The sequence below is a fragment of the Balaenoptera borealis genome (assembly GCF_965194805.1).
Source record: "Balaenoptera borealis genome assembly, chromosome: X".
NCBI lineage: Eukaryota > Metazoa > Chordata > Mammalia > Artiodactyla > Balaenopteridae > Balaenoptera > Balaenoptera borealis.
The window spans coordinates 1153173-1223345 of NC_138881.1; the positions used below are offsets into that span (position 1 = coordinate 1153173).

Sequence of the window (70173 nt, forward strand, 5' to 3'; positions counted from 1 at the left end):
GGCTGGGGTGTGCCCATCCAGGTCCACATTCAGTTCTCAGAATGTGACCTATGACAAAGGTTACACTTACCCTTTAATAAAGGGTAAAATGTATTGTGTCGGAAAAGAAACAAAACACCCAAGCCCCAAACAGAGAAAGCGAAAATGAGAACACAGTGCATTGTGCTAAAGTGACAGTCTAATGGTGAGAAGCCCTGTGAAGTTGGTGGTCGCCGGAGAGGACGCTGGCGCCCACGCCCCCGCGCCACCCTGCATGCTCTCCGCAGGCTGTCCCAGAAGGACCCTTACAAGACACCCAAGACCAGGCAGCGTCTCCTTTACTCTCCTTCCCCTTGTCCACACCCTGGTGGGAACTCTGAGCGAGTCTGAAAAAGATGAACAGATGAACTTACTGGCAAAGCAGAAACAGGGACACAGACGTAGAGAACAGAGGTATGCATACCAAGGGGGGAAGGGGGGTGGTGGGATGAGTTGGGAGATTGGGATGGACACCTATACACTACTATGTATAAAATAGATAACTAATGAGGACCTACTGCATAGCACAGGGAACTCTACTCGGTGCTCTGTGGTGACCTACATGGGAAGGAAATCCAGAAAAGAGGGGATAGATGTATACGTACAGCTGATTCACTTTGCTGTACAGTACAAACTAACGCAACAGTGTAAAGCAACTATACTCCAATAAAAATTAATTAAAAAAAAAAAAAAAAGATGAACACCAGGGGGTCCCGAGAAACATCACGCTGTCGCTTGTCCAGACCTTTAGTTATTTACCTTCTCTTGTGTGTGTCATGCTTGACCAGACATAGCGGCCTGCACGATGGTAAACAGGTAGTGTGTCGGGGTCCCTGAGACCACCCTCGGGTTCTACGATTCACTAGAAGGACCTGCGGAAATCAGCAAAACCGTTATATTCACAGTTCTGGTCTCATACGGCAAAGGGATACAGACTGAAGTCATCAAAGGCACAAGACGCAGGGAGCAGGGTCCGGGAGAGACTAGACTTCTCAGTGTCGTCTCCCTGTGGGGTTGTCTGGACAGGCCTTACTTCTCCCAGCAATGATGCCTGATGACATGCGTGGGGTATTGTCAACGGGAGAGTTCAGCCAGACTTGGTGTCCAGGCTTTTTACTGGGGTCAGTCAGGTAGCACGGAGCGCCCACGTGGCTGACCTGAGTTACTCCGTCACCAGCCCCTCCCGAGGTCCGGATGTGGCGTGACCCACAATCCCATCATAACTCACATTGGAGCACAGACCACTGGGCATGACCCAAGGCTCTAGGCAAACAAGGCAGGATGTTCCAAGGGTTCATACGCGACCTCCCAGGAGCCGGTCAAGGGTCAGACCTTTCTTTGCAGTGGGCAGGGTGTGGACCACCCAGGGCCGCTGAGGTAACTCTTTACCACCCAAGTATGTTCATTCTGCAGCCACTCTAATCCTGCGAGAATCAGGAACAGGAGTCCCGCCCGGAAGGGAGCTCAGGAGAAGGTCCCCTGCTCAGATTTTCAGACCTCTCACTTGAGGCCGACCCCTACATCCGACTCCCTGATGGACGCCTCCCCTTCATGCCTCGTCAGGGAAGCCAATTAAACATGGCAGGACCGGGCCTGCCCCCAGCTCCATCCCCTTTGCCAGTGTCTCCTCTTTCCCGATCTCCGATCCGGTACCAGCATTCCTGCATCTCTGAAGCCCGAAGCCCCAGTTAGCTTGGGAGACACCATCTCTCCCTCACACCCAGGATGTGGTCCCCATGGAACCCACACCCACTCTTGTCCACCACCTCATGTCACGGACCCTCCTTGGGGACATCCAGTGCTGCGTTTGTGTCCCCAGCCCCCATGACCCTTCTGTTTAGCCTGGTCCCATCACGAGCTGGAAAGCCACTTCCTACCCACTCTGGCTGGTTTTAAATCCCTGGGATACTCAGGAAAGTTCTGATGAATTGAACTGAACAGAACTGGGCTGGTTCTGAATGTGAGCAAGGGGGTATTCTCCACCGAAGACATGAAGACCCACCATGGTGTCCACTCCTAGAAGAATGACCTTCTCCACGTCAATGATGAAGATGGGCAGTGAGACGAGAGACCCACCTGGTAGCCGGTCCGAGCTACCTCCTGAGCCACCTGGTTGAACTTTAAGGAAGGTGACCTTCTCTGTATCTATGGTGAAGGGGCCAACTCCACCATGAAGGTTTCCCAATTCCTTAAAATGAGAAACACCACAGACGGGGGAGGAAATCAAGGAGGAAAAAAAAAAAGGAAGATATTGAGCTGAAATGTTCTTGTCACGCAATCTGGGCACTCGCTTTCGGACGAGGAAGAGACTTAGTTGTCAGATCGGCCAGATGTGGGAGCGTCAGGCAGCAGCATGGAGGAACGCAGGTTGGCAGGGGCGAGCGTGGTACGGTGGGGCCGTCCGGTCCCCTTGACTCTGGGGTCCTCCAAAGTGTCCAGTCACTAGGGGACCTTTTCCTGCTTCTGTTGCTGCTCTGGGCAGCTGGCGCTCCGGGTGGGTGAGAACTTGAGGGTGGGCACTAAAAACTGCTGGGTGAAGGGCACCGAGGTGAAGATGGTGATCGGTGATGGGTACATCCCGTAGCCCGTGAAGCTGCGTTTTAAGGTCTGAATGAGTCCCGGGGGGTCAGCCAGCTTGCAGTGGGAGTTTGTGGAGTTCCCTGTACAAGCCTGTGCCTGGAACGTGGCTTGGATTTAGTCCGAAGGCTCGGGTGGGCCGCCTTCGTGGAGCTGTGTGTCCTGCAGGGCGGTGGCCTGCCCGGGTTACAGGTGCTGCTGAAGAGGGTGGCGTTGCATTCTGTGTCTGTGTGTTGCCCGGTCACAGTGACGTGTGGCACCCGCAGGACCACAGCGAGATCCAAATGCCAGCTTGTGCAAGGGTCACCCACGGACCCACGCCCCCGCAAGGTGTGTCCTGTATGCCTCGAATTTGAGAGATGTTGTTCTGAGACATGGTCTCAGCGCCTTCTTTCCAGCTGACATCTGTGTAAAGCTGAAATCTTGAAAAGAGGAAAGAAAACCCAGCCTGGTGAAAACCAAAAGAAGAGGGAAAGTGGGTGCAAAAGGCAAAATATGGCATGATTCCATTTATAGGAGACAACCAGAACGGGCAAACCCACAGAGACAGAAAGTGGGTTCATGGTGTCTGGGGGCTGGGGGGAGGGGGATGCGGAGTGACAGCTCATGGGGACGGGGTCTCCTTTTGGAGGAATGAGAAGTTTCTGGAACCAGATAGAGGTGGTGGATACACAACATTATGAATGTGCTAAACGCCGCTGAGCTGTACGCTTTAAAAGGGCGAATTTTATACCATGTGAACTTTGCCTCGACTTTAAAAAAAATCAAGGCAACAAATAAAGTAAAAGAATGAGATTTCACTGGACTTTGGTCTTCTGGCCACTTCTGCGAGGGTACCAGGAGCTGCCTCATAGGACGGGGGTGAGAATTAAACCAGGTTATGTCTGAACATGATACACCATAGCAGTGATTATCTCATGCTCTGCGTGAATTGTCCTCTGGAGGTTTTCTCACCATCCTCGACCAAGAGCCGGGGGCCGCGATGAACTGATGATTTAAAGCAGCACCTTTGGGTGGATTTCTGTGTCCCTTTGTGGTGTGTGAGAACTTGGTTGGTTTTTTTTAAGTCAAGTTTACAGAAGTTTCTGGTTTTGCCCCATCACAATGAGCAAGAAGCCAAGGGGGGTTCAGTTCAGAGGAAGCTGAATGAGGAACTGCGCTGTAGGGTGTCGATCAGTCTAAGATAGTGTGTATCCTTGGGTACCCGCTGTGTGTCCACCCCCCTCCCCGAGGCAGGTACGATGTGAGGCACTAAGGAGGAGAAAAGTGCGCCCAGGAAGCTGACGGGACAGAGGGCCAGGGGATGAACGCAGGTGCTGTAACCAGAGGACTAAGAAGCTTCAGACTGTGGCCCTTCCGCGCCCTGCCCACGGCCCATCCCCTGTCCTGTTCAGTGAAGCTCAGCTCAAACTGCAAGGGCATTGCACAAATTGCGGATGTGAAAATCAAGGCAAGGCAAGAGTCGCTGTGGGCGTGCACTGACCCAGGAAGGTCCTCTCCCAGAGCCTCTGGGGTGCAGCCGGAGGGTGCCCCGGCCCCAGCACAGAGGATCGGGGACAAGACCCAGAGGAAAGCTGGGTGGTCCAGGGTCCCGTTCGCGGGTGGAGGAAGCTGGGTGCTTTCCCATCGTGGGAGGAAGGCAGGAGATGTCAGTCAGGTGGGGAAGTTGGAACAGGTCTGGTCTGTGGCTTTTATTTCCTCTCCGATAGCAAGTGAGGTCCCAGGGGGCGGGGGGGAGTGGGGGGGCAGGAATCTGAGGCTGGGTGCTTGTCTCCAGGTGTGCGGTGGCCCAGGTGTGCACACCTGAAAAAGGGAGTGGGTGGGGTCCTCCATCGTTGGGATCCAGCCAGGAGGCGATGGTGAAGGTTCAGGGAATCTATTTCCTTTCTCCCTCTTTCCCTCCCTTCCTTCCTTCCTTCCCTCCTCCCTTCCTTCCTTCCTTCCTTCCCGGCTCCAATAGGTGAGCCAGTCCAGCCTTCGACAGAGGAGGTGGGAAAGGAGGCGCGTTCATGGAAACAGCGCATTAAACGTCGGAGGTGCCGGCGGCTCTTAGCAGAGGCAGCTGGGGTGTGAGGAGAGGGCGTCTGGTGCCTGTGGAGCACCGGCAAGCTTGGGGCCGTCGTGAGCAGGTCCCCGAGAGGGGGTGTCCAGGTGACACCGGGCCGGGGGACTGGGCATGTGAAGGCAGCTGGGGTGAAGGGGAGGGCCTTTGCTGGTGGAGATGGCTCACGGAAGTCGGGAGGTCCCCCTTGTACAATAGATGCCAAAGTCACCCGGAGTGACACAGGCAAAGAGTGGAATGGCGCGGAGGAGTTGGGCCAGCGGTCCGCTGATGGCGGGTCCTGTAGGTCGTCCGAGAGCCTTGGCGGAAGGGGGAGGAGCCCCCTTGGTGCGGCTGGAGCCCAGAAGGGAGACACGAGAACGAGGAGACGGAGGTCCAAGGGGTAGGCGTGCTGGGCATAGTGGGAGGGGCCTCCAAAAAGCAGAGGCAGGACAGGGTTGGGCAGAGAAGGAGTGAATTAGGGACATGCCGGGAGGAAGGAAGGAAGGCCGGGAGGGAGGGAGGGAAGGAAGAAAGGGAGGAAGGATGGGAAGGAGGGAGGGAGGGAAGGAGGGAAGGAAGGAAGGGAGGGAGGGAGGGAAGGAAGGGAGGGAAGGAGGGAAGGAGGGAAGGAAGAAAGGAAGGAAGGATGGGAGGGAGGGAAGGAAGGAAGGGAGGGAGGGAGGGAGGGAGGAAAGAGGGAGAAAGGAAAGAAAACTTGCGGTCATTTCTTAGGGCAGTCCCCAAGAAACTAAAACACCAAGAGACAGAGGCTGCATTTAGACTAAAAGACTCCATAAATCCAAGGAAACTACAGAAAATGTGATCATGCACCATAAAATGCAGAGAGAGAGGGCCCTCAGAGAAAAGATGAAGCGTTACAAGGATGGGATTCCTGGCAGCGCGAAGAGGTGAGGTGTGGCCTGGCAGAACTTAGCGCAAGAGAAGGAAAGCGGTAAGGCCACATTCCAAGTCCCAGCAACACCAAAAAATGAATCACCGCAACCAGGAATACTGCTGGGGACACGGTGAGCAGAGTCGCAGATGCCACGCCAAACCCAGCCGGAAGACCAGGTGTTTTCTGTGGAGCGTGGCTTTATCGGAACAGAGCATGGTGCTTTTGTAGTACTCCTTTTTTGTAATGTTAATTGACTTTGTGTAAGGCAGCTGTAGGTTTACAGAAACATTAGGTGGAAAGTACAGGGGATTCCTATGTACCCACTTCCCCTACAGATGGTTCCCCTGTGATGGACACCATTCACCAGTGTGGTACATCTCTTACAATTGATGGAGCAAGTTGGACGCATGATTCTTGACTCAAGTTCATAATTTGCATTAGGGGTCAGTCTTGGTGTTGCACATTTTATGGGTGTGGACAAACGTATGATGACCTGTGTCCACCATTATATACAGTGTCCTGCAGAGCAGTTTCATTGCTCTGAAAATCGCCTGCGCTCCACTTCTTCATCCCTCTTCCTCTCTTAAGCCCTGGCAACCACTGATCCTTTTACCGTCTGCACAGTTTTGCTTTTTCCAGAATGTCATAGAGCTGGAATCACGCACTACATGCCCTTTTCAGATTGGTTCTTTTACTTAGTCATATGCACTGAAAGTTCCTCCGTGTCTCTCTGTGTACTTACTGCTTCTATTTTTGTTTTGTTCCTAATGACTCTTTTTAATGGTTGCAAAACTCAAGTTTTAAAAAATATTCTAAGATCTCAAAAAATGTGTTAATATCATAAAGGAAACCTGAACCCGCCTTTCTTGTCCCACTCTCCCCAAATCCATTCTGATTAGTAAGAGAGAGTCAGAGCAATAAGACACTAAGCAAAGGGGCTGTAATTTTCCCCAAAGCATCTTTTTTTTAAAAATAAATTTATTTATTTATTTATTTATTTTTGGCTGCATTGGGGCTTCGTTGCTGCGCACGGGCTTTCTCTAATTGTCGCAAGCGGGGGCTACTCTTCGTTGCGGTGCGCGGGCTTCTCATTGAGGTGGCTTCTCTTGTTGCGGAGCATGGGCTCTAGGCGCACGGGCTTCAGTAGTTGTGGCACATGGGCTCAGTAGTTGTGGCGCACGGGCTTCGTTGCTCCGCGGCATGTGGGATCTTCCCGGACCAGGGCTTGAACCTGTGTCCCCTGCATTGGCAGGTGGATTCTTAACCACTGAGCCACCAGGGAAGCCCCCCAAAGCATCTTGTAATCACTGCGATGTGGCAGCCGTGGCTTCATGGTCACCTGAGTCACGCATTCCACATCCTGATCCCCGTATGATCAACAGAAAACATCCCCCAAAGAGGTCCACGTCTGATCCCCCTGTGGTCGACAGAATAACGTCCCCCAAAACACCCATGTCCTAATCCCTAGAAACTTTGGATATGTTACGTTACATGACAGACAGGACTAAGTGAAAAGTACTGAGATGGGGGATTATTCTGGATTATCTGGTTGAGCTCAGTGTCATCCCAAGTGTCCTTATAAGAGAGAGGCAGTGCTGTGATGATGAAGAAGAGGCTGGACTAATGCGCTTTGAAGATGGACGGGGGACCATGCACCCAGGAAGGAGGTGGCTTCCGGAAGCTGGAAAACGCAAGGAAACACATTCCCCTGTAGAGTTTTCACAGGGAACCAGCTCTGCCAATTCCTTGATTTTACCCCAGAGGGACCCTGTCAGACTTCTGATCTCCAGCACTGCAAGAGAGTAAGTTTGTAGTTTTTCAAATGCCAAGTCTGGGGCTTCCCTGGTGGCGCAGTGGTTAAGAATCCGCCTGCCGGGCTTCCCTGGTGGCGCAGTGGTTGAGAATCCGCCTGCCAATGCAGGGGACACGGGTTCGAGCCCTGGTCTGGGAAGATCCCACATGCCACAGAGCAACTGGGCCCGTGAGCCACAACTACTGAGCCTGCGCGTCTGGAGCCCGTGCTCCGCAACAAGAGAGGCCGCGATAGCGAGAGGCCTGCGCACCGCGATGAAGAGTGGCCCCCGCTCGCCGCAACTAGAGAAAGGCCTCGCACAGAAACGAAGACCCAACACAGCCATAAATAAATAAATAAATAAATAAATAAATAAATAAATAAAGAATCCGCCTGCCAATGCAGGGGACACGGGTTCGAGCCCTGGTCTGGGAAGATCCCACATGCTGTGGAGCAACTAAGCCCGTGCGCCACAACTACTGAGCCTGCGCTCTAGAGCCCACGAGCCACAACTCCTGAAGCCTGCGCGCCTAGAGCCCGTGCTCTGCAACAAGAGAAGCCACCGCAGCAAGAAGGCCACGCACTGCAATGAAGAGTAGCCCCCGCTCACCGCAACTAGAGAAAGCCCACGTGCAGCAACGAAGACCCAACGCAGCCCAAAATAAATAATATAAATAAAAATAAATTTATAAAAAAATTAAAAAGTAAAACGCTAAGTTTGTGGGAATTTGTTACAGCAGCACAAGGAAAGTAACACAGGCCACAGTTTTCTGGGGGGGCCGGAAAAGCTCCCCGGTTTCCACGCTCTGTGGGGAACTGTACATCCACGTCAGGCTCAGCCCCTACAAACTCATGACGTCTGTCTGATTTTGTGTCTGTCTTTCTGCTCATTTATCAACTTCCCTCATCGGGTGTGAATAATGAAGGGATCAAAGTGTGAAGCAAGCTTGTCAGAGAGAGAGTCTCCTAGCATAAAGATAATATAAATAAGTGACAAAATGTCCTTATGTATCAATATTATCTATAAAATTGTTCATATTCATACAAACATGAACTATTTCTATATAATTCACATTCTATATACAATTTTATACGAAGATATATATTATAAATGAAGAGATAGATTTTATAAATAATGCATAGGGGAATTATATAATAATGTATATATGTATATAAATGGCTTATATTTTCTTTACATACACCATCCCTGCTATTCTGTTCCCACCTTCAGCAGCTGTTCCAGGGGCTATACCTGCTTTTAGCACAGTCTGCTCTGGAGAAGTAATCCACTCAAGCTGTAAAATGTGTATCCAGCGCCCTGATACCCATATGCTGGGGATGCATTTCTGGGGATAGAGAAACAGCTATGGCTGGGGGCTTACAGTCTCTTAGGGCGGAGAGAGAGACGCTGCACGGAGGGATTCCCACCCACAGACTCTGGTAACCACGTTGGAGGCTCAGGCTTTGGGTTTCCCCAAATGCACTACATGGAGGGACCCTCATCCTCAGGCTCTGGGGAAAGGATGCGGAAGAGTCCGGTGGAGGGTCTCCCACTGCATGAAGCAACCCCACCCTCGGGCGCGGTACATGGCCTTTCATTGCCTTTGACTTGGGGGCTATCCCCCCACCCCCCGACCCCTGCCACCAGGTTACAGACCAGGCAGGTGGGCACCTTGCCCGAAGTGATTCAGAGGGTAACAGGGAAGACTGGACCTGGTGCTCGGGCTTGAGGACAGGCTCTCGGTTCTGGGGCCACCTTACTGAAGCCTGAGGACCCTCTGCGGCCCGCAGTGACCCAGGCTGGCCAGGTCACCATGCTGACCGTCCCCCTGGAGAGAGTCCTGTGTTTTTCCCCTGGACATCCCCCCAGGGAAACGTCACTGGTCGGCATGTCAAGACCGCCATGATAGCTGATTTTCTCTTCCCCCAGCACGTCCACATCCTTTGGGCAGCCCCACGTGTGCCCTGGCGATGGCCGCTCTGCTCTCCACGCTGCCGGTGCCCTCATTCCTCCTGACCCAGGAGCACCGGGGTAAACGTACGAATGTGCTTGACCTCCTCCTGCTGCCCCCATTCCCGTGACCCTGGGTTCTGGGGGACACATCCCAATGCCTGCATCTAATTTCATTTTATCCTCGTACGCAACGGTCAACCGGCATCACACCTCCTGCCGTGCTCACCCCTGCTGGTGATGTGAATGCTCCTCCACCCATTCTGCAGGCACAGGTGATGGTGGCCGGCGCCCTCTGCTATGGCAGGATCTGAATCAGTAGCCTTTGCTCCCTCCTGCTTGGTTGGTCTTGGTTTATTTCCACAGTAGACATCTCCCCTTGCAGAAAGGGCAGGAAGGAGAGGTGGGAAAGGGGTAGGGGGTGATGAGGTTGTGAGGGGGGGGGACAGTGAATCCCAGCCCTGATCCCTGCTCACAAGACGTGAGACGCGTTGGTTAAGGGAGAATGGAGACGGGAGGAGAGTAGTTTCTGACTCCTGAGGCTGTATGTTTCAGATCTTCCAACCGTGGAACAGAACTCCAGCCTAAACATGAAGTTTGACCCAAAGACGACAAAATTAACTTGGGACTGCCAGGAAAACGCTACCTACGGGGAATGTGTGTTGATTCACAAGGAGAAGGGACAGATTAAAAAAAAGGTAAGATGGATTGGGTGTGCTCAATCACTGTTCTTTGTGGAGCTCTCGTCAAGCAGGACAAATAAAAAACATACGCGTGACATTGGGACGCATCACACACTCACGGTTCGAAGTGCACCAGCAAAGTGGTGCTTGTGTCTAAGATGTGCCCACTGGGCTGATTCCCTGAGGGAACCCATTCCTCCCTCAGGCCTCCCTATTCCAATTAGCCTGGGGGCTCCTGGCTGCCTGCAATGGCAGCTTTTTGCTCAGCTGGTCCACCTGCAAGACTTAATCCTGAGAAAGAAATAGCATTAGCTCTGCCTGTTCAATGGAAATAAAGTAAACAGACTGACTTGGATACAATGTAAACGTGACACCTGTGAGAGAATGGTGGGTATGAGATAGGACAAGAAAAGTCAATCCCGTAAAAGAGGGTGTGAAGTTCCCATACAGTTTAAAGGGATGAGGGCTCTCACATTAAAAGGTGAGCTCTGGGACTTCCCTGGGGGCACAGCGGTTAAGAATCCGCCTGCCAATGCAGGGGACACGGGTTCAATCCCTGATCCAGGAAGATCCCACATGCCGCAGAGCAACTAAGCCCGTGCACCACAACTACTGAGCCTGCATGCCACAACTGCTGAAGCCCACGCGCCTAGGGCCTGTGCTCTACAAGAGAAGCCACCGCAGTGAGAAGCCCGCGCACCGCAACGAAGAGTAGCCCCCACTCGCCGCAACTAGAGAAAGCCCGCACGCAGCAACAAAGACCCAACGCGGCCAAACGTAAATAAATAAAATAAATAAATTTATTTTAAAAAAAAAAGGTGAGCTCTATTCTGGCCTTCTGAACGCTGCTAGTTGGCGTCTTCCCAAAGAAGGTACCTGGGGGAGATGTCACAGAAGGAGGTAGATGTCATCACAGGGTCAGGGTAGGAGCAAACGACATCAGGATGAAACGAAAGAAGCCTGGTTCTTAATTCACTGACTGATGACATCCTTTCAGGTGAAAGACAAGGAATGTCAGTGCACCTTTCAGGACTGTTCTCTCCATGGGGGAGTCACGCTCACTGTCGAAGTAAATATCAACCAAAGACGAATTTCAGAAACACTGGTCTACCTGAACCCAGGTAGGGAAAACATGGTGGGGATCCTTCGGCTCCCCATGAACATCAGGACACATTCCCCTGCTTTTCTCTGCTGTGTGGAGATAGAATTGACACACAGGAATTGCATATATTTAAGATGTCCATTTGGTGGGTTGTTGTTTTTTTTTTTTTATCTTTTTGGCCATGCTGCACAGCTTGTGGGATCTTAGTTCCCAAACCAGGGATTGAACCTGGGCCCTCAGCAGTGAGAACGCAGAGTCCTAACCACTGGACCCCCAGGGAATTCCCACATTTGGTGTTTTGATGTACTTATACTTTGTGAAATGATTACCACAACTGAGCTATTAACGTATCCATCCTGTCACGTAGTTTTTTTTTGTTTTTGTTTTTTTTGTGGTGAGAACCCTGGAGATCTACTCTCTTAGTGAATTTCAAGTGAACAATCCAGTATTTTAACTATAGTCACTATGTTGTGCGTTAGATTCCTGGAACTTACTCATCTTATAGCTGGATATTTGTATCTTTTGACGAACATCTTCCCATTTCCCCCACCCTCCCCAGCCCCTGGAACCTCCATTCTATTCTGTGTTTCTATGAGTTTTCTTTAGATTCCACATATAAGTGAATCATATAGTATTTGTCTCTCTCTGTCTGACTTATTTCACTTAGCATAATACCCCCCAGGTCCATCCATGTTGTTGCAAATGGCAGAATTTCCTCCCTTTAGTGGCTGAATAATATTCCTCTGTGTGTGTGTGTGTGTGTGTGTGTGTGTGTGTCACATCTTCTTTATTCATTCATCTGTCCACACAGACACTTAGTTTATTTCCATATCTTGGCTTTTGTGACTAATTCTGCAGTGAACATGGGGACGCAGATATCTCTTCGAGATCCAGATTTTATTTCCATGGAACATACACTCATAAAAAGGATCTCTGGATCATATGGTAGTTCCATTTTTAATTTTGGGGGGAATCACCACACTGTTTCCCATAGTGGCTGCACAAATTTACATCCCCACCAACAGTGCACAAGGATTGCCTTTTCTCCACATCCTTGCCAACACTTGTTATTTCTTGTCTTTTTGATGAGAGCCATTCTGACAGGTGTGAGGTGATACCTCATTGTGGTTTTAATTTGCATTTCCCTGACAATTACTGATGTTGAGCATCTTTTTAGGTACCTGTTGGACATTTGGATGTCTTCTTTGGAAAAACGTCTATTCAGATCCTTTGACTGTTTTTTAATCAGATTATTTGTTTTTTAAAAATTTGTTTTTTGCTATTGGGTTGCTTGAACTCTTTATATATTTTGGTTATTAACTCCTTATCAGATACATATGGTTTGCAAACATTTTCTCCCATTCCTAGGTTGGCTTTTCGCTGTGTTGATTGTTTCCTTTGCTGTGCAGAAGTGTTTAGTTTGATCCAATTCTAGTTTTCTACTTTTGTTTTTGTTGCCTGTGCTTTTGGTGTTAAATCCAAAAAAATCATTGCCAAGACCGATGTCAAGATGTTCTTTCCCTATGTTTTCTTCTAGGAGTTTTACAGTTTCAGGTCTTATATTTAAGTCCTTAATCCATTTTGACTTGATTTCTGTATGTGGTGTGGGATAAGGACCCAATTTCATTCTTCTGCATGTGGATATGCAGTTGTCCCGTCATCATTTAGTAAAGACACTAATCCTTTCTCCCTGGTGTGTTCTTGGCAGGTTTATCAAATATCAGTACACCATAAGTGTGGGGATTTATTTCTGGGCTCTCTAATCTGTTTCAGTTATCTCTATGTCTACTTTTATGCCATCAGAGTACAGTTTTAATTACTGTAGCTTTGTAATATATCTTGGGATCAGGCAACATGAGGCTTCCAGCTTTGTTCTTCTTGCTCAAGATGGTTTCCGCTATTTGGAGTCTTGTGGTTCCATACGAATCTTAGGACTGTTTTTTCTTTTTCTTTAAAGAATGTCATTGGGGTTTTAATAGGGGTCACATTGATCTATAGATCACTTTGGGTAGTATGGACATTTTAACACTATTAATTCTTTCAGTCCATTAACACAGGGTGTCTTTCCGTTTATCTGAGTCTTCTTTCATTTCCTTCATCAATATCTTATAACATTGAACTTACAAGCCTTTCACCTCCTTGGTTAAGTGTATTCCTAAGTACTTTATTCTTTTTGTTGCTATTGTAAATGAGGTTTTTTTTCTTAATTTCTTTTTCAGCTATGTCATTGCTACTGTGTGGAAATGCCACTGATTTGTGTATGTTGATTTTGTATCCTGCAACTTTACTAAATGTATTAGTTTCAATATTTTTTTTGTTTAGTCTTTAGGGTTTTCTACATATATGATCATATCATCTGCAAGCAGAGATCATCTTACTTCTTTCTTTCTGATTTGAATAACGTTATTTCTTTTTCTTGTCTAATTGCTCTGGCTAGGACTTCAGGTACTATGTTGAATAGGAGTGGTGAGAGTGGGCATCCTTGTCTTGTACAGGATCTTAGAGGAAACGCTTTCAGTTTTTCTCAATTGAGTATGACATTAGCTGTGGGATTTTCATATTTGGCCTTCATTGTGCTGAAGTAAATCCTTTTTATACCTATTTTGTTGAGAGTTTTTATGCTGAATCGATGTTGAATTTTGTCAAACACTTTTTCTGCATCCATTGAGATGATTATGTGGTTTATCTCTTTCACTCTCTTAATGTGGTGCATCACGTTGATTGATTTGCGTATGTTGAATCATTCTTACATCCAAGGGATAAATTTGACTTTTAACGTGCTGTTGGATATGGTTTGCTAACATCTTGTTGGGGATTTTTACATCTATGCTTATTAGGGTTATTGGCCTGTAATTTTCTTTTCTTGTGTCTCTGTCTGGCTTTGGTATCAGAGTGATGAGTGATGCTGACCTCATAAAATGAGTTTAGAAGTGTTCCCTCTTCTTCTCTTTTTGGGAAGAGTTTGAGAAGAATTGGTATTGATTCTTCTTTGAACCATGAAGCCGTCCGGTCCATCCCCCTTTAAACTCCATGTACAAATTATTTTGTTTCTGCCTCTTCCCAGGTGGGGAGGGCACAGCTGCCCAAAACTTCTCCTGTCTTATCTACAATGCGGATTTCATGAACTGCACCTGGGCCAAGGGCCAAGCAGCGCCCAATGACGTTCAATATTTTTTGTATATAAGAGACTCAAAGTAAGTGTTGACCTCATGTAGACAACCCTGAGAAATACAGTGAAGAAAGAAATATGCCCTGATTGTTCTCTGAACACTTTGGAATCTTACAGGAAAAAAATCGAAAGAGAATGTCCTCGTTACCTAAAAGACTCGGGAACCCATGTGGGATGTCACCTCCAAGACCTCTCCGGATTAACTTCGTACAGTTACTTCCTGGTTAACGGTACCAGCCAAGAAACAGGAATCCAGTTCTTCGATTCGGTTTTGTTGTTAAAAGAAATAGGTGAGAGCAACCACCTGTGATTTAACCACTGCCTAGTAGGTACGACAGAATTTGCGTTGAAATCTGTGTAAGTTTCCTGGAGATGCTGTAACAAATGATCACAAACTGGGAGGCTGAAAACAATGGAAATGTATTCTCTTGCAGTTCTGGAGGCCAGAAATCCAAAATCAAGGCATTGGCAGGGTTGGTTCCTTCTGGACTGTCTGAAAGAACTTCTGCTCCCATGCCTCTTTCCTAGCTTCTGGTGATGGCCAGGAGTCCTTGGCTTATGGATGCATCATTTCAATCTCTGTCCACATGTCCGTCTTCCTGGTATATCACAAATCTCCCTTCCTTCCTTTTATACAGACACCAGTCATTGGATTTAGGGCTCATCTTATCCAGAATGACCTCATCTCAAGATCCTTAATTACTCAATCAAACATGTCCACAAAGTAGAGAGACAGCCACCCGAGAAGAGCAGGCATGGTAGCTCCACACCCTTTGCCCATGCCTTGCCCAATGCATCTCTTCTGTTTGGCTGCTCCTGAGTTATGTCCTTTTATCGTGAAACAGTCATCTAGTAAGTAAAATGTTTCCTGAGTTCTGTGAGCTTCTCCTGCAAATTAATCAAACCCACGGAGGAGGTCAGGGGAATCTTTGATCTATAGCAGGTCAGTTGGAAGCACAGGTGATGACCTGGACTTGGGATTGACATCTGAAATGGGAGGACTGAGCCCTTCACCTGTGGAATCTGACGCTATCTCCAGGTAGATAGTGTCAGAATTGAGTTGAATTGTAGGACACCCAGCTGGTGTCAGAGAATTGCTTGGTGGTGTTGGGGGTCGGAGGGAAGTCCCACACATCAGAACTGGGTGCAGAATCCTAAGTCCAGATCACAACGATAGGCCAGAGGAGTTATATCCCTTACTTTGTTCTGAGCTGGAAAATCCAGTGTAAGTATCCTAGGGATAGAGCATCTCATCTCTAAAGTTAAAGATAATCAGATCTACTCAATGTGGATGTGGAGTCCATGAGATTCACAGTCACAAGAGAAGCTTCACACAGCCAAGCTGTCCAAACAGACCTTCAAAGGTTCCAACAACAGAGTTGAGTGTCAGCTTTTAGAATGGAACAGATGCCCGTCAAAATGCAGTCATATACAGAACTCCCATCCTGTTGATTGCTGGCATGCACCGTCATGGGGTCACTGTTTCAATATCTGTTCAACGGTGAAGGACACTGAAGTTCCTTGACCTTTTCAAACATGCATCATCTCCCCCAGTTGGAAGCCATGACTTTGCTAGCTCCATGTGGACCCAATTCCTCCAAGCCCCCATCTTTCCCTCCTTTCCTCCCTTTGGGTAACCTGCTACAAGGACAAGTGTACACCCAGTTGAATCTACCCAGATGCCACCTCCTTTTTCTCTCCTTAGACTCTGACAGTCCAAGCCCCTCCACCCATCCTGGACCACTGTGAATTCACTTCTTCTTCTTTTTTTTGCCAGCTCTTTCTCTTCTTTCTAGCGCTCTGCTCCAGGCTGGTCTCTTGAAGATACTCCCGTATGCCAAACAATGTCTTCTCTTGAACGCCAGCCCCCTCTTTCTACCTGCAGGCTCCCTGATCCCATAGGATAGTCCAGGCCTCTTAAGGCTAAAGACATCTCAAACCAGCCTCTCTCCTGCCCTCCAAACCCATCACCACCTACCTCCCCAGGTCTTCTTTTTAAAAAATTTTATTTATTTTTGGCTGCGTTGGGTCTTCGTTGCTGCACGCGAGCTTTCTCTAGTTGCAGGGGCTACTCTTTGTTATGGCGCACGGGCTACTCATTGCGGTGGCTTCTCTTGTTGTGGAGCACGGGCTGTAGGCATGCGGGCTTCAGTAGTTGTGGTGCACGGACTTCAGTAGTTGTGGCTCACAGGCTCTAGAGCACAGGCTCAGTAACTGTGGCTCACGGGCTTAGTTGCTCTGCGGCATGTGGGATCTTCCCAGACCAGGGCTCGAACCTGTGTCCCATGCATCAGCAGGCGGATTCTTAACCACTGCGCCACCAGGGAAGTCTCCCCAGTTCTTCTTGAACCCAAACTTCCTCCCTTCTGCACATGGCGGCCTGATGATTCATCATCTTCCTCAAGAGCCAACACTCAGACCCACCCCTGCCCCCTGGTGACCTTGGGGAGCTACCATCAATGTTGGGAAGGCAGAACTGGGTCTCCTCTCTGTGGTCCAGGGGAAGCATTCTGGATTAGAGGTGTCTGCTGGGTTCTCATTACAGAGCAATACAACCCACCCAACAATATCACCGTGTACTGCAACGAATCACACTGCTTCATCCAGTGGGAAAAGCCCAGGACCCGGAAAACACTGTCCATCAGGGAGTTCCAGTACCAGCTGGACATCCAGAGACAGGTGAGTGGGCACTGCTCCAAGCGGGGCACCACGCCTCAAGAAGCTTGGCAGCCAACCCATGACCCACCGTGAGGACCTGGGGCACATGAGGTGGGCTCAGAATGGGTGAACATCTGGGAAAATTCAGGGTCTGCTCCAAGCCCACCTGGACCCAGTGTAGACAAGGAGGAACCCTCTCCCTATGTCCACCTGGACCCAGTGTAGACAAGGAGGAGCCTTTGCTCCAAGCCCACCTGAATTCTTATTAGGATCCATTTCCAGCTGAGGTTCTAGAAGGAGCCATGAACAGGGGCACCCTTCCTCCTGTGGACATGTTGCATCCTTCCGTGTGGGGTCCACTGCAGGTTAGGGGGGACAGAAGGAGCTCAACACTTTGTTGGGCCCTGACTGTTTCGGTTTTTCCTGACTGCACTCAGAGGGGGAGATTGGATGAGACCTGTGAAAAACCTTCAAAATGGAGAGAAGTAAACATTCTATTTTGGTTTTGGTTTTTTTTTTTTCTAGAGTAATACTGGAAGCAGTAGAAATCAACTGGTGAGTTACAACTCTGACCCAAAATATCACCCTTGTAGCTTAAGTGTACAATGTTGGGCAATGGACACATGCCAACTGCAGACTTGGTCCAGCGGTGGCCAGGATGGGGACTGGGTGAAAACCAGAGGATGGAGGTTCCCTAGAGTACCGTCCAGTCAGTGATATAGGGGCACCCCCCAGTAGCCCCCTGGATGGGGTCTCCCTCTTCTATCCATGTTGGTCGAGGAAATATTCCTTGGAGTGTCAAGGAGATGATGTCTTCTTCCAAAATTCCTCTCGAGGTTGATCATCAAAGGACTTTTTGTTGGTCTTTTCTAAGTTTCACCACCACTCTGACCTCAGTGTCTTCCTCTGTCCGATGAGGAAGTTGAACTTGGTCCTCTTAACATCCTTTACAGGGGCATTATCCATCCATGGGTCGGTTCATACCCACTGTAGCTCTTGAATCATTTCTGCATCTATATTTACGATCCTAGCAACCCCAGGAGTGGTTACTCGGAAAATGGCAGAATCACTCATTGTCATTATTCCCTTAAGCATTCCTCCCAAGTCCTCAGGACGTAAAGTACCACATTCATGCCCAGATTGGGAGAGTGTGGCTTTGAATCTTTCACTTCAGTTGGGCAACTGAAAAGACACCCGCACTCTGTTTCTCAACACAGGCAACAACTCTGTCTAACTTTCTGTTTTCTCCAAAGATAGTGGTGTCTGGTGACTCGGGGAATAAATACAGCTTTCCGAGACCGGGGCTCAGAGCCAAACATACCGTGAAGATCAGGACGGCAGATGCCCGGAAAGCCCACTGGGGTGCCTGGAGCCAGCCAGCTGAGTTTGGTACGTGTCCCAAGATCATCACTGGACAGATCCTGGCATCCTGAATTCACCTCTGAGCCATTCTGGGAGGGGTTCCTGCCCACGGGCCCCTGCGACACTGTTCCCCTGGCAGCAGCAACGGCTAGTGAGAGGGACCCTTCAAGAATAACTAAGAGCCTTCCTGAGCCTCCGCCCCGCCAGGAAATGACCCATCCCTCCTGGTCACGCCAAACAGCCATCCAGGTCCACCTCTGGTCAGGATACAGCCCACATCCAAACTGGCTCTGTTTCTTTCTAATCAGGGGAGGGCTAGCCTGACAGATTTTACTGCCTTCCTCCTTCTAACTTTGATTAGTTGGCAGGAATCTAATGGTTTGGCCCTAAAGCCGATCTGATACTTAAGAGTCTACCTTCCCTTACATCCAGTCTCAAACACCTTCAGTGTTTTAGCAAGCATAGTATGCATACGTTTGTTTTTTTTTTTTTCTGATCCAAGATCAATGCCTTTGATGCCTGCCGGTGTAGAATTTATGAAATGAAATAAGGATTCAGCAATATTTCATAAGCTGGAAGGGACAGCTGAGTACAATAAGGAATCGATTTGCCATCTTGCATTTGTCAGTGGGTTCTTAGCCATGACACCAAAAGCAGGAATGATAAAAGAAAAAAATAGGTAAACCGGACTTCATCAAACATGAAAACTCTTGTGCATCAAAGGACACGCTCAAGACAGTGAAAAGACAACCCATGAAAGGGGAGAAGATATTTCAAATCGTTTGATAAGGGCCAAGCCTCCAAAGCATATAAAGTATTCTGAGAAGCCAAGAACAAAGACACTGACAACCCACTTTAAAAATGGGTTTAAAATATGGTCCCCCCCACCACCACCAAAAAAATAATAACAGACAAAAAGAATAGACTTTTCCCGGAATAGAGTTCTAAACAGACTTGGCTGACTTCCATGTGACTTTTTGGTCTCACTTCCCCTCTGGAATATGCACTTTTGACAATTAACATATTGCTTTAAAACACAACAACAACAGCTTTGTGTAATAGGTCACATTTCATCTGTTCATATTGAAAAATCTCACAGTGGCGGCCCCTCGATCAGGTTACGAGGATCCTGAGAGAATTGGGGTTTCTCACTGGGTTTTTAAATATTCACAGACCAAATGTGCCCTGTTAGAAAAATAATGTACTGTAAAGAGTACTTATTCTAAATGGCACGCGAAATTAAAGCTTAAGAATAGATGGGACATGATTTTGTTTAAAACCGTATGCCTGGAAATGTGTATTCATCTTTTTTTGGTCCGTTTTTAAATTGAATTCTCGGTCTTTGGGTTGCTGTGTCTTAAAATCGCTTTATGTGTTTTGGACGTGACCCCGGGGTCGTGTTGTCTCACGAACATCTTTTTGTGAAAGTTGCAGGACTGGGTCCTTTCTCTAGATGTCCGTCCTGCTCTGGGCGTGTCTCCCCCTCCGCGAGCTAGTGAGGACAGCAGCTGGCTGAGTGGTGACACCGCATACCCCGGCCCCCGGCGCACTTGGCGTGTTCCCCTCTCTCCCCCCAGGCTCTGCAGAACCAGAGTCCAGCCTGGTGCATATCTACCTGCTGGTGGTCCTGGGGACCCTCGTCTGTGGCCTGACCGTCAGCTGCCTTTTCAAAAGGTAACCCCAGGTCGTCCTAGTTGAGCATCCCCGTGGTCAGCGGAGGGGGCCGGTGTTTATTCCAAAGGCAGCCCCAATCGGCTGGCAAAAAAGAGAGGGCAGCCTGCAAACACCCCAGGCAGTCCCAGCAGCCAATTGGCGTGTGGGTTTTCTGGAGGAAAACTTGTCTGGAAAAAGGGAAGGAAGTTGGAGAGATGGAAAAACGCACAGGAGAGAAACAGCTCTGATACTCTGTCTGTCAGTGGCAGGCGAGCTGGCAACCAACACGGGCCTCATCCTGCCCCCAGACTCCTGCCGGACACTCCTCACAGCTCTGCTGTGCTCAAAGTTCTGCCTGCCTTCAGCCCCTTGGAGCTTCTGGAATTCTCAGAATGTCTCTCCTCCTCTGACTTTCATTTCCCCCAGCACAGGTTATTCAGCCCCGACTCCCAGACCACTGCAATCAGCCTGTCCGCGGGCACCTCTGCAGTCCCTGTTGTGTGACCCTGGCATCACGCAGGGTCTGTGGCCACCAGGCAAATGCTTTGCAATGAAGCATGAACATGCAGACTAAAGTTGCGTGCGTATGGCATGACGCACTCTGCAAAGCATGGGGAGATTTTGCACCTGGGGAGCCTCCTGCAGGATGTGGGGATGCTGTGGGCGTCCACCTGCGGCCCCTGTCCTGTTTGGGCATCCTGTGCTAAATGTCCCCCAGGACCAGGCGAGACACTGGTCTGCCCTGTGAAAGCAACTGCGAGGCACCCCTGTTCCCAGGGACACTGGACCTGGGAGCAAAGAGGCGTTTGGGCAGCCCGGCCGCTGGCTGAGGTGACAGGGACAGATCTCATGCCTTACACGGAAGACTTATCTTAAAGAAAAGCTGTGTGAGTTTCCTGTAGCTGCCAGAACCAGTCACCACAAGCCAGAGGCTTCAAACAACATCCTCCCCCATCCTGGAGACCAGATGTCTGAGGTCAGGGTGTGGACAGGGCTGAGCTCCGGGTGTGGACAGGGCTGAGCTCCCTCCGGAGGCTCCAGGGGAGGGTCCTTCCCACTTCTTCCAGCTTCTGGGGGCTCCAGGCGTCCCTGGGCTTGTGGCCGCATCCCTCCCATCTCTGCCTCTGTCTTCCTGGGGCTTCTCCTCTGTGTCTGGGTCTCTCCTCTTCTGTCTCTTAGAAGGACCCTGTCATTGGATGTAGGGCCACCCTCATCCAGGAGGACCTTATCTCAGACCCTTCACTATATCACATCTGCAAAGACCCTGTTTCCAAATAAACTCCCGTTCCCAGGTTTCAGGGGTCAGGATGAGTTGAATATATTTGGAGGCTACCTTTCAGCTCGGTACAACCTCTCCTGATGATGTCACAGGATTGGAGGTACCATTCGTGTGGTGAGAAAGAAAATAAACGCCCCTGTGAACGTGCAGCAGGATTGGGTTGCTGCGGGACCATGGAATATGCTGGCTAAAAGATAGCATTGAAAATACGTGACATCAACAGAAGACGGCCCAATCTGGAACCGTGGGCTTCAAGGTTGGATAAGCCTCCTGGTCTTTAAACACCAGAGACCCCAGACTCCTCCAAGCTGCCGGAGACTGGACACGTCCCCCACTCCCATCCCTGTGCCCAAGGGAGTGAGTGAAGGTTCTAGAAAGGCCCTCACAGAGTCTATCATTTTCTCCATGATCTAAGCCTGGAGTTGGTCCTTCTGTGATTCTTAAAGGAAATTGTTCTGAAGAAATGAGCCTGGATGGCGTGTTTGCACGTGACATGACAACATGCCCCCTTTGGGTGCAAGAAGGAAATTGGGCATCTAGGTCTTTTCTTCACACATTTCTTGTCTCACCAGGTTCCTAGGGACGCACAGGTTATTCCCGCCAATTCCACGGATCAAAGATAAATTGAACGATAACCCTCAAATCGACCACCAGGTACATATGTGGTGGGGGGCAAACCAGGATGGAGAAGAGGGAACAGGGAGCCCAGAATCTCAACTGTGTCCACCCAAAGGGGTCCACAGGACGTGGCTGCCATCCCGTGTCCAGCTCACTGGCCTTCTTCAGGGGTCAGGGACTGGGGTTTTACCTGCGAGCTGTGTCTGGGGAAACTGGGGGAAGAAGGAGGAGAAGGAGAGAAGGAAGATGGGGAGGGAGAAAGAGAGAGGTAGAGACAGACTGAAAGGGGTCTGACCAGATCTCCGGGAGGGGACAGCTCCCAGAGAGGATGAAAAAGGACAAGGGACAAGGGAGACCCCCATACGTGAGACCCCCCCCTTGGGTGCACCCATCACATCTGCCTCTCCATGGGGCGGGGGCTACATCTACCTACTCTGCTGTCTGGCATCATATCCCCCAGCTCTCAGCTTGCTCACCCCCAGTCTTGAGCTGGGCACCTCTCCTCTCAGGAGCACCGACCCACACCCTCTCCGGTTCCCTGGGACCTCCGGGGGCCCGCGCACCCCAGGGGGCCAGGACGAGCCACCTCCCGCTCCCCTTGAGCTCCGGGTGGCCCTAGCGTGTGTGGTACCCTAGGCTCACATGTCCCTCCCACAAGCTCATCTGCCAGCTGCAAGGTCTGACGCAGAGACCCGTGTCCGATTTCTAGCTAAACCCCCCCGCCATGGCCACTGCTTACGGGGCTCCTGACACCCCCATCCTTCTCCCCATCAGATCCTCTGGGAGAAATTGACACATGATGTGGGAAAAGGTGACAAGGAAGAGGTCTTAGCCGTGGAAGAAGTCACAGAAGCCCCAGCGAACGCGTGAATTCCAGACGTCTGCATCCCCAGGACTTTCTGGAAGTTGTTGGTTTTTTTACAATTTCTTTTAACGTTTTTTCAATGTTTTGCTTAATTTTTTTGAATGTAGCTTTTTAAAATTATTTTGAGCATTTTTCTAGCTTTCTGTTTTGTTTTGTTTTGTTTTTTTACTCTAAAAAATAATGTGATGTTTTGCAAAGATGCTTTTGTAGCTGGAGGGATGGTTCGGGGCCCGAGGATCCTGACCACGTAATGCGCGTTCCAGCTCCTCCAGGGAAACACCAGCCCTTCCTCACAGCGAGGGGTCCGAGCCGCTGCTGGCCGCTGGGGCTGGGATGAGGGTCTGTGCCGCCGCCCGCTTCCACTGGCAGAAGATTCACATCCTCTTTTTTTCTCTACTGGCTGCAGTGTAGAAACGAATGACTTTCCAGTGGCTGCTCTAACAGGACCACAATTCCTGAGTCGACACAGTGGGAGCTTACTCGTTACAGCTTGTAAGCCCTCCTGCCTGCTTCTTATAGGGATGCTTGTGGATTATGTCACACCCACCTGGGTAATCCAGGACCAAGTCCCCATCTCGAGATCCGGGACTTAATCACATCTGTAAAGTCCCTTTTGTCAGAAGGCAAAATTTTTATAGGGTCCAGGTATTAGGATGTGGACCTCTTTGGGGACATTATTTTGTCCACCACACGGAGATCAGAACCTGGAGGTCCTTGGGGACATTACTCTGTCCACCACACGGAGCCCAAGGAGGGGAGCTTGGTTGAGCGGCCGTGATGGGCGAGCTCAGAGCCGCCCTCACTCCTCCGAATTCGCACCTGGCCCACTGGGCTCTGTGCCCCCTCCCCATGCCTGCCCTGTGCATTCCTCCCGTCTGACTTGGATCCTAAGTCAAAACCAGCTGAGTGGGCTTCCTTGGTGGCGCAGTGGTTAAGAATCTGCCTGCCAATGCAGGGGACACGGGTTCGAGCCCTGGTCCGGGAAGATCCCACATGCTGCGGAGCAACTAAGCCCGTGTGCCACAACTACTGAGCCTGCGCTCTAGAGCCCGCAAGCCACAACTACTGAGCCCACGTGCCACAACTACTGAAGCCCGCGGTCCTAGAGCCTGTGCTCCACAACAAGAGAAGCCACCGCAACGAGAAGCCCGCGCACCGCAATGAAGAGTAGCCCCCGCTCACCACAAGTAGAGAAAGCCCGCGCGCAGCAACAAAGACCCAGTGCAACCAAAAATAAATAAATAAAATAAATAAATTTTTTAAAAAAAAGAAAAGAAATAAGAAAAAAAAAACAAAAAAATACCAGCTGAGTTACATGCTTTATCATAAACCAGCAAAGTGTTTGTTTTCAATTCCAGTCTTTGCCTGAGTCCTGTGAGCAGTTTTAGCAAATTATCAACCCTGAGGAGGCGGGTCATGGGAAGCCCTGATTTACAGCCAGTCGGTCAGAAGTCCGGGCAGCCCCGGACTCCCAACTGGGGGTCTGAAGGGAGTGGGGTCTGGAGTCTTGGGGAGCCGGTTGTAGGTGTTGGAAAATGGCCCGGAAGACCGCGCACACCCGCATGAAAAACACAGCAGATGAGCATTTTACTGCACGGAAGTCACATCTCAAGAGACATGAGTTATTTATGTCTGTGAGCCTGTTTCTGCTTCGTATATAAACTCATTTAGTTTTTAGATTCCAAAGTGGTGATAAGCAAAGGAGAAAGGAAGCGGGGGAGGGGATAAATTAGGAGTTGGGGATTAAGAGAAACAAACTGCTATACATAAAATCGGTAAGCAACGATGATTTACTTTGTAACGCAGGGAACAACATTCAATGTCTTGGAATAACTTAGAGTGGAAAATAATCTGAAAAAAAAAATATATATATATATATATAACTGAATCACTTTGTCGTACACCTGAAACCAACACAACATTGTAAACCAACTAGACTCCCATGTAAAATAAAAATTAAAAAAGAAACTAAGGTCATTCTAATGGAACAAAACGAGTTCTTGGACTGATGCCCCAGGCACTCAGCACGTAACGCCCCTGTGTGGTTCTGCGGCCCCGGCGGCGATCGGCTGCAGCGTCCCAGCCCATCCTCTCCCCGGGAAGGGCCCCTCCGGGCCCCGCTCGACGCTCGGGCTGAAGGCGCCTGCCCGTCTCTGCCACCCGGGAGGCCCGGCCTGGACCCTCCTGGTGGCTGTGTGGTTTGCACAATGGTGCCCCTGTGCTCACACGAGGGGTCAGCGGCTGCAGAGACAGGTTTTCAGGAACTTGCAGGCCACAGCATTGCCCAACAGGATGTGTGAGGCTGGCGCAGCTGGGGTGGTGGGACTGGTCCCAGCGACACCAGCCGTCTCCCCGGCACCCTCTCCCCGTGGGAGGGCAGAGGGCGAGCACGTGCTTCCTGGGGACCCCTCTCGGGGCAGCTGTGCCTAAGTTGCATCCTTAAATAGACAGTTGAGGCACTCTGTCAGCAGAGACTGACCGGGCACAGATTCACGCACCGGGCTCTGTCCTAGGATCACGGGGTACCACAGGGGCACTGGGAGGGGGAGACAGGAGAAAACTCCCGCCCCGATGGAGCTCTCCTCCTGCTGAGGCAGCCGACCATTGGACAGCAGAGAAGGACGTGGACGGCGTGTGAGTGACGTGTTCCGGGGGCAGAGGGGAGACGGGGCCGTGTGTGGCTTTGGAGGGGCTGCCAGGGAAGGATCCTGGGAAATGTGGTATCCGAGGAGAGCCATGGACTGATGGGGACCTCCGAAGCATGTCCCAGGGATGATCTCGCTTTGGCATGAACCCTGCCACGGGGTTCTAAGAGAAGGACTTCAGGGTCACCACACGCCTGCCTCTCTCACGCATGGTGCGGCTGTCACCCCTGATTCCATAATGCCTTCACACAAATTCCTCAGGTCTGTCTTCACAAAATCCCAGGTATTGCCGATGCAACTTTTTACAATTAGCCTTTTTGCCCCAGGGACCAAAGGTCCACACGTGGCCCATGGATGCATTTGGTTCACGCATCTCAAAGCTCTTTGATCTGTAATGGTTTTCACTTCCCACCCTGGAAGTTGTCTTCTTATGCCATGTATTTGAGCAGGCAACCGGCTCACTGGTCCAGGATGTGGCGGATTGCTTGAGCTTGTTCTGTAACCGTGGCATTTATCCTGAGAACTCTGATTTGCGGAAGAAGCTGGTTTCCCTAGAGTTGGATGGTTGGTTATTTCCAAGCTATGTCTACTGGTGGTGATTCTCCTTGTTCCCTGAGCATTTATCTTTCGGGGAGCAGTCAGGGGTCTGCAGACCCGCTGTGGGGTGATGTTTTCTCTCCTACCTCTTGTGTACTTTGCCTGTATCCTCCATAGGGCTGGACGCACGATGCCCAGAGCCGCTCCCAGCCAGTGAAGTCTCATCTACAGCCTTGCGGGTAGGTCGGCTCTGCTCAGAGTGACTTTGAAACTGTAGCAGTCAGTGTTCTCCAGAGAAACGAGACCAATAGGATGAAGATTTATATTAGATAGATGATAGATAGATAGATATCATAGATATGATAGATAGATAGATATCATAGATAGATAGATATGATAGAAAGATAGAGAAATAGATATGATAGATGATAGATATGATAGAAAAATAGATGATAGATATGTAGAAATAGATGATAGATATGATTTGTAGATAGATAATAAATAGATGATTGATAAATAGATATAGAGATGATTGGTACATGGATAGAGATGAGATATAGGCTATAGATATAGACATACACATAAACATAGATATGGAGATCTATATGGATACACAGAGGGAGAGAGATATTCATATATATGTGTGTATACGTATATATAGATAGAGAGAGAGAGGAGTAGTTTATACAGCTGGCCCTCTGTATCCACAGATGCAGAACCCAAGGATATGGAGGGCCAACAGTATACGTATGGAGATATATATATGGATATATATCTATATATAGAAAGAGATATGAATGTGCATATCTATATGGAGATATATATTTGAAGAAAGATAAATACATATATATGGCGATAGATATATATATAAATGCAAAGAGACTGATTTCAAGGAATTGGCTCACAGGCTTATGGGGCTGGTGACTCTGAAATCTGAAGGGCAGGGAGCTGAGCTGGAATTTCAGACAGGAGCTGACGCTGCCATCATGAGTCAGAATTCCTTCTTCTCTGGGAAACCTCGGTGTTTGCTGTTAAGACCGTCACCTGATTAGACGAGGCCCACCGACATATGGAGCACCTTCTCTTTACTCCAAGTCAGCTGGTGGTGGACTTGAGTCACACCTAGCAAACACCTTCCCAGCCACCCCCAGGTAAGTGTTTGAATGAGTGGGGCTGTCACCTGGACATCCGGACACACGAACTGACCACCACAGGAATATTTACGGCAGGTGGACACTGTGACGTGTCCTCACATGGGGCCGTCCAGGCTCTGGTGGGTCCCTGTGCTCTTCCTGGGGACTGCCCGCCAGGAAGATGGACACCTGCCCCCAATGACTGTACCCCCAGCACCTGTCCAATACATCACCCCCTCACTCCCAGTGCCCCAGATCCCATCCTAGGGGCCATGCCTTCAGGTCAAGACCTGTCATCAGAAAGGAAGTGCCACCCAGAAGCCTGAGAGACTAGACTGCCGTCCCCAGTGACCAGACGTCCGTCTGCCCATCCGAGGGCGAGGGTAGAGGAGGGAGTATCTGTGCAGTGGCGGTGTAGTGACAGCATCAGGGCACACACAGGGTTGAGAGGGGACAAAGGAACTCGAAATTTCCTTCCGCTTTGAAATTTTGCCCTAGAGTGGTCCAGATGGGGAAAAAAAATTCTACGAACGGAAAAAAAAAAATTTCTGGTAACAGCTATCCAACAGCAAACAGTGGGTACAGGGCCATGCAGAGACCATGCTGAACTAGAGACATTTTATTTTTAGGATTCTCACTTTCTATTCCACTTTTCTTCTCCATTCTTTCTTAACATCTTGACTTCCTGCATTTATGAGCAGATCCGATATCAGTCATGACCACTTTAGTATGAATTTGCAAAACGCCTCCCAGACAGGCGCATTTTATTCTAAGGCGTGAGTACTGACGTTTTCCTTCCCCGCTAAAGGAATTTAAACTCAGGGGGAGGAGGGGCTGGACATATTTTTTGTTGTTTTTCAGGAGATGTTTTCAGTGGCCCCGAAATAACACCATGAGAAAGACTTGGTGAAGTCGTCATCCAGAAGATCAGGAACCCTCACATCCTTCTCTCTCTCTGATTGACTGGTCTCTGCAAAGCCCCCTCTCCGGGTCATTCACATGAAGCCCCCTGATTGTCAAGGGCTCCTGGGAGACTGGTCCAGCTCTGCCCTCTTATGGGGACTTCAAGCCAGAAATCATTTTCACCAAAGCCACACAAACTTAGTCAAGGTGAAGATCCTGGGGCCATGTGAGCAGTGTGCTGCTGGGAGCACCCAGATATTCAACTTATTTAAAACAGAGAATACCTGTCCATCCAGGCAAACAGGCAGGCCTTGGGGATGCTGTGGGTTTGCTTCCAGACCATCGCAATAAATCGAGTAGCTCCGTAAAGTGAGTCACATGCATCTTTTGGTTTCCCAGGATTCCCCTGTATGTACACACCACATCTTCTTAAACCAATCGTCTGGTGATGATGCCGCCTTTTATTTTATTTTTTAAATTTTATTGGCCATACTGCATGGCATGTGGGATCTTCCCCAAGCAGAGATCAAACCCATGCCCCCTGCACTGGACTGTCAGGGAAGTCTTTTTTTTTTTTTTTTTGGCAATGATGCTGTATTTTTAATCACAGGGCAGCCTTCCCTGTGGGCTGCAATGCCCAAGGCCCACCTCCCCTCTGTCCATCCTGACCCTCCTCCTGCTTCACCCGGGCTGGGAGCCACGGCAGGGGCCGTGGGATGTGCCACTGGGGACGGCGGGGACTGAGCCCCAGTCATGGTTGCCATGGTTGTCTTTGCAGCGCATGCTCCTCGGGGCTTATTCACCTTGGCAACGGGGGCCCTACCCCCACCTGCTTCTGGGGAGACGTACCCATCACACACCTGGGCTGAGATGTCCATCAGCATCCAGCTCACACGCCCACGTGGCTCGTGTGCACTCACGTGGTCGACAAAGTCGTGTGAAGGTGTAACAGGGAGGAGCCAATTCTGACTCCACGTTGGATCTGTTTCTTTCACTTTAACCTTTGCTTCCGGCTGCTTTTGTTCAAGAAAAGGATACTATCTATACACAATGGCCTGCCTCGGGGGACCCTGCCCCTCTGCCTGAGGGTTAAAACAAAGTGTCTTTGTTCAGGGAAGCATCCGGACCCCGCCCACCTGCGGAGGGCTGCAAGAAAGAAGAAATTAACACATCCCCTCCCCGAGGCTGGCCATTCCAGGGGACATTTGCAAATCTTATGGCCTTTTTACTTTACTTCCTCACCTCCTGCCCCTCTCTGTGCGATAAAAGAAACTGGCATCCAAAGCCCCCAAAAGATGGTTTTTCAGAGACACTCATCTGCCGTCTTCTCCAAAGCCTAATAAGTCGTATCCCTTGCCTCAGCACCTTGTTTTCAGGCAGAGCGAGCTTGGACTCGGTAAGACCTCGTAGCTGAGGGTGAGCTCTCAGCCCCGCTGGGGGGAAAGGGTTCTCCCAGGAAAAACTAAAGCTGAGCAAGTGCTGGGGCTCGTGGAGGCGGGAGAGGGGATTCCGGGTATCTTCACGTGCACGGGCAGGGCGAGGGGTCTCCAGACTCTGCCAGGGAGCAGGGAGCCGGGGGAGTGATGGCTGGGTGGGGGGGAAATGGGGACCTTTGGAAGAGAGTCTGAGTCTGGATGTACAGGCAGGAGGGCCGGGGTTGGGGGGAGGCATGGGCAGTGTCCTGGGGTGGCAGCAGCAAATGACCGCAGACCGGGGGGCTGAAAACCACGGGCATCCACCCTCCCCAATCCTGGGGACCAGACGTCTGAGGTCAAGGTGTGCCAGGGCCGCGCTCCCTCCGGAGGCTCCAGGGGAGGGTCCTTCCCGCCTCTTCCAGCTTCTGGGGGCTCCAGGTGTCCCTGGGCTTGTGGCCGCATCCCTCCCGTCTCTGCCTCCGTCTTCACGGGGCTTCTCCTCTGTGTCTGGGTCTCTCCTCTTCTGTGTCTTAGAAGGACCCTGTCACTGGATGTAGGGCCACCCTCCTCCAGGGGGACCTCATCTCAGACCCTTCCCTTCATCACCTCTGCAGAGTCCCTGTTTCCAAATTAAGTCACATTCTGAGGTTCTGGGGGGTCAGGAGGTGGACATACCGCTTTGGAAGGAACACAGTTCCACCCACACGCCCCTCTAAAGAGGCTCCTTCCCTACTGTGTGCACCCCTTACGCCCAGCCCTGCCCTGAAGTGCCCCCAACCTGCACCCACAGCCCCACCTCCATCCACTTCCCCCAACTGTCCGCAAACGTTCGCTCCTGTGAAAACCAGACACTTCAGGCTCCGCAGGCTCCGCGCATCTGTCAACCAGATCCGGTCTCTCTCTTTTTTTTTTTAACAACCCTTTAAAAATGTAACAATTTATTCTTAGCTCACAGGCCCTCTGAACACAGGCAGCGTTTGGCGGGTAACCCCAGTGCATGCCCTCTGAGGTGAAGGCCGGGTAAATGAGGTTTGTAAGGACAGACACAAATTAAAATTAAGGAAAATAATTTTATTTATTTTTAAAACTAATTTTTATGGGAGTAGAGTTGCTTTACATTGTTGTGTGAGTTTCTGCTGTACAGCAAAGTGAGTCAGTTATTCGGATCCATCTGTCCCTTCTCTTTTGGATGTCCTTCCCGTTTGGGTCACCGCAGAGCACTGACTAGAGTTCCCTGTGCGCTACAGCACGTTCTCCTTAGTCACCTACTTTATACATAGTAGTGTGTACATGTCCGTCCCACCCACCCCGCGCCCCCCCCCCCCCCCCCGGTAACCATACGTTTGTTCTCTACATCTTGTGACTCTGTTTTTACTCTGCAAATAAGTTCATCTGTACCACTTTTCTCGATTCCACATAGAAGTGATATTATACGCTATTTGTTTTTCTTTATTTAGAGACAGACACACACCACAGACAGTGTGGGCCATCTCAGAAGGTGAGAGGCCAAGAAAGATAATTTAAACTCTCTCTTCTGCCACATTAGGGCAAGTACCACCTCGCTCCAAGTTGCAAACGTACCAGCTGGCACAAAGCTGGGAGCCGTGTGTTGTTTCCTCCGGAGAGAGGCAACTGGTTAACGTAGATGGGGCCCCGATAAACCGGGGGGTTTAGGACAAACTCTGCGCAGCCCACGGGGCTGTCAAGACCTGTTGGTTCAGGAAATAGAGATTGTTTATCCCGAGAACGAGGCTGGGGCTGGTCGTCCCCTCCGGGCTGTGCGAGAGGGCGGGACTCTTCCCATCCCTGCCAGGTCTCAGCCCGTGATGGGCGTCCCTTCCTGGTTTTGGGCTCCTTCAGTGATAAAACCTGTTCTTCCCCTCCTGTCATTGTGGGAAGGTTTTCTGGGTTCGCAGGAGACTTGGGGTTAATTATATTTCCCCAACAGCGTGAGGCTGAGAATCTGCTCACTATGGCATCACGCTACGTGGATCCCCCGATGTCATAAATGACCTCCACCCCGTTCTGGGGACCCCTCTGCACATCCCCACAGGCACTGAGTGACTGGGCCGTACCCGCCCTGCAGGGTCTTTGGGTGTCTGCCGTACCTGCTCAGAGAGCAATGCTTTCTTTCTTGCGCTGAGTGCAGGCTCGCAACTCCGGGCAACAGTCCCCAGGTGCGCACGGGGGATATGCCGGCACGGCTGTGTGACTTTGGGCAGCCTGCTTGCCCTCTCTGTGCCGCATCTGTGAAATGGGATTGAGGACAGTGCTTGCTCCACTGGGTTGTGGGAATTCCAGGGAGCCCCACAAAGTCCCTGAACAGACCCCCGAGGCTTGGGGAGGGGAGGGGCGGAAGGGGAGGAGATTGTGCAGAGAGTTTTGTCTGTACTGGGTTTGGAGGGGCCAGGATGGGGTGGGGAGGGAAGAGCCCGGAATAAAACCAGGATTTTCCTGACTTTCTCAGAGACCTGAGGATGCACTTTCCTGCCTCACCCCAGCACACTGATTCCTCGTCAGGGCTACACCGGGGACCCCAGTGCTCTGGGGGCTGATGCCTCCCTGGGATGGAGAAGGTGAGGTGTGCAGGAAGACCACCCACAGGAGGAGGGGCCCAGGAGTCTCCGGGACCAGACATCACCCCCCCACACACAGGGACGCAGGGGTCCAGCCCTACAAGACAAGACCTGCCGGGGCATCTCACATGGGGGGAGGGGGTCCAGGACCAGGGACCCGTGACCACCCACCTGGACTCAGGGAGCAAATCCAGAAGCCCCTTCCCCACCCCGCCAGCTCAAATCCTCAAGTCCAGCCCGGCCGCCCAGACCAGACAGACGGACCCTCCTCTGTCACCAGCACAGTCACTGCCCACAAACCACAAAACACCAGATGGTTGTAAAACCCCCTAAGGAAGGAACACGGCTGAGTTCATTAATAAAGGGCCCCATTTCTTGCTGAAACAGAAAAAGAAATGCGTAGATGGGTTGAGGGTGCAGGAAGGAGGGCAAGGAAAGTGGGGATGAGGGTAGTCCGGAGCCCAACCCTCCCCATGGCAACTGCAACTTCTCTGTTTTATATGCAGGGAAAAAAAAAATTGAAAAGTGTGTTCTGGGGCTTTGGAAGCCCTGGTTCAGACAGGGAACCGGTTCTGTGTGGCTACACTACATGCCGGCTACGAACAATGTATCAGTATCAACGTATCCATGGTAACAGATGCACCACCCAACGCAGGATATTCCATAATAGGATAACGGGAAACTGGGAGAGGGCGGGGAAGGTCCACGGGAACTCCATGCCTTCCGCTGAGGTCTCTGAAAAGCGAAAACTGCTGAAAACATTGTCCGTTAGTAATGATGATAATAATAATATTAAAGTCCCAGGAGGGAGAGGCTAGGGGAACAGCAGAAAAATAAAATATCTCCAGAGCGTATTAGGGCCTTTGGAAGGGAAACCGTGTCGGCAGACTCTCTCTTTTAGGTGATGAAACACAGAAGGAACACAGAATAGTGACAGTTGAGGAAATGTCATTTGCAGACGGACCGCAGTACAAACTGAGTCACTGCCAACTTGCACTATTTCCGGCCGTGTCTGTCTCTTTCTCAGTGGAGTCCCCAGTGGGCAGTGGTTGACCTGCAGGAGCTGAGGGTCCCGGGGAGGCCCCCCCCTCGCATTGAGACACAGGGGACAGCCCCCCGGCCGTGGGTAAAGCCTGCTGCCTCTGGGGTCCACGCCAGGGACCCCGGTCCATCGTGGGCGGCCGGGTCAGAGGGGGAAACGGGACATGGACTTGTTGACTCACTCACTGACCCACACGCCATCCTGCAGGGGGAGGGCCTGTCTCACCCCCAGGGTGTCCTCGAGGTGTCCCACCCCTGAGCTTTCAGGGCTATGCAGCCCTCAGGGTCCCTGAGACCAGCCAGCCCGTGGGGTTAGTACTTTGCGTGGTGACACTGCGCACAGGGTCCTTCCCACCCCGCATCACCCTGTGCCGTCCTAAAAGTTCAGGGCAGCTGGGGACCCCATTGCTGAGGGCGGCACAAACATCTACCAGGGCTGCGATCTCCTTCTCTAATCCTGGGGGGCGGGGGTGAGCGAGGAGGGGGCAGTCACATCCCTCCTAATTCAACATCTCCTAGGTAACAACTCTAAGGTCTTCTGGAAAATCTGCCGGATGGAGGGATGATTCGGGCATCCTTCATGCAGCCTCGTGAGGTTTAGCAAGTGGACAAACCCGTGTCACAAGCACGATGTGGAACGCTTCCCTCCGGATTCCCTGTCCCTCCGTCAGCCAGGGGACACCCCAGCCCCTGTAGATGAGACGCACCATCTCCCAAGTTTCCTAGAGAGGGAAGCCCACGGTATGAATTCTGCTGTCTGGCTTTCTTTTAGCTCAGCGTGTTTTTGAGGTTGGTCCACGTCCTTGAGTATACGGGTAGCTCGGTGCTCTTCATGGATGAGTCACTCCAGCCCTGCGCATGGCTATGTCACAGTTGCTAGGTGCATTTTCCCATTGATGGGCGTTTTGGTCATTCCCAGTTTGGGGCGACAAAAAAATCAAGCTGCTGTATGACATTCGGGTACAAGTCTTTCTGTGGAAGGAAATCTTCCTTTATTTGGGGTAAATACCTGAGTGTGAAATTCCCAAGCCTCATAGGAATTGTATGTCTGACTTTATAAGGTCTAGGAACTGCCTGCTTTTTGCTGTGTCCTCCCCAAAATTTATATGCTGAAGCTCTGACCCCCAATGGGATGGTGTTAGGAGGTGAGGCTTTTGGGAGGTGATTAATTAGGCTTAGATGAGGTCATGAGGGTGGGGCCCCCATGATGAGATTAGTGTCCTTAGAGAAGAAGATGCACCAGAGCCCCTCTCTCCACCACGTGAGGTCACAGTGAGAAGGTGCCTGTCTGAAGGACAAGAGGAGGGTTTTCCCCAGAAAACCAGCCATGCCAGCGCCCTGATCTTAGACATTCAGCCCCAGAACTGTGGGAAATAAGCGTCTGTGGTTTAAACCACTTGACTAATGGTATTTGCTATGGCAGCTCGAGCAGATTAATGCCAGAATGTTCTCCAAGGCAGCTGCACTATTTTAGATCCCCACAAACAGCGCTTGAGGGTTCCGGGTCGTCAGTGTCCTTACCAGCTCTTGTTACGATCTTTTTCATAACCTTCCCGCTGCTTGTTTCTATATATTTATGAGCTTTGATAGAATGCCTACCCTTAGATATCAAAACGTCTGCGTGCCTAAAATAGTGATTCCAAAAAGCAGCTTTATTTATTTACTTATTTAGGCCGCACCGCATGGCCTGCAGGATCTTAGTTCCCCGACCAGGGATGGAACCCGTGCCCCCTGCAGTGGAAGCACAGAGTTCTAACCACTGGACCGCCAGGGAAGTCCCTGTCAGTAGCTTTTAGCTGAAAAGAAAGAATGATTTCTCTGCTCAGTGATACCGTCTTATGGGCTCTTCCATCCCTGGGAATTTGGTTACAACTTTGCTGGTTTAATTTATAACAATAACCTTTGTGAACCCTATACCGTACCTGTGTGTGAAGTTAAATTTTCATAACACCCTAAACATCCCCTGCCCCGCAAAATCATCTTGCCGTATATTCAGTGTGTTCATCAAGTGCGTGTAAAACCTGTAGCAGATGGGACCCCGTAACGAACGTCGTTCAAGCTCTCTGATGAAGGTGCAGATTTGACAAGAGTTCTTGTGACCCCCCCAAAGAGGTTTTGTTTTCTTATCTTGTCACTGAGGATGAATAGACATACAGTGAATTACACATGATTATAATGTGAAATGCGGTTAGTTTTGACTTCGGTAGACACCTGTGAAACCATCACCACAGCCCCTATGGTGAACATCTGCATCACCGCATCAATTTCTGGGTGCCCCTTTGTAGCCCACGCACACTTCCCTACCGCCTACCCCATCGCCAGGCCACCTGAACATTGTTAAAGTAGCACTTCATCGATCAAAAGTTATAGGTTCCACATCTACCCTTGTCAGAACAAAAACTTTTTTTTTTTTTTTGGCAGTTATTTGAGTCATTTTCTCTTGTGTCACAAGTTGTGTAATTAATCATGAAGATAGTGAGGGTTTCTGTCTTCAGAATGACTGGAAAGTCTGCTGATCACGTGGTCCCCACCTCAGCAGGACCGTCTCAGAGCATCTTTATGTGGCCATCACCACGAAGCCCCGTTCCTACTTACCCCACCTCGTTCCTGCCTTACTTGTCTTGGTTAAGCATCACCACCTTACGTGACAATTTTCTCCATTTTTATCATCCTTCACGTGCGAATGTAAACTCAATAAGAGCAAGAAATTTGTCCTCCTCTTATTTTTTCCTTTATCCCCAACACCTTGGACAACACCAGCTATGGCGCAGATCTGCAATCCATCTGTGGAATTTATAAATTAAAACGCTGACTGATGCATCCCTTCCTGCCCAGCCTGGTTCCTGACATCTTGGTCACCATCTGGGTGGAGGTCTTACTCCCTAACTCCCAGGGGTCTGGAGGGAGAGATTGCCATATCGAATCCAGGTCAAAGCAAAAGAGAGACCCCTTAGCACTTCCTAGAAAATCGGGGGCCCTGGAAGCCTCCCGTTCAGTTCTGGGTGTAGAGAAAAGGGAACCCTCCTACACTGTTGGTGGGAATGTAAATTGGTGCAGCCACTATGGAGAACAGGATGGAGGCTCCTCTAAAAACTAAAAATAGAGCTACTATGTGATCCAGCAATCCCACTCCTGGGCTTAGATCTGGAGAAAACCAGAATTCAAAAAGATACATGCACCCCTATGTTCATAGCAGCACTATTTACAACAGCCAGGTCATGGAAACAACTTAAATGTCCACTGACAGATGAATGGATAAAGAAGATGTGGTACATGTATACAATGGAATATTTCTCAGCCATAAAATGGAATGAAATAATGCCATTTGCAGCAACATGGATGGACCTAGAGATTATCATACTCAGTGAAGTAAGTCAGATAGAGAAAGACAAATACCGTAAGATATCACTTATATGTGGAATCTAATTTTAAAAAGGGATACAAATGAACTTATTTACAAAATAGAAATAGACTCACAGATTTTGAAAACAAACTTATTAGGAGCTTGGGATTAACATATACACACTACTATATATAAAATAGATAAGCAACAGATCAACTATGCTCCAATAAAAATTAACGTTTAAAAAAGGGGAAAAATAGATAAACAACAAGGACAACAACTAGAGAAAGCCCTCGCACAGAAACGGAGACCCAACACAGCCAAAAATAAATAAATAAATAAATAAAGTAAAAAAAAAAAAAAACAACAATTTCTAGAGAGGGGAGAAGACAAAGGAAGAGGGGTTTCGGCTTTGAGGAGCTGCCAACTGTGGGGAGGTAAATATTGGGGAAATTTATGGAAGATGAGGGTTGTTTTAGTGAGGTTTGTTCCTTAGATTCGTGCCTCTCTGGGGTGGTAAGAGTGTAGCACCAGCTCATTCTGCCTTTCCTGGTACGAGAGTTTCAAAGAGGGGACACTTTCCCAAAGAGAAATTTATGCCCTGTTTTTAGGCAAAGGGTGGGAGGCCAGAGAGGGTTTTTTCTGGTTTTGTTGTTGTTGTTGTTGTTTGTTTTGTTTTGTTTTGATCAGCTCTTTCTCAGTTGCCTGCAGCTCCAAATAATCCTTATGCCAAAGTGGCCTCTTTCAGGGTGATGTATTCTGATCCCCTACAGAATCAAGGGTTCTCAGTAATCTAATTTAACAGGGTGCTTTGCCCAGACTGGGTTCCGCAGGCCGAGGACGAGAGCTAGTCCCAAAGAGGGCAAGGTTGAGGCCTGAGCAAAGTTTGATCAAGGAAGGGGGGTCCTTTGCAAACATTTCCTCCCATTCCCTAGGCTATCTTTTGGTTCTGTCGATGGTTTCCTTTGCTGTGGCAAAGCTTTTAAGTTTAGTTAGGTCCCATTTGTTTATCTTTGCTTTTGTTTCACAGTGACAGTGGCTGTTTGGAGATGTGGGGGAATGTTCCTCAAAAAACTAAAACTAGAACTACCACGTGAGCCAGCAATCCCACTCCTGGGTATATTTCTGGAAATATGGAATTGGAAAAGATGCATGCACCCCTATTTTCATAGCGTCACTATTCACAATAGCCAAGACATGGAAGCCACCTAAGTGTCCGTAGACAGATGAATGGATAAAGAAGATGTGGTACATAATATACAATGGGATATTACTCAGCCATAAAAAAGAACAAAATAATGCCATTTGCAGCAACGTGGGTGGACCCAGTGATGATTATACTAAGTGAAATAAGTCAGACAAAGACAAATACCATACGATATCACTTATATGTGGGATCTAAAAAATAAAACAAACTAGTGAATATAACAAAAAAGAAGCAGACTCACGAATACAGAGAACAAACTAGTGGTTTCCGGGGGGGGCAAGATAGGGGTAGGGGATTAAGAGGTACAAACTATATGTATAAAATAAGCTACAAGGATATATTGTACAGCACAGGGAATAGAGCCAGTATTTTATAATCACTATAAATGCACTATGACCTTTAAAACTGTGAATCATGATGTTGTACACCTGAAACATACAATATTGTACATCAACTGTACCTCAATAAAAAGGAGGGGGGTACTTGTCAGGGACCCTCACCTCCTGGAACTGTCGCGGGATTGACCTGGGTCCCCAGGAGCCCGCAGCCCAGGTTGTGCGTTTATTCTCGGTTGTACGCCTTGCAGGTCACAGAAGACGACACCTACTTCTGCACATTATACAACATTATACAACGCCGGGCTGCACGGGGGCGCCACGCTGACTGTCAATGCTGCCTCTGACGGACAGGTGTTCCAGGACATCCTGCCCTTTCATAACCCAGGTGACGTCGCCCCCTGCGGTCCCCTGACATTTCCCATGGTGACACGCATCCGTGTCGCCGGCGGGGCGCTGGGGCCGGTGGGGACGACCGTGAGGACTGGGGTGTCTGTCTTCCCAGGCAAGGAAGGTTCCAGAGCCGAGAACGTCTCCTGTGTCATCTACAACGTCCGTTTCACGAACCGCAGCTGGACGCCGGGCCCGGCCGCCCCTGCAGACGTGCGCTGTCACCTCTACAGGGGGGCCTCCCCGGAAACGGCGCGCCTGGGGGCCCGAGACCTCGCTGGGGTCGTCACGTTAAATGCTGCCCCATAGTCCAGAAATGTTGCCTCAAGAACCCGGGGGGGCACCGGTCTAAAATGTCCAAACATCCAGGAAGGAAACACCCGTCTCCTTCACCTGGCTGGTGGCTCTAGGTTCTAAAATCCTCCTCTGGTCTGAAAGTGTCAGGAAATTAGCAATTTTATCTTTTTTTTTTTTTTAACATTGGAGTAGAGTTGATTTACAACGTTGTGTTAGTTTCAGGTGTACAGCAAAAGTGATTCAGTTACATGTACACACATATATATATTCTTTTCAGATTCTTTTCCATTATGGGTTCTTATAGGATATTGAGTAGAGTTCCCTGTGCTATACAGTAGGTCCTTGTTTATCTATTGTATATGTAGAAGTGTGTATCTGTTAATCCCAAACTCCTAACTTATCCCTCCTCCCTTTCCCCTTTGGTAACCCTAAGTCTGTTTTCTATGTCTGTGAGTCTGTTTCTGCTTTGTAAATAAGTTCATTTGTATTATTTTTTCAATTCCACATGTAAGTGATATCATATACTGTTTATCTTTCTCTGACTTACTTCACTTAGTATGACCATCTCTAGGTCCATCCTTGTTGCAAATGGCATTATTTCATTCTTTTTTATGGCTGAGTAATATTCCATTGTATATGCACCACAACTTCTTTATCCACTCCGCTGTCAAAGGACATTTAGGCTGTTTCCATGTCTTGGCTGTTGTGAATAGTGCTACAGTGAACATTGGGGTGTAAGTATCTTTTCCAGTTAGTGTTTTTGTTTTTTTCAGATAAATACCAGAGCGGGATTGCTGGATCATATGGTAGCTCTATTTTTAGTATTTTTGAGAAACCTCCATCCTGTTCTCCATAGATGCTGCACCAATTCACATTCCCACCAACAGTGCAGGAGGGTTCCCTTTTCTCAACGCCCTCTCCAGTGTCTATTATGTATAGACTTTTTGATGATAGAGCAGTTTTATCCTCAGACTGTGAATGGGATGGGTTTTAGCCACTTCGCTCTATAAAAGGGTGACATTCCTCCCCATCTTTGCAATCTCTTTGGTTGCCTTCTGGTTTCACACTGAGTCAATGATAAAACTGTCTCCTTTTCAGAAGGGTTTTCTGGGTTGGAGGGATATATTGTTTTTTTTTAAATTTTATTTTGGTATATTTTACTCTACAGAATTTTTAATTAATTAATTAATTTATTTATTTTTGGCCGCGTTGGGTCTTCGTTGCTGCGCACGGGCTTTCTCTAGTTGCGGCGAGCGGGGGCTACTCTTTGTTGTGGTGCGCGGGCTTCTTATTGCGGTGGCTTCTCTTGTTGCAGAGCACGGGCTCTAGGCGCACGGGCTTCAGTAGTTGTAGCACGTGGGCTCAGTAGTTGTGGCGCACGGACTTTGTTGCTCCGCAGCACATGGGATCTTCCTGGACCAGGGCTCAAACCCGTGTCCCCTGCATTGGCAGGTGGCTTCTTAACCACTGCACCACCAGGGAAGCCCAAGATTTTGGGTTTGATGCGCCCCCCCCCCCAAGAGGATGCACACTCCTCCCACCGTTCCTTGATGCCCTTTTGGAAATTACAGGCATGGAAACATGTCCGAGTGTGGCTGGTACATCCTTGACTCGGCGGGGACACGTGTGGGATGCCATTTTGATGAACTAGGCAAACCCCAGAGAACAGACAGTTACTTCTTCCTGGTGAATGGAACCAGCAATGACACGGACATCCAGTTTTTGGACTTTCCTCTCTTTAAAGCCCCTGAAATGGGTAAGACAATTGCTCCCCTTGTATTCTTCTGCCCCTCTGTGAGCCGTCTGATGGACTGAATTTTCGTCTGAACCAAGGCTCTGTAGGACCAGGTAATGGGTCCCCGACTGGACTCAGCAAGATGCAGGACGTAGATTCGGGGTCTGGGAAATATGCAGAGAGGAAGGCAGGGTGTTAGAACTCTCCCTTGGGGTGCAATGCGTATGTTTGTGTCACGCATGAAATATGTCAAATACAATGGATTCTCATTATTTGTGGTAGTGATGTTCTGGAAATTCCCCCTGCAAACCCAGAATTAGCAAGTACTGATTCATCGCTCCAAGGGGAAATACAGGGTTAGTCTCTGGTCACAGCATTTTCATCAGCTTATCTAACGCCTGTATTTTCTCCATAAGGTACATCAAAGTCTTCCTGTGCTTAGGAATGCAAGGGAAGGAAAATCCTCTTCCTCTCACCTCTTAGGTTCCGCGATAGGGGCTTGCAAATTAAATTGGCAAATGATAACCATAAGAAAAAGATACAAATTTAATTTTAGGTTTTACATGCACTGTGTGTGTGTTGGGGGGGTCTATAGAAAAGAAATGACCCCCCTGCGTGAGAAGTGATTAGACTTAGGGACATATATACCATTTTAATAGAGAGTAATAAATTGTGCACACATGACTAAACAAAGGAAAGGGGTTTTGAACGTCTAGAGGGGGTAAATATATGTGGAAACTCATGGATGATATGATTATTTTAGTAAGGTTTGTGCAGATTCATCTGGGGGCTGATTTTCCATCGTTTTCATGGTCATAAAACTTCCCCGTGGAGCTTCTCATTTCTCAGAAGTTTCTGCTTTTTTCCCAGTTAAGGGAAGCCATGGAATGAGTTCTTTCTGCATCTGTTGATTCTCACTTGCCTTCAGGTCTAAATAACCCCCCTGCCAAAGTGTCCTATTTTGGGGTGTCATTGTGATCCCTTTCCGGAACACCAGCCAGCACTTGAGTGCTACACTTGGGGGCAATTTTAGACAGTGACAGTAGGAATGCAAAGCAAAACAGTACAAAATACACAGCCCTTGACAGACCCCAAAAAGGGCACCTGTTTGCAATGCTGCACCTCAGCTGAGAACACACACGTCCGGGTGACGCACATTTTTTGCCACGTTTTGGCAAATAACTGCCAGAGGACCCAAGGTGTTGGTTTGGGTGTTTCAGGGAAGTTTTAGGGAGTACGCAAATTTGTGCAGGTTTGGAATCTGTCAATAAACAAGATGTGCTAGGTAGCAAAGGCACCCTCTCCAGGCTGACCTGTGTCCACCAGACTTGAGGCAGGGAAGGGGCCTGGTGCCCAGGGAGGGGGGATTTTGTTCGTGGTGTGACCCGGGGGTCTTTGAGAACTGAGCACGGTAACTGGTACCTCTGCTCCCTTAGTCTTCCGGGGTCCCTCCAGTCGTGAGCTTGGGCGATTGCGCGTCAGAATTTCATTTGCATTCCTGCACCAGAGGATGGGGCTTCTGGAAACCATACAGTAAGTCCCCTACATTACGAAACTTCAAGTTGCGAACTTTGAAAGATGCGAACGTGCGTTCGCGTGTCCAATCACATAAGTTAACTCACGCGTCTGGCGTGGTCTGTAAAAGTTGGGTACCTACGCTAACTTTGTTGGACTTAGGAGTGCGCTCATGGGACAGGACTCGTCTGTACGTAGGGGACTCGCTGTACTTCTGGGAGACACTTCATCTTCCACGGTGTCTGGTTCTGGATAAACCATCTGGTGGATTGGTCAGCATGTTTTCCTAAAGCTGGGCACTCCAGTACGACACCAAGTCAAGCTGTTTGGTTGGTCCGTGTAGATGCTGGATGCCTTTAGCTCCCCGGGGTTGCAGGGTGTCCCAGAGGAGGTGAGGGATGCGGTCGAAGCACGTTTTGCCCTGCCGGCATCTCTGCCTGGGGCTCCAGCAATTCTGCACCATGGAAGGCAGAGGGCAGGGACCCAGCCAGGACAGTTGTGTGCGCCAGCCACGGAAGGGTCAGCCCGAGATGCACGCTCAGCTGACCGGAGGTCTTGCTTCCCAGGCCGCGGGCTTTCTTCTCTTTTATGCAAGAAAAATGAAATGGAACCAGTTACTATAAAGGTGTTTCGGGTAACTCTCATCCACTTGATTTCTGTGCGTTGCAGATGTAGAATCTGTTTCCCGTTTGCGTTTCTTCTCAGAAAAGTATAACCCGCCAGCAAACATCACGACTGAGTACCATGGATCGTATTACATTATCCAGTGGGATAATCCCGAGATTAGATTTAGCATGTCGAAGAACAGCGTCTTGTGTTATGAACTGGACATCCAGAGAAAGGTAAGAACCCCAAACCTTCATGAAGAGCCACGAACTTTCTCTCCTCCTTTTCTCCCGATTTGGAGTACAACCCTCACTCATGAGAAGGTAACTCTTTGCTCCACAAGTTTGTTCTGTGTTTCCCCCTTTACCGTCTCTTTGCCCCAAATATGCTGCTCATTCCTTTTTGATGACTTCACTTATCTTGTTTCTTTTGTCATTGAAAGACAGAAGACATTGTCGTACCTAGCAAACTGGTTTGCCTCGCCCAGGGTTGTAAAGATTGCGCTTTGTTTTTTTTTTATTCTGAGGGTTTTGCACTTTTAGCTCTTACCTTTAGGGTTTTCATCTGCATTTGCTTTCTTCAGAAAGCAAGTTCCCTCAGGGCAGGGGACCTGTCAAAAAAGGCAATGTTTATTCCTATCCGTATGGAGTGCACAAAAGAAGTCACTCTTCAATAGCTGAACTTAGGGACTTTTCTTCCTAAATGAATAGCAGAAAGGAAAGAAGGGAGAAGAGGCTTCAATGGGGGAAAAAAAAAAGGGTTTCTTTCAAACCCGGGTCCATGGCAGTGAAAGCACCACGTCCTAACCGCTGGCCCGCCAGGGAATTTCCTACAGATGGGGGTATCTTTAGGAAAGACAGATGGGTTTCTAGGAGAACAAATGGTGCGTGAGAAAGTCTGATAATGTTTGTTTATGCCGGTACGAGTGGTACTTTCTTCAAGGCCGTAAAGCTTCCCTGGAGACAGAATTTATGATGGTTTCACCTCTTTCCCGGGAGTGAAGTCTCCCCAGAGGGAATTTAAGGCATGCCTCACTCCCAGAAGTTTTTGCTTCCAGTTTGATAAGAGAAACTCCGAGAAGCCTTTTTTTCCCTGCATCTGTTGAATCCCAAATATCTTCCGCTTAAAATAATTTCATACCCATCCTGGGGTTCCGAGGGGGGTTCCCACATTTGCAGACAATGCTGAGAAGAGAGCCGCTTACCATCTTTCCTTTGTTCTGTCTTTACAGGGCAGCCTCTCTAAGAGAGACCCCGTAAGTACCCCTTCCTTTCTCTGCAGCGTCCCTGCTTGGGTCATAGATGCCCAAAGTTGAGCCCTCAGCAGGCAGCAGGCTTAGCTCAGCCCCGGGTCCCACTGAGACCCTTTAGGGGTCACTGGGCTTTGCCTCCGATGGTGAAGCTGTGATTTCCCGAATGCCTCTGACTCAGCTCAAGGAGCCGGTTGTCACGCACCCCGAGGAGAGAGCAACGTCCTTCCTCCTCATGGAGCTCCTGACACCTTCTCAGTACACAGTGTAGTGACCTGGAAGCGTCCGCCTAAAAGTCATGTCCACCCAGAACCACAGAATGGGACTTTATTTGGAAGCAGGGTCTTTGCAGATGTGATGAAGTGAAGGATCTGTCCTCTGTGTAGAAAGAATCAGAACAACCCCAACCTCACTTCCCAAGGGCATGGGGACCCTGCCCGAGACGAGGGCACAGACGGACAGCTGTGAGACCCAGATGCAAGACGGCAAAGCCCCTTAGGGTCCCGCCACTGCCGGTTGGGGGTGGGGGGAATATGGTCCGAGGAGGCGGGTCCCATGTGTCCGCCCCGTGTCAGGATGTGCACACCCTCCGCCTTCTCCCTGTTCCCAGCCCGGCGTTTGTCACCGAAATCCATCACAAGATCCTCTTTTCTTTTAAAGGTTTTCCAAAGAGGAGGAGATAAAAATGAGTACCGAATGCCCGATTCTGCCGTGATGGGAGAGCACACCGTCCGCATGCGGGTGAAGCGCGTGTCCTGCAAAATCTGGAGTGAATGGCGCTCCACGCAGCATTTCGGTGAGTCTCGGGGGAACACCCGTGGCCGCCGATGCCCGGCCAGGAGGGAGGGAAGCAGGGGCCCTTCCTTGGAATCCTACCGCTCGACCCCCCTTTTTCTGTTTTTTTTTGGCAGTTTCTCTTTTATTTCAAATAGTTTCACCTTCATTAAGAGCTTACAAACGGTCGGGTATATGCATTATCTCATTTAATCTCCATTTTGCAAGGAGGTAACTGTAAGTGCAATTTTAATGTTTGTTCTATAAATTTAAAACTTGCATATTAATAATTGAACTGTTAAAAGATTATGTGTTCCTGGAAACCATTCTCCTATAGAATGGTAACAGTACAGAGGTTGGTTGGTAGGAAAGAATCTTCTGTAACTTAGAAGGACCCTGTCATTGGATGTAGGGCCACCCTCATCCAGGAGGACCTCATCACAGACCCTTCACTTCATCACGTCTGCAAAGACCCTCTTTCCAAACAGGGTCCCATTCTCAGGGTATAGGATGGGGACACATCTTTACGGGGGTCCACTGAGCCAACTGCAGGGCCCCTCCCAGTAGAGGGGCCCCAGGGTGGGTCCCGCAAGCTCTCTGATTAAACACACCATCTGCAGCCTGTCCTACGGCCCTGGGCCCCCTCCCATGTTTCTGGGGTCACCCTATGGGGAGGGCGCCTCCCAGCTGCAACCACAAGGACACAAGCTGCTCTGGGTCACTCGTGCCTCAGTCTCCCTGGGGTGTCCCTGAGGCTCTGGCTGCCGGTCACCCCCCCACCCCAGGGATGTCACCCTTGCGGGGTCAGCCAGGGTGTCCCCACTTCTCTCCACACATGGGGGGCTCTGTCTGACCTCCAGAGTGCCTCCCTCCTTCAGGGGGCCGGGAGGGGTATCACAAAGTGAGTTGCCTGAAAATCTGGCAGCTGCCATCTGTCAGCACGGCTGGCTTGGCTCCTGGCAGGAAATGCCAAGGGTTGGCCCCGTAAGCTCAAGGTCGGCAGACCCACAGGGCACCTCATGCAGCCTCAAGCCTGCCCTGTAGGACCAGCAGAAAACCCACAAGGTCGGGATCCACCCACTCCCTCCTCCAGGGGTCCCTCGGGATTCATTAGGAGCCAACGGGGCATGAGCCCTAAGTATGCACCTGCTGAATGCCTAAAAGACATACAGGCTGCCCCACCCCTTCCCCAGAGAGGAGCTACCAAATCCATGTTTGAGCCTCCTTCCCCGTAGGCAGTGGGTTCATGGCTTGCAGAAGGAGTCCAGGCTACACGAGTCAAGTCAGAGTTCCCCCAGAAAAGCCTCATTTGCAATTAAAACAGAAACAACACACACACACACACACACACCTACCTTTCTCTCATCCTTGACATTTCACAATTACACATTCATTCCTTTGGCTATGTAGTGCAGTATTGAAAGTTAATCTCCACTGAGAAGGGAGGCATTGTGTGGTATTAGCTGTGCCCTCGTGGAAATGTAATTGGTGGGTCCTCTCTTGTGAGCAGCAGGGTGGGAAAGATGGGGACAGTGAAAAGGGGTGGGGTGGGGTGGGACAGGATCCCAGAAGAATCGATTCTTCACTGCCAAGATTCCCACCTTCCTCAGGCCCCTGTGTCTGGAAGTTCTCTCCTCCTCTGCTCAGCCCTGCTTCCCCCACCCCATAGTTTGATAACGGGTTGGCGGCCGATGTGTGCAAACCTGACCACCCGGTCACTCCTGACCCTCTGCGCCTCTGCCCCATCAGGTTTCCCAGAGAAGAATTTCCTTGTGGTCCTGATCTGGCTGGTGGTGAGGGCAGCGGTTTTGTCCAGCATGGGCCTGAAGTTCCTCTGTAAAAGGGAACACCCGCCCACCTCCAAAAAAAACTCGAGAACAGCATGACGGAGGCCACACACAAAAGGGCCCACGCCTGTCACACCGTGCACGCAGAATGGCCAGAAACCCAGACTCAAAAAGCAGATTTGAGGTTGCTTAGGGCGGAGGGAGGGGAATGAGGGCAGGGGGCGTCTGCTGCCTGAGCCCCATACGTGGCCCTATATCCGCACTGGTTCTCTCTTGACGGCCGGGTCAGGGGGGAGTTTGACTTTCCCGTGTGCTTGCGGGCTTCACGCTTCCTGCAAAAGGCAGTCATTATTTTGTGCCCGAAAGAATAAACTTTAAAAAGAGATTAGGATTGACATAAATACGGTACCATGGGTAAAACAGATAGCCAGTGGGAACCTGCTGTATAGCACAGGAAGCTCAGCTCGGTGCTCTGTGATGACCTAGGTGGGTGGGATCGGGGAGGGGGGATGGAAGGAAGGTCCAAGAGGGAGGGGATATAGGTATACATATAGCTGAATCACTTCATTGTACAGCGGAAACTAACACACCATGGTAAAGCAATTATACGCCAAAAAAAAATGAATAGATTAGTTTATTGATTAAAAAGAAGAGGCTTTCAAGAAAGAGGCAAAGCCGGGGGTCTCTGCAGAGAGCACACGCGTGTCTGGAAGACGGGTCCTGAGGACGCCGCCGGGCAAAGTGACTGTGAGCTCAGTACCGGTTAGGGGCTGCCCCTGGTGTCACAATTCGGAACCACCTGCTGGCTGACCGTCCAGGCACAGGTGATGGAGGCCGGCTATGGTCACAGCCACCACACGGGGGCAGCGGTGAGCGGCCCGCCCATTTCCCGGCCACTGTTTCTCAGCTTCCCAGGCACACAGCGGGGTGGTCTCTGGCCCGAGGGGTCGACTCAGGGCGGTGGCATCAGCCCTGGCTGCAGATGCAGGCTCTGTCCCCTTTGCTGGCTCGCCACACCTGTGCAGGATGTGTTGAATGTCAGGTGACCACCTGGAGAGTCTGGAGCGTGGGCATCCCTAGGAGGCCACCCAGGCAGGGGGCTGTGGGCGTGTGGAGGAAGGTGGGGGGCATCCCATGTCCGCTGCGGACATCATCTGTGGACCGTTGCATACACAAGGACCCAAATCATTGGTGGAGCGTCTTGGGGTTCTCCTATAGCATGCAGCCCTGGGGGACATCTGGAGAGACTTGGGGAGTCCTGGGGGGGCTTGGGAATGCGTCGGGCCCCCAGGGTCTCCGTGTGGGGGGTGAGAGTGCTTTGGAACCAGACGGAGGTGATGGTTGCAGAACATTGTGAATGTGCTAAATGCCCTCAAACTGTGCACTTAGCATGAATTCTACAGCTTGTGAGTTAAACGTCAATAAAGCTGTTTTTAAAAAAGAAAACAACGAACACATCATGGGCATCTTCATCTCCGAGATGCCTGCAATCCAAGTGGAGGGATGGGTCTTCGCCGTCTCCTGGGGGCAGACAGACAGACAGCCTCCGACTTAGGACAGAGGCCCCCATCCTTGCTGTCACACTACTATGTGCAGACTTCGGAGCTGGCATCTGTGCTCCGCCCTGACCCTCCCCTGTCCGGTTGTGACCTCTTTCCCTTTCAGGGAAAACTGTTTATCATAAGTAAAGAAAACAAAAAATCGCCTGGATGTTTATTCACGGATTTGTATGAATGCAATGGTGTGGGCTGTGTAGAAATTGTAAGAGGAGACGTAGATTCATTTCTGCGCCTAAGGAAAGATATTCGTGGTGTATTTTTAGTAAAATTAAAAAGTGACAGGACTTCTCTGGTGGCGCAGTGGTTAAGAATCCGCCTGCCAATGAAGGGGACACGGGTTCGAGCCCTGGTCCGGGAAGATCCCACATGCCGTGGAGCAGCTAAGCCCGTGTGCCACAACTACTGAGCCTGCACTCTAGAGCCCGCGAGCCACAACTACTGAGCCTGCGTGCTGCAACTACTGAAGCCTGTGTGCCTAGAGCCCGTGCTTCGCAACAAGAGAAGCCACCGCAATGAGAAGCCCACGCACCGCAACAAAGAGTAGCCCCCGCTCACTGCAACTAGAGAAAGCCCACGTGCAGCAGTGAAGACCCAACGCAGACAAAAATAAATAAGGCATTGAGGAAAATAATCACAAAACGCCCCCCAAGGTGGCCAGCATGGGGCACCCCCAAACTCGATATGAACCACAAAGACACCTGTCTCCCTGCCCATCTTCCAGCCACGGGGGGAAGAAGGACAAAGGGAGTACAGAAAACGCCCAGCTGAGGACAGTTCTCTTCGGTGGCATGTCTCTACAACCCCACATTAAATATCCGGGCTGGGTTCCGTCCACGCCCAGAAGAGACCCATCTCCCCTGCGGGGCTCGCTCAGGCTGTCGGCCAGGGAAGCAAACAGCAGAGTCGCGCCCCAGACACAGAGGGATTTCCTGGGACGCCCTGAGCCCATCCGAAGTCAACACTACGGGCGTTTCACAAAAGGCCGCGGCCGCTGATAAGGAAGATTTCATTTAGAAACTTCCATGTTTGGGGTTGGGCCAGAGCTAAGAAGGTGCCTCTTTCGAAAGACGTGCGGTGCTTCAGAGAAAATAGAAAGGATGAGGTCTAAGTGGAGGAAACACTCGTTATCGCTGTGGCCGAGGAACCCGTGACCCCAAGATACCCTGTGTCATCACCCCAGAGAGCCTCTGGCCAAGGCGCCACCTGAGACACCCTGGACCTGGAAAGACGGGCTTCTCGTGGGAGCATCAGCTCCGGCTACGGATGGGCTTGGCCCCGGCAGACTCTTATTTACACGGGTGGATGTACAATAAAACTCAGAACCTGGCAAGTCAGCCCAAGCCGGGCTGGCCACCGGCAGGTTCCAGAGCGGACCTGTGCCCCCGTGGGACAGGGACCCAGTGGGAGGGGGAGTTTGCTCCCTGGCATGGGGCCAGGGTCCCCGGCGGGTTTCAGGAGGCCAGAGGGAGGGGCTCGGGGTGCATGGTGAGCGTCAGGAGAAAAGAGTGTTCTTTTTTACAGCAGAGTCCAGGGCGGCTCGAACAACCACAGGCTGAGGGCCTAAAACCACAGACATCCATCCTCCCCCATCCTGGAGACCGGACGCCTGAGGTCAAGGTGTCCCAGAGCCGCGCTCCCTCCAGAGGCTCCAGGGGAGGGTCCTTCCCGCCTCTTCCAGCTTCTGGGGGCTCCAGGCGTCCCTGGGCTTGTGGCCGCGTCCCTCCCGTCTCTGCCTCTGTCTTCCTGTGGCTTCTCCTCTGTGTCTGGGTCTCTCGCCTTCTGTGTCTTAGAAGGACCCTGTCTTGGATGTAGGGCCACCCTCCTCCAGGGGGACCTCATCTCAGACCCTTCCGTTCACCACGTCTGCAAAGACCCTGTTTCCACATAAGGTCCCGTTCTGAGGCTCTAAGGGATGCGAATTTGGAGAGGACCGTTCACTGAGTACAGTTATTAAAAAGTGCAGCAAAGATCCACACCCCCAGCGGACGGGGAGCTGGTGGTCCCTACGTGCCGGGTCCCCCAGAAGCAGCAGCTGGGAGGGCAGGTCTGCGGGTCCCCGGGGACGCAGAGGGCACAGCTCACCCGCGCCGTGTCCGGAGCGCCAGGCCGGGACTCAGCGCAGGGCGTGTCCCCTCCTCCAGGAAGGACGCCCCGCCCCCACGGCCGGAAGCGCTTTTGCTGGGAAAGGTCAGGAGGGAAGCCCCTCCTCTCGGGAGAAGCCCGCAGGAAGCGGTCGGGGTCGCGGGGCCCAGGCTGGCCCGACCCCGAGGGCAAGGCCAGCTTCGTGCCGGGAAGTGGCCCTGGAGGGTCTCTGGGGACCTCAGAGCGCACGGGGTACCCTGTATCGCAGCCTGCGAATTTCCTTTTTTTTTCTTTAATATTTATTTATTTACTTATTTATTTGGCTGCGTCGGGTCTTAGTTGCGGCTCGCGTGTGGGATCTTAGTTCCCTGACCAGGGATCGAACCCGGGCCCCCTGCCCTGGGAGCGCGGAGTCTTAGCCACTGGACGGCCCTGGCTTCCCCGAAGGTCGTGCTCTCGGACCAGGTGATGACCACCTACGTATGGAGAACACGTGCAAAATCGAGGGACTGCCGGTTTAGAGGGGGGGGAGAGCGGGGGGAGGGGGGAGAGCGGGGCGGGGGGAGAGCGGGGTGGGGGGGGGGACGACTTCCCGGAGACATGAATTTCTCTCTGCACGTTTTTCTGGACGGAAGACTAGATACAAGTCTCCCCGTGAGAGAGAGGTTCCTGAAACGCTTCAGAGCAGGGGTGGGTGTTGGCGTCTAAACCAGAGTGGATTTGAAGTGGGTCCGGGGCCCCCCAGGGAGTGGGGATGGTGGCCCCAGGAAGGTCAGGTTCTGCCCTCAGGATGGACCCGCTGGACACAACAGGGTGTGTGAGACGCAGGCCCCAGGGTGACGGGCTGAACCCCGCCGGATATACGCGTGTGTCTGTAGTGACAGACAGACAGACGGAACGTTTTCCCTTAAATAAATAAAACACACATTTAATATTTAATGCATACGAATGTACTTATACGCCAAGGTTAATCAATAGACACTAATGCTATGTAACGTTGATGCAAACATTAATTAATGTATACCATGTAAGCCATACGTTAATGGACCTGTATGATTCTAATAATATGCTATATACATGTAGTCTCTTTTTTATTTAGTTATTATTTACTTTTAAACTTTTTCTTTTATTTTGGAGTATAGTTGATTACCAGTGTTGTGTTAGTTTCAGGTGTGCAGCAAAGTGATTCAGTTTTATATATATATATATATATATTTTTTTTTTTTCCAGATTCTTTTCCAATTACAAGTTATTACAAGATATTGAATAGAGTTCCCTGTGCTACACGGTAGGTCCTTGTTGGTTATCCATCCTATGTATAGCACTGTGTACATATATTCTCTTAAATATGTGAGCCTCCTTTGATATAAGGTGGTCCTGCAACTATTGCATCATAGAATCACAGTCACTAGTATTGGTAGCATTTTACTGTGGTGTTTGGAGGTCATGTAGCAAAAACGCGGCATCTCATCGCCAAACCCTGCCTCGTGAACGTTGCTGGGAGGATGGGAAGCCCTGGCCCCTGGATGCTAAGGATGGGAGCCCATCACTTTTATGCCCACGGGGCGCTCGAAGCTCTGTGCCGTGGCCTGCGTTCTGGGTACGCGGGTCCAGCCGGACGCCGCGTGGGAAGGGGGTTTAGGGGCTGCGTTTCTGGGCGGTGACCGTGGCCACAGGGAGGCAGCCCCCCGGGAACTGACCCACTGCATCCCGCGGGGGGCGTCCAGCCCCTCGGCAGGTCCCTAGGAGCCACCCGTCGGCCGGGAGCCCAGAGAGAGAGCGGCCGTGGGCCGTCGTCTGCCGTCCGTGCGGCCACGGGTTTCCTGGGGCGGAGGCGCCGCCCTCCTCCCCGAGCCGGCCGTGCCCCCGGGGGGCCGCGTGGCAGGTGCCAGGCGCTGGCTGGACGGGCTGCTATTCTGGTCTCTCCCGGCCCAGCTGCTCCGTGCCCTGGCCTCGCCTACTCCCTTTCCCGGTTCCCCATTTCTGTTCCCCGTAGCTCCTTCCCCACATCGCGGGCTGGATTCCAGGCGCACAACGCACGCTCTCCCGCCGCCAGCTCCCGGGTGTGTGTGGGCTTTTCTGAAATTAGTCATTGCTTGTCTGACGGCACTAAACCGCTGATGGGGACGGAGCCGCGGTCCCCGGAGTGGGCGGCCGAGGGGTCTGCGGTCCCACGGAGGGAGACGGCTCAGCACACACGCGCCCCTGGGCCTCTGTCGCCTCCTCTGGGTAGCGCCACCATCCTCCGCCTCGCCTGGTCCCGCCCCCCATCCCGAGACCCCCCCCCCCAAACACTGAACCTCAAGTCTTCTCCCGGGTTATAGGGACACTGGCGGGGCTGCGGGCGGATTTGGGGCTGTGGCCTTCGTGAAACAGACCTGTCACCGGTGGCCCCTGCGTGTCCTCTTCTCACCCCAGCTCCACACGCGCAGGGCCTCCCGTTCGCAGGGTTCCTGGGGTTTGGGCTGCTTTGGGGCTGGGTCTCCCCACGGACAGTCAGGGCTCAGCTCTTCCGGATCGGCTGAGCTGATGGGCACCTGTCCTGTGTGGCCTGGAGGCCCCGCGGTGCTTTTCTGTTGTGTCTTCCTTCTTTACTGGGGTTTTGGGCTTTTAGGGGAAAAATAAAAGGGAAGGAAGGAGAGGAGGAAGGGAGGGAGGGAGGGAAGAAAAATGGAAGAAAGAAAGAAAGATAAAGAGAGAGAGGGAGAGAGAGAGAAAGAAAGAAAGAAGGGTGGTGGGGCATCCCCCCCAGACCCAGGAGTCAGAATCCACATCTGAACGCCACCCCCTTGGCATCTGGGGGTGCACTGCCAGGAAAGGGGTCCAGCCTGGGCTCTGGCAGCCCCGTGGGTGAAGTCCACTCCGGACTGACTGTCATTCCTCAGCTTTGTCGTCCATGCCCACCCCTCCCCGGCACTGCATCTGCCTAGACGCCCGCTGCCCCTGCATCGCTGTGCTTCAGTCCCAGACGAAGAGGGACCAGCAGACAAGAGGTGTCCACCAGGAGTGGCCACTGCCTAGGATGCATTTCAGAATTGCCTCAATTCTTAGCAAGACGCTCGCCAGCCCTGAAGAGGGACGAGGGGACGGGGGTCTGGTCCTTCCCTCGGGGAGACACGGCGAGTGTCTCTCAGAGGGGCTGGTCGGCCACCAAGACTCATGCTCTGTGGGAAGTGGGCGGGCGTCACGAAGGACCCCAAGCTGCTCGGCTTGAATCCACAGACCTGCATCCTCCCCCAGCCCTGGGGACCACATGTCTGAGGTCAAGGTGTCCCAGGGCCACGCTCCCTCCGGAGGCTCCAGCGGAGGGTCCTTCCTGCCTCCTCCGGCTTCCGGGGGCGCCAGGCGTCCCTGGGCTCGTGGCCGCCTCCCTCCCACCTCCGTCCTTATGTGGCTCTGTCCTTGCTGTGTCCCTGTCTCCCGGGGGCCACCTTCTCATAAGGACAGCAGTCCCATGGGACATAGGGGCCAGCCTGTTCCAGGTGGAGCCTGTGTTACCGTAATCCATTGCACCTGTGACAGCCCTGCTTCTAAATAAATCGCGCTCTGAAGTCCAGGTGGATGTGCACTGGGGGTGGGGAGTAGACAGGAAACATTGGAGGCGACGAGAGGACCGGCCTCAAGGGAGAGGGTGGAGGGACGGGCACGTGGGGCTGGAGCTTGGGGGCGGTGACAGGCGGATGACAGGTGTAGGGCGAGGGCAGGGGGTGCCCAGGAGGGCGCGGGTGAGGGGAGGTCACCTGGGAGCAGGTTGGCAGGGGGGCCAGGCTGAGAGCTGCGTCAGTCCCGTGCGGCCAGCGCATCGGGGGCCCGGGGTCGCCCCCCTGTCCCCTTGGGCACGAGCGGTCATTCCAATGGGACCTCGGAGGAAGGGGGCCAGGGCCCCGGCCGTTCATGCGGACGGGCTTTGCCCACGACTCGGCTCCAGGAAACGGCCCCAGCCGGGGTGAATGGCGGGATGCCATCAGGGTTGTGACAAAGAGGAACCTACAAACAGAAGTGAGAACAGGAAAAGAAGACTTTGAAAGAAAGGGTGTTCCTTCCAGGAGAGCACAGAGCTGCAGTCATGTTCCTGACCCCAGACCGTAATTCCGAGTCGAGGCGTGCGGAGGGCTCGTGGACCTGGTCATGCCCTCAACACATTCTCCCCTCCTCCCCCGCTCGCTGGGGCTTATTTTTTAGGGGTGAGGCTGCCCCCCGAGGCTATAAAAACACTGATGAGAGAAAAACCACGGTTCTTTCTCTTTTGGGAGGCGGCCTGCAGCACAGCCGAGGCTCGGGACCCGCCCCCAGGCCAGCCGGACCAGCACCAGGAGAGGCTGCCTGTCTCCGGCCAGACCGCGTTCTCATCCCAGGTAAGACCCCGGGCCGGGCTGAGGGGCGCAAGGCGGGCAGCCTCATCCACTGCTGTCCCTGGAGACTCAGTACTGACCGCCAGCCCCGGGGGCGGGGGGTGGGGACCCCCAGCATTTGAACGCAGCTCGTGGCAGCTGAGATGTGTCATCCGGGGCAGCACACAACGGATTCAAAGCCTTTATGGCCGAGGAGGACGCCGAGTGTCCCACTGACCCCGGTTACGGGATCCGACAGCGGTGTCACCCGGTACTCAGCGGGGCGCCCGGGGCGTCTTGACCGCCTCTGTGTCCTGCGCCGGGGCTTAGGCGTTGGCCAAACGGATGAACTGGACCGAGTGGCCTTCCCCGGACGAGAGGCCCCCCCTAATGACAGTGCCCCCAACTCTCGCAGGCTCCCGTTTGCCCCCAGACCCAGGCAGGCGAGCTGCCGGGGTGCAGAGCCCCAAGGCCCCTTGTCTCGCCCCTATCCTGCTGAGCCCAGCCCCATCCCCGGCCTCCAGGGGCCAAGCCCCTTCCCTTCGCGATCTGGCGGCAGCAGGATACGACGATGATCCTCGTGCACCGTGGGTCCCCAGAGGACGTGAACTTCTGCGAGCGAGGAGGGGTGCCTGTGGGTGGGCTCAGTGTCTCGAGGCTGGAGCCGTCTGTACCTGTGGGGCTCGGCTCACCTGAGCGGACTCCGGGAACAGACACCCACCCCTGCCTCGGCACCCACGGGGGCCTGTCTTCATCAAGGAAAGAGGAGCCCGAGGCCGTGCTCGTCCGGTATTTGGTCACAGTTCTGATCGTTTTCTCCCCGTGGATCTGTTGCTTGGGCCCTTCGTCAGCCCGGCATTAAACTGCTCTGGGTCGTGAGGCTTGGCTTGGAGGCGCCCTCCTGAAGCTTTGTGCCCGATGCCTTGCCCTCCTCCCCCTAATCCCTTTATTACAAATGGATTGTTTGGCATCTGTCCTGGGATGCTTCCCCGTGATGGGCAGTTCTGGATCTGACCCGCTGCCTTGCCCTGGAAAGGGGTCTCTCGGGCTTCCCCCCACCCAGTTTAGCAAGAAGGATGCTGGGTGTCGGCTTCTGCTGTCAAATTTGTGTGAAACTTGGCACTTTTGGGGGACCAGGTCAGTCCTGGGGAATCTTGTGGGAGCCCCAGACCTGGACGGGGGAGCAGGTGAGACCCCAGATGGATGGAGTCTGGGTTGGGTCTCATGATAAGGGTGCTAGACAGACCCTGAATGAGGTAGGGTGCGTCCTGGGCCCCCTCCTCCATCCCAGCCAAGATGCTCCAGGTGGGATGGCGGGGAGTGGGGGTCAGGTCTTTGGGTGACCCTGACCGGCACAGAGAGCCTGTGGCCCTGCTGAGGGTGTGGCCCCCGAGGCAGCTGAGGGTCCAAGGCTCTGCTTGGGTGGCAGCCCCGGGCCGGCCTCCAGGCGCCAAGGGCATTTGCATGAGTGACTCAGGTGGGTGGGGGGCGAATGGGTGGGGTCCACGGGGAGACCCTGCCGCTGGGGCCCGGAAGGTGCAGAAGATGGACCCCCGGGGGAGGGTCCAGGAGAGCCGGCCTGCAGAGGGGGGCTTCATGGGGACCTGGGGAACAACTCTGGCGGGAATGATGAGACAGCACGGGATTTAGTGACCGTAACTCGGTCTGTTCAGGAAACTCTGCGTTGTACTTCATGCTCTTAACTAAACTTCCTTCCACTGTTTCGTGAGCCCAGTGTTTCCTCGGGCTGCGTGGAGGGTGCTCTGGGTTCTGGGATGGGGCTGGAGCCAAGGGTGAGCTCATACCCCCGGGCGGGAGATTTTTTGAGAGGCTGACACACACGCACACACACACACACAGGCATGCATGTACACGTGCACACGCAGACACACAGACCTGTGTAATGTGTGCACAAGATACAGAGACACGTATGCATACACAGCACACACAGAGACACATAGACACATGTGATGTGTGCACACACATGCGTGCATGTGCATATAGAGACATGCAGTGCACACAGATGCATATACAAGACGCAGAGATATACACACAGATACACACGTGCACACACATGCATACACAGCGCAAGGCACATAAACACAAGGAATATGTGCACACGCGTACACATCCACACAGGCATGCGGTATACGCGGATGCATACACACTGCACACACATGCGCACATGCATATACATACATGCACACACATGCACACATGCATATACACACATGCACACACATGTGCACATGCATATACACACTGCACACACATGCGCACATGCATATACACACTGCACACACATACGCACATGCATATACACACACGCACACAGTGCACATGCACATACACACTGCACACACGTGCACATGCATATACACACATGCACACATGCGCACATGCATATACACATATGCACACACACGTGCACGTGCATACACACACGCACACACGCGCACGTGCATATACACACACGCGCACATGCATATACACACGCACACACGCGTGCACATGCATATACACACATGCACACACGCGTGCACATGCATATACACACATGCACACACACGCGCACATGCATATACACACTGCACACACACGCGCACATGCATATACACACATGCACACACGCGCGCACGTGCATATACACACTGCACACACACGTGCACGTGCATATACACACATGCACACACATGCGCACATGCATATACACACGCACACATGCATATACACACATGCACACACACGCGCACATGCATATACACACTGCACACAACACGCACATGCATATACACACATGCACACACACGCGCACATGCATACACACACATGCGCACATGCATATACACACACGCACACACACGTGCACATGCATATACACACACGCACACACACGCACACATGCATATACACACTGCACACACACGCGCACATGCATATACACACACGCACACACGCGTGCACATGCATATACACACATGCACACACGCGCGCACGTGCATATACACACTGCACACACACGTGCACGTGCATATACACACATGCACACACATGCGCACATGCATATACACACGCACACATGCATATACACACATGCACACACACGCGCACATGCATATACACACTGCACACAACGCGCACATGCATATACACACATGCACACACGCGCGCACATGCATATACACACATGCACACACACGCGCACATGCATATACACACATGTGCACATGCATATACACACACGCACACACGTGCACATGCATATACACACGCACACACACGCGCACATGCATATACACACTGCACACACACGCGCACATGCATATACACATGCACACACGCGCACGTGCATATACACATGCACACACGCGCACGTGCATATACACACATGCACACACACGTGCACGTGCATATACACACATGCACACACATGCGCAAATGCATATACACACACGCACACACACGTGCACATGCATATACACACATGCACACACATGCGCACATGCATATACACACACGCACACACACGTGCACATGCATATACACACTGCACACATGCATATACACACACACACGTGCACATGCATATACACACACGCACACATGCATATACACACACGCACACACGCGTGCACATGCATACACACACATGCACACACACGTGCACATGCACGGGCGGCTCCCCTCCCAGAAGCAGCTCCCTGCCCTCTGAGCAAGACACCCCCTGGGGGGCTCAGCCCCCTCCCTGCAGCCACCTCATGCGGCCCCTGTCTCTTCTCCTCCAGCTGGCGCCCACCCTCCTGAGGGAGCTGCCTTGGCCATGGCTTTCGTCTGGCTGGCGGTGTTCCTGGTGGCGTTCCTGGTGCCCGTCTCCGGCCTGCTGCCACTGGACCACGGTAGGAAAAGCTGGAGGAAAAGCCACGTGCTGTCTGTGGGTCCCTGGGGCTGTGTTGTTTTTCAGTGACACTGTTTACGTTGGGGTCGCGGTCGAGCCACTCAGCTGCCATAAGAGACAGTACAGACACTTCCCATGTAACCTTCCCCTCAGTCACCCTGGCGGGTCCATCTTGCAAAACTGGTACCTCACAGCCAGGACGTTCATCCTGATACGGTCAAGACACTACATCCAGAGCTCTCGGTGTAGCTAGGGCGCTGGGACCCATCAGTTTTCTCGGATTTATTATCACCCTTTCTCTGGGTCGGAAGCAGCCCGTGCAAACATTAGGGTGATGGGTTGAACTCTGTCCTCGCCAAATTCATGCGCTGAAGTCCTAACGAACAGAACCTGTCAATGGGAGTTATTTGGAAATAGGGTCTTTACAGACGTCCTTGAGTTAAGATGAGGTCATGTGGGTGGATCCTCATCCAGAACAATGGGTGTCCTTATAAGGAGGGGAGATGTGGACCCAGGCATGGACACAGGGAGAAGCCAGGTGGTGACAGAGGAGAGATTGGGGTGATGCCGCCACAAGTGCAGCAACGCCTAGGACTGGGGCGGGGCAGCCCCCAGAAGCTGCAGGGATTCCCCAGCTGGAACGGAGTCCCCCGCTGAGCCTCTGGGAGGAACCAGTCCTACAGCATCCTGGTCTCCGGGACTGGGAGGTATAAATCCAGGTGTCCTAAGAGATGCGTCGTCTGGAGCTTGGACACGCAGGTGAGCAACGAGTAAGACGCGTTTGGGGCAACTCCGTCCTGTTTTTCTCACGTTCGTCACGGAGACTTATGGGGGGTAGGGTGCAAACCAGGGTCTCCGTGGCGTCCAGGAAGTCCCCACCATCTTCAAGCATGATGGTGATGGATAGGAAACAATTCACGACGTGATAGAGAAGTTCGACAGCGACATTCGATAAGGAGGTGAAACGACAGTGATGGAGATCCTGAAGCTGCCGTGCCCACCTCTGACTGTCAGGGTCCGGCTGACTTCGGGTGACAGGTGTGGCCGGGAGAGAGTATCCCAGGTGGGGTGGGGTGAAGAGCCAGTCTGCCGCTGGTGGAGAGCACCCACCACCTTGCAGCAGAACCCCCAAGGGGAGCCACGCCCTCGGCCCCGGGGTGCGGAGAGTCTGCGTCTCCTGGGCGCCCAGTAGTGAGGGCGCCCAACTCGGGGTGCAAAGACCGGGGTGCTTACAGGAGTACAAGAGATACGGTGCCCTCCAGGCGGGCCTGCTGCCTTGGGGAGGGTCTGCAGAGAAGCCCCTCCCATCAGGACTTGGCTGAGCGACGGGGGGACCCGGGACGGTGACCAAGGGGGTGATGTGCACCTCAGCCTCCCGTCTAGCTTGCGCAACACGCACACGGGGAGCAGAGCTTCAGGCGACAGCAGCAGAGCCGGTACACCGGCTCCCCGTGGGTGCTGGGTGCTCGCGTCGGGCACGGCGCCCTGCGCTGCCGTGGGGGCCACAGCGTTGCCTGACCGTGCGAAGTTCGTTCCTTCCTCAGAGAGCGGTGGAGTTCAGATGGGGTGTGTGCGCGCGCGCGTGCGTGTGTGTGTGCGCGTGCGTGTGTGCGTGCGCGCGCGTGTGTGTGTGCGTGTGTGTGTGCGCGCGTGCGTGTGTGTGTGCGTGTGTGTGTGTGCGTGCGCGCGCGTGTGTGTGTGCGTGTGTGTGTGGGCATAGGTATCATTCTTCTGGGGGCTGCTGGCTTACTCAGCTCAGGCTGCCTTAACAAAATAGCTTAGTCTGGAGGACTTAAGTGACATACATTTATTTATCCCAGTCCTGGAGACCAGACGTCTGAGGTCAAGGTGTCCCAGGGCTGCGCTCCCTCCAGAGGCTCCAGGGGAGGGTCCTTCCCGCCTCTTCCAGCTTCTGGGGGCTCCAGGCGTCCCTGGGCTCGTGGCCGCCTCTCTCCTGTCTTCACAGGGGGTTCTCACCGTGTGTGTCCCTGAACCCAAATTTCCCCTCTTAATAAGGACGCCAGTCGGATTGGGTTAGGGCCACAGTATGGCAGCGGGACCTCATCTTAATTAATTACATCTGCACTCACCCTATTTCCAGCTAAGGTCCCATTCTGAGGTTAGGACTCCAGCATGATTTGGGGACGGCTGGGGAAAGGACACAGTTCAGTCCATCCCAGGTGGCTCTGTTCCATGTACAGACCCCGGATCCTTACATAGGGATGGACCCGGGAGGCTCCATCATCTCCTTGGAGGAGTTCGTAGGAGGATCACGCGGGAGTGTTTAGAGGTCTGAGCTAAAAGGACCACACGTTGCTTCTGTCCATTTCCTGGACTCCAAGTCAGTCACGTGGCCGCACCTGGTGACCAGAGGGGCCGGGAGAAGCAGGAGTCTGGGAGGGGAGGGGGCTTTCTCCACGTCTGAGGCTCCCACCCCCGCCTCCTGTCTTTGTCTGCCCCTCTTGTTCTGGGCTGCGGCCGCTGCCACCTTTGTGGCGACTCCAGGCCCATGGGTATTCTGGGGTCACTGACCACAGGCGGGAAGTGAGTAGCTTTCTAGGAGCCAAAAGCTGAAGGAAGCAGCGTGTTGTACAGTTCTAACATTTCCCCCCAAAGCGCCCTAAAACTACAACGTTGGTCAAAGCGCATTAGAGGGGCCACGGGTACAGGACACGGTGGAATAGAAGCGTTGAAACCAGACACCTTGTCTTGTTCGGATCATACGGAGAAGTGGTTAGTCTTTCCCTACTGAGTCTGAATTAGCGCCAGGATTTTCATAGGTTTATCAGGGGAAGGACGTTTTCTCCATGTCTAGTTTGCTGCGAGTTTTTAACCCCAGAGGGGTGTTAAACATTGTCAAGATGGTTTCCTGCTTCTATTGAGAAGATCACCAGTTTTCTGTTAAAGGGGCAAATTATAGTGATGGTTAAAATAACCTTGCATTCCTGGAGTAAATCCCTTGAGTCAGGAGGTGTTACCACTTTTATACTTTACCTGACTTTATGTGCTAGTATTCTGTGAAGGAATTTTGTGTCTAGGAGTATAAGGCATATTGGGCTTTCGTTTACTTTTAATGTTTTGATTTTGGTATCGGGATAACGCTGGCCTCATAAAGTGAGTTAGAACATGTTTCCTGCCTTTCCTTTGTTTTTGGAAAGTTTCTGCACATTGTTACTATTTCTTTTTTAAATTGCTGGTGGAATTCAGCCGCAAAGCCATCTGTGCCTGATGCTTTCTTTTGGGGAAGATTTTTCATTATATATTCTATTCCTTTAATACTTACAGGGTTATTCAGGTTTGCTGCTTATGTCAGTACTGCTAATGTGTGTCTTTCAAGAAGCTGGTTCATGTCATACATTGTTGAAGGTATTGGCATAACTCTTGTTCAAATTACCCGCAATTCTTCTTTCAGTGTCTTTCAGGATGTGTATCAGTGTCCCCTCTTTCATTGCTAAAATTGGTCTGTTTTTGTTTTTTTCTTGATCCAGTGTAGCGAGAGAGAGGTTTTTCAATTATATTGTCTCTTGTATAGAACCAGCTTTTGGTTTCCTTGACAATCTATATAGTTTTTCCATTTTCTTTTTCACTGATTTTTTTTTTTGTTCCCTTTATTTTTTTTAGGGATTTTGCTTTAGGTTTAATTTGTTCTTCTTTCTCTGACGTCTTCATGTGGAAACTGATTCTTGAATTTAAACTCTTTTTTTTGTTTTGTTTTGTTTTTGTTGTTGTTGTTTTTTTTTTAAAGGTATGGCTGAGATGGTTTATTTTATTTTATTTTATTTATTTATTTACGTCTGTGTTGGGTCTTCGTTTCTGTGCGAGGGCTTTCTCTAGTTGCGGCGAGTGGGGGCCACTCCTCATCGCGGTGCGCGGGCCTCTCACCATCGCGGCCTCTCTCGTTGCGGAGCACAGGCTCCAGACGCCCAGGCTCAGTAGTTGTGGCTCACGGGCCCATTTGCTCCGCGGCACGTGGGATCTTCCCAGACCAGGGCTCGAACCCGTGTCCCCTGCATTGGCAGGCAGACTCTCAACCACTGCGCCACCAGGGAAGCCCCGAATTTAAACTCTTTATTCCTAACATAAACATTTAATGTTGTAAATTTCCCTGTAAGCGTTGCTGTAGTTGCATCGCCCTTTTTTTTTTTGTTTGCTTTCATTTTCATTCAGTTCAAAATATTCTCTACATTTCCTGTGATTTCTTCTAGGACGCACATGGTACTTTATCAGTATGTCATTTTGTTTGCAAATATCTGGTGTGTTCCAGATTTTAAAAGACTGATCTTGAATTTAATCAAGAGAGAATTGTAGTCAGAGAATATATACACAGTGAATGATTTAAACCTTTTTAAAAGGACTGACACTCCCCATGCCAGTACACGGTCTATTTTGAGAATCTTCTGTTTGTACTTGATAAAAAGGTGCATGCTGGGGTTTCCCTGGTGGTCCAGTGGTTAGGACTCTGCACTTCCACTGCAGGGGACGCGGGTTCCAGCCCTGGTCAGGGAACTAAGATCCCGCAAGCCGTGCGGCTCGGCCCCCCCTAAAAAAAAACAAAAAATAAAGTGCACCCTGCGGTCATTGGTTAGAATGTCCCAACAATGTCAATTAGGTCAAATTGTTGATATTTTGTTCAAGTCCAGTATATCCCTCCTGTTTTCTGTCTGTCTGTTCTGTCTATTAGAGAGGGGGGTGGTGCTTATGCCTCATGTATTTTGAAAATGACTCTTTGGGAGCACATATATTAGGATGAATTGGCCACTTAATCACTTGAAATGGTCCCTTCTTACCCCTGGAAATAAAATCCTGGGATAAAATCCTAGGTTTTATGCAATTAGAGTTTGCATAAAATATGCTTTCCTATTATTGCCATTTAAACTATATTTAAAGCACCTTTCTTGCAGACAGCATACTGTGGGGTACTTTTAAAATCTAGTCTGACAAACTTTCCTTCTCACTGGAGTGTTTAGACCATTTGCATGCAATGAACTTATTAATATGATTGAGTTTAATTCTACCATTTTGCTATTTGTTTGCTGGGTTTTGTTTTTTGTTTTTTTTTCAGTTTTCCTTTTTTTTTTTTTTTTTGCCCCTCCTTTCCTGACTTCTTTTCAGTTACTTCTTTAGTGCTTTTTCTGTTTTTGTTTTTTTCTCTACCATTGGCTTTTGGGCTAGCCCTCTTTGTTCCATTGCTTGTGTGGTTCCTCTGGGATGATTCATTCAGTACATACTATCTTCAGATAATGTTTTTCTACTTCACATAGAACATAGGAATCTCAAAACAGTATACTTTTACTTCCTGCCTCATCCTTTATGCCACGTCACACATGTACCTCTACATCCCTATAAGCCCACAATACACAATACAATATTTTTCTTTTAAAGAATTATCTTTTTAAAACATTAAAAAATGGGAAAGTTTTACACGTTTGCCTACATTTTTACTATTTCTGGTATGCTTTTGTTGCATCTCTGCTCACCTTGTTTCCACATTCCTTCGTGAGTTTCCATCTGGTGATTTTTCCTTCAGCCAGAAAAGCCTTTGTTACTTTAACATTTCTTACAGACCTGCTCTTCTGGCAAACAAACAAACAAATAAAAAAATACAAAAAAAACCCTTCCACTTTTTGTTACTATAAAAAGTCTTTATATTTCACCTTCCATTTATCGCTAAGATATAGATTCTAGGTTGACCAGGATTTGTATTGTTTTCTTGCAGCATTTGGAGAAGTCGTTCTGTTATCTTCTGTCTCCCTTTGTTTCTAAAGAGAAATCAGCAGAAATTCTTATCTTTGTTCTCTGATAGGTGCTGTGTCTTTTTTCCGTTGGTTTTTTTAAGGTTTTCTTGATACCACTTTTTAAAAAGGCATTTGAGGATGATGTGTCTTAGTGTTTGTGCTTGTTTATTTGTGTGCTTGTTGGTACATGTGTGTCTGTGTATCCTAGGTAGGGTTTTTGAGCTTCCTGGGCCTGTAGGTTTATAATTTTCATTAAGTTAGGAAAATGTTTGGCCATAATTTCTTCAAATATTTTTCTTTGGGGGCTTCAGCGTAGATCGTTTCCATTGTTTTCCAGTTCATCCAAGTGAATTTTTTCATCTCAGATGCTATATGTTCTACCTCTAAAAATTCTGTTTGGTTCTTCCTTTATATCTTCCATTCCTCACTGCATAGTGTTCATGTTTTCCTTCAAGTCTTCTAACATATTTATAATGGCTGTTTTAATGGACTTCTCTGTTAATTTCATCATCGGCCACTTTAGGGGACGATTTCTATGACCTGATATTTCTTCTGGTCACAGCCAACACATTCCTGCTTCTCTGCGTGTCTAGTAATTTTTTATTGGGTGCTGGATATTGTGAAGGAGGGGTTGGTGAGGGTCTGCTTTGGTTGCCTTCTTTAAAGATGGTGAGTTTTGTTTCAGCAGGCCATTCCTTTATTGGTGGGTCGCCTTGTTTTGAAGCTTTTTCAAGGTGAGTCACCTTTAGTTTTTTCTCTCCAACAACGAAGGCATGACTCTTCTGGGGTCTTTACTGACTTCTCAGTGTTCAGCAAGGAATCTCCACCTTGTCCCGTTGGACTGTGAATGTCTCCCACCCCAAAATACACTCTCAGAATTGTTCGTCTTAGTTTTCAGAAAGTCTAAAAATAGTTGGTTTATATATTTGGCCCAGTTTTCGAGGGGCTTATGGTGAGAGATACATCTGAGACTACTTTATCATGACTGGAAGAGTATTTCCCACCATCTGTAGTTTTTCAAAAGCTCTAGGGTTGAGAACACTATGTCCCTTTTCTTTCAGAATACCGGAGGGTTACGAGTATATTGCAGTAAACACTCTTATGTGTACTTGCATTGATTTTGGTTCATTTTGTCTTTACAGATTTGCTTTTACTTTCTTCTTTTTGCACTAAAGTTCTTTTTTATTTGTGAGCACATCTGTAATTGGGTGGATAATGACCACTCTAAAGGAGCATAGGTAGATTTTATGGAAAACATAGTGACAGAAAACTCCCTTGTTATGTTATTTAAACATATATGTACTTAGTTACATAAATATATATAATTTTATATATGTACATTTCATATTAGATTATGAAGATTCTTTAAAAATTTTAATTTTAAAATAATTAAGGTTGTAAATAAAGTTATAAAAATTAAAACCAAACTAAAATGTAATAAGAATACGCTAAAACTCATATTTTCTACTGCATCACTCATAGCTGCTTTAATGATATTTACTGTTGTTTTGGAAGAAGTGAATATAAATTCTGAGGCATAAGAATCCAGTAAAAATTACATTTTCACTCGTAAGAAATTTCCCTAGGGAAGTTGTTTTTTAAGGAATACATTATCCTTATAGGTTGGGAGGCCGTAATGCCAGAAACCAAGATATTCATAGGGTTCGGTCTTGCTTGTCAAACGAAGGTTGTTGAGCCTGAGAAGTGGTCACAGTGCTTGCGGTTTATAAACAGTCATTTCTGCGAAATCCTCTCAATGAGGGGTCACAGATAACAGCTGAAGAAATGTCTGATGGACCTTTACAGCTTTGAGTTGTTGGCCCTATGTGATTGCTTCATGAAGCAAGTCACTGATAAAACACGTGGAATCCTTTGGTCTGCATACTCCTGACCTCCGTTCCCATTGACAGCATCATACGAATATGTATGTGCTTTGATTACACTTCAAAATGTATTTAGATGTATGCATTTTGGGTGATTTTCCAAGAAGATGAGAATTCCTCTGGCACTCTGTGTAAGCACATAAATATCATTGTGTAATGATGTCTCCTACTTTATGAAAATATATATTCCATTATATATAATTGTATATAAGTTTATATATTTTTATATATTACATCTCATATATGCATGGTATATATTACATTTAGAAATATATTACATTAAAATTTATATATTTTTAATATATCACATTAAAATTTCTTTTTTTTTTTTTTAAGATTTTTTTGATGTGGACCATTTTTAAAGTCTTTATTGAATTTGTTACAATACTTCTTCTGTTTTATGTTTTGGTTTTTTTGGCCCCGAGGCATGTGGCATCTCAGCTCCCCAACCAGGGATCGAACCCGCACCCCCTGCATTGGAAGGCAAAGTCTTAACCACGGGACCGCCAGGGAAGTCCCTACATTAAAATTTCTATTGCAACTTGCAAAGCATTCCAAAATCTCAGTCTGTAGAGCAGACACTGAGCCAACTCTCTAAGCCTGAATTGGTTTTCAGTGAAAACGGCCTTCTTTGACATACATGGTTAAGAAAGGTACACTTCACGTCAACGCGGACGGCAGAAGTGATCTGCTTTTCTGACTTTCTTCCCCCATTGTTGGGAGGGTGAGCTGGTGAGGTCACTAAGGTGCTGCAGATTCGGGGCCTCTGCCCGCTCCAGGCAAACGCTTCTCCGTGTGGAACTCACCTTCCCGAGGGGTAACCGAGTAGGACAAAGTTTAAGCGTTGTGTGCCTCTCTCCAGACTCTTACCCTATAGACATTTCCGATCCAGACCCGCCGATTAAGAACCTAAGGATGGAGCCAGAAAGAAAAAGATTGACCTGGGACCTCCATGGAAACGTTTCCGAAATTATGTGTTTCATCAATTCAAAATTTTTCACTAAGGTAAACCGTCTTCCCTGTACTTAGCGTCACAGAGACACGGGTTCTACTCCTGGGCTCAGCTGTGGAATGTGGGGTCCTTTACGGGCACTGCGGCTTGGGGCTCCTGATCTGTAAGACATCCAGAATGGTACCCACCGGACAGGGTTGGTGAGGAAATGGGCTGAGATACTGCAGGTAGAGAACCAAGCCCAGTTGAAAGTGAGACCTCGGGAGACACTGTGCCCCTCCAACACCCCCTGCCCCCCACTCAAATCCCCTCCTGTATCAGAGGGTTCGGAGGGCGTGAGAACCGTGACACGTCTCATGGGCAGGCCGTGGTGGGAATTCCAACCGTTGAGCATAGGCTTCATGAGAAGGATGCACCTGTCAGCGTCCTTGGGAAGAACCGTGGTTCCCTCAGGTTACTCTCAACTGAGCACAATGCACGTCACACCCCATGGTAGCCTGCTGGGGCTGCTGTTGTAACAAAGCACCGCACACGGGGCGGCGTGAACCACAGGCATGTGTGTCTCCCCGCCCTGGAGGCTGGAGTCTGAGACCCAGGTGTGGGCAGGGCTGGTTCCTCCCGAGGCCTCTCTCCTGGGCGTGTGGACGGCCGTCTCCTCCCTGTGTCCTCACGCGGTCGTCCCTCTGTGTGTGTCTGTGTCCTGATCTCCTCTTCTTATAAGGACACCAGTCCTATGGGATCAGAACCCACCCTAATGACCTCATTTTACTTTCATCCCCTCTTTAAAGACCCCAACTCCAAATGCAGTTCCATTAAGGGTTTGGATTTCAATATATGAGTTTTTTTGGGGGGGGTGTAGGGTACAATCCAGTTCATGACAAACCCCATGGGATTTTAGTGGAGCTTGGCCAGTTGACCCTAAACTCTATCTGCAAGAACAGATGTTGCAGAAGAAGCAAGAAAGTTTGATAAGGAAGGCTAGCAATTAAGAACTTGCCCTCCCAAGTATCAAAATGTACTAAGAAGCTACCATCGTCCAAAGAGAGGTGTTGGCCTGAGAGGGGTGGGGTGGATTAAAGGAACACAACAGTCCAAAAACAGAAACAATCCAAAAACAGAAATCCAAAAACAGAAAAACAGAAAACAGGCATTTGGGGGAATTTCTTACATCATTAAGAAAATAGTTCCAATCAGTGGAGAAATGACAGTCTATAGAATAAACGGTACTCGCCCAGTTTCCAGAAGGGACTGAAATTGAGGACTTCCCTGGTGGTCCAGTGGGTAAGCCTCCTTGCTCTTAATGCCGGTGGCCCGGGTTTGATCCCTGGTCGGGGAACTAGATCCCACATGCCGCAACTAAAGATCCCTCACACCGCAACGAAGATCCCACGTGCCTCAACTAAGACCCGGCGCAGCCAGAATAAATAAATAAATAGGACTAAAATTAAGTTGGATGATTCCTTCACACACTACATCAATAGAAATCAAATATATTAAATATATATTTAAATGAATGTATATTAAATATCAAGCCAATTTTTTAACGGCTCAAGTAGAAGCCAATATAGCAGACAATTTCAAAATATGGGACCCTCTTGAGATTCCCTCGTATGCTGTATCTGCATCCTTGGGTGGTGGTGACCACAGTTTGCTCCCTCGAGGACAAGGACCACTCAATTCTCAAGCCTTCTTTTTGCTTCTCAAATTTTCCTGCCTCTTTTCTGTTTTCTTTTTCAACTGTTTTTTAAAGCAATACCTGCACAGAGTTTAAAGAGGAAAATAGTCGTACAGGGTTCGTTATGACAAAGTAGCAACTTTTCGGTGAGACATCACTTTTGACCTTTTTACACCTGGCGCTGTTGTTCTAGACCTCTGCATCTCTATATAACACAGATTCTTGATTCATTCAGTTTAGCCAAAATGTGTTGATTTTTCTCCTAAGGGACGGGAGGCTTCACTCTCTATTTCCTCCCCCCAACTCACCTCCCCAGCAGTTGCCATCCTCGGCTTACACTCTCTCCTCTCTCGACAAATATTCAGTTTATTCTAACCACATACACACTATTCACACCTGAGCCATGTGGTTAATGGGGATTTTTCTTTCCTTTCTTACACAAATGTTTGTTTCTCCTGAATTTAATAATTTCCGTTTCCTTAAGGTTTTATCTGTTTGCCCAGTTTGTCCATCACTACTTTACCATCACATTCTTGGCCAAATGGCTAAACGTCTTCTCAAAATATCAAGGCATTCTGCCAACTCTGTCTTAGAACCTTCTAGGATATTTTTTCCTTTTGGTGAGTGATTTCCTCATTTTCATCTCCCTCTCTCTCTCTCTCTCTCTCTCTCTGCATGAATACTGAGATTCCGGCTTTGGATGTTGAGGAAAACTAAAGAAAACCTATAGTTTTCTTTCTTTCTTTCTTTCTTTCTTTTTTTTAATCTAAAGTCTCAGTGTTTTATTAGTTCTCCCCTAATTATGAACAGATTGCTATGTCTCTCTCAGGCACAGAAAAGCACGTATTGCAGTATTCCTGACTTGTCATGCCAAGCGACAAACTACAGCATCAGGGTGACCAAAGGTCAGCCATTCTCCACGTGGATTCAGTATCCTAGTCAAGGTGAGGGGGAGATGCTCTTTCGGGGTTTCCTTTGCTTTCAATCATCGTTAGTGCTCCGAATACCAAAATAATGCCTTTTACCTTGGATGGGTCTCCAGGGACATAGCTTCGTGGAAAAAAGACCATCTCGGAGGGTCTCATGCAATTTCGTGCACGGCACCTGCCTGAATGAACAGAACTGTAGAAACAGAGAGCAGTTTTGTTGTTGTTGTGTTTTTCGGTTTTTGCTTTTTTGTAGTTTGAGAACAGAGTTTTATCATTTTCCTCATGCCAAGCAAACAAATTGATCCCATATACAGTTTGGACAAAGAGAACACCAGTAGCAAGTCTGAACATTTCTTGCGCTCTTTGTCAGGAAGTTGTAATATCACAAAACTGTGCTCTTCTGAGAATGGGAAAACGAGGAAGATAAACTCTGGCTCCAAATTGTTGGAAATGCAGTTTATGTTGTTGGATTTTTCTTTTCCCCTTGCATTAAAAAAAAAAAAAAAAAAAAAGTCTTTCACGACTCTAGCTGATCCAGGTTTCACCCACAATATGTTACTTCTTAAAAATAGGGTTCTGATGGCAACGGACTTTAGCTGAGGAGTAGGCAAAGAGAAAGGTAATAAGAGAAAGAGAGTTCCTGAAGGACTGTTGGGCGTTTCTTAGGGTCAGGGTTAGGTGGGCAGGGCTGGGGACGGGAGGCGTCCGGTGAGGGTACATAGGGCCCCGGGGGGGCGGGCCACGGGCGGGGAGCCTTGCAGGGACGGGAGTTGTTACCATTGCAGAAACGGTAAGCGCTACACGGACGTCTCTATTATTTCTTAGAACCGCGTGAGAATTCACAAGGGTCGCTAAAAAGGGACTCACTTTAAAACAATTTTTTAAAAAATTTTATTGACGTAGAGTGATTTACATCGTTGTGTTAATTTCTGCTGTCCAGCAAAGTGACTCGGTTATACGTAAATATTCTTTTTCATA

The 70173-nt window shown here is 50.2% G+C and overlaps 3 protein-coding genes across 8 annotated transcripts in view; all 3 read left to right on the forward strand.

The window, feature by feature from the left end:
• The first annotated feature begins 412 nt into the window (after positions 1–412).
• CSF2RA (colony stimulating factor 2 receptor subunit alpha) lies at positions 413–22799 on the forward strand. 2 transcript variants are annotated; one of them, XM_082375778.1, is made up of 12 exons: positions 413–2385; positions 9257–9364; positions 9833–9975; positions 10958–11081; positions 14127–14256; positions 14349–14521; positions 16777–16910; positions 17415–17444; positions 18143–18278; positions 19829–19925; positions 21756–21837; positions 22576–22799. In XM_082375778.1, exons 1-12 carry the CDS (start codon positions 2280–2282, stop codon positions 22669–22671), a joined length of 1359 nt encoding a protein of 452 aa, XP_082231904.1. In that variant the 5' UTR covers positions 413–2279; the 3' UTR covers positions 22672–22799. The 2 variants fall into 2 exon arrangements, with proteins under 2 accessions (XP_082231904.1, XP_082231905.1); XM_082375779.1 differs by having other exon boundaries at positions 9257–9358.
• Positions 22800–31893: 9094 nt separating this feature from the next.
• On the forward strand, positions 31894–43115 carry LOC309620273 (uncharacterized protein). Its single transcript, XM_082376391.1, has 4 exons — positions 31894–38491; positions 38602–38630; positions 40060–40301; positions 42408–43115. The coding sequence occupies exons 1-4, from the start codon at positions 38225–38227 to the stop codon at positions 42884–42886; spliced, it is 1017 nt and encodes a 338-aa protein (XP_082232517.1). The 5' UTR covers positions 31894–38224; the 3' UTR covers positions 42887–43115.
• A 6700-nt stretch (positions 43116–49815) lies between these two features.
• Positions 49816–70173, forward strand: part of IL3RA (interleukin 3 receptor subunit alpha) — a 29531-nt gene continuing 9173 nt past the window's right edge. The window contains exons 1-6 of one of the 5 annotated variants that reach the window (XM_082375763.1): positions 49816–50260; positions 51026–51083; positions 54049–54150; positions 57912–58022; positions 66502–66644; positions 69096–69210. In XM_082375763.1, coding sequence (XP_082231889.1) covers positions 57947–58022; positions 66502–66644; positions 69096–69210 — 334 coding nt within the window. In that variant the 5' untranslated portion in view covers positions 49816–50260; positions 51026–51083; positions 54049–54150; positions 57912–57946. Of the gene's footprint in view, positions 50261–50482; positions 51084–53664; positions 54151–57911; positions 58023–66501; positions 66645–69095; positions 69211–70173 lie in introns of those variants that run through there. The other 4 variants (XM_082375764.1, XM_082375761.1, XM_082375765.1 and 1 more) reach the window with 4 other exon arrangements.

Excerpts from the sequence above, each read along its gene's own strand:
- CSF2RA (XM_082375778.1), top strand. The coding sequence starts at position 2,280 with ATGTTCTTGTCACGCAATCTGGGCACTCGCTTTCGGACGAGGAAGAGA. Across the intron at positions 14,522-16,776 it reads TTTGTTGTTAAAAGAAATAG|AGCAATACAACCCACCCAAC; the intron begins GTGAGAGCAACC and ends TTCTCATTACAG. Across the intron at positions 16,911-17,414 it reads AGCTGGACATCCAGAGACAG|AGTAATACTGGAAGCAGTAG; the intron begins GTGAGTGGGCAC and ends TTTTTTTTCTAG.
- LOC309620273 (XM_082376391.1), top strand. The coding sequence starts at position 38,225 with ATGGTGACACGCATCCGTGTCGCCGGCGGGGCGCTGGGGCCGGTGGGG. Across the intron at positions 38,492-38,601 it reads GGGTCGTCACGTTAAATGCT|GTTCTAAAATCCTCCTCTGG; the intron begins GCCCCATAGTCC and ends TGGTGGCTCTAG. Across the intron at positions 40,302-42,407 it reads TGTGAGCCGTCTGATGGACT|ATGTAGAATCTGTTTCCCGT; the intron begins GAATTTTCGTCT and ends TGTGCGTTGCAG.